The sequence below is a fragment of the Curcuma longa genome, chromosome 20 (genome assembly GCF_044706935.1).
Source record: "Curcuma longa cultivar G26 ecotype Majalengka, Jawa Barat chromosome 20, ITB_CL_G26_1.1, whole genome shotgun sequence".
Taxonomy (NCBI): Eukaryota; Viridiplantae; Streptophyta; class Magnoliopsida; order Zingiberales; family Zingiberaceae; genus Curcuma; species Curcuma longa.
In genome coordinates, this window is record NC_133880.1 from 13,130,971 (window position 1) to 13,203,059 (window position 72,089).

A 72,089-nucleotide genomic window follows, 5' to 3' on the forward strand; every position below is an offset into this window, starting at 1 on the left:
TATGAAATTGATGGTTGTTTTTCAAACATTGCTCTTACTAGTGATGCTGATATTAATGATGAAGTTTGACATGCTAGATTAGGACATATTGGACAAGAACGAATGAATAGATTAGCTAAAGAGGGTCTGTTAGGCACTCATGCTAAGATAAACTTGTCTGTGTGTGAGCATTGTCTTGTTGGAAAATCAACTAGGAAACCATTTGGTAAGACTATTAGAGCTGAATCACCATTGCAATTAATTCATTCGGATATTTGTGGTCCGATGAATGTGAAGGCTAGACATGGAGCTTCCTATTTCATTACATTTATTGATGACTTCACACGTTTTGGTCATGTGTATTTGATTTCTCATAAATATGAAGCATTAGATTGCTTCAAACGTTATATGAACGAAGTTGAGAATCAATTGGATCGTAAGGTTAAAACCTTATGCACTGACCATGGAGGTGAGTATTTGTCTGATCAGTTCAAGGCAATATGTAATGATAAAGGGATTATTAGACATAACCGAGTGCCTTCTAAATCTGTTCCTTCTACACCTTATGAAGGTTGGACAGATAGAAAATCAAATTTGAGTAACCTGAGACCTTAGGGGTCAACTGCCTATATTCATGATCATATTCACAACTATGGCAAACTAGTACCTAGGGGTATGAAGTGTATCTTTATAAGGAATTTTGAAACCTCAAAATGTTATGTTTTGGTGAGCAACAAGATGGAACCATCTCTGAATTAGAATCAAGAGATGTTATTTTTCTTGAAACTGGATTCTTAATGTTGACAAAAACTATTTCACTACCACTTGTTAAGTTGAAAGTAAATTGCCATCTTCAACCTCTTCAAGAGTTTTGATGCTTGACTCGAATGATCTCCGATGTGTAGTAGCCGATTACGCATGCCACAGAAGTGGATGGAGCCGTGAGAGGAGAGAGGCCATGGTCGGAGACGCGAGCTTCATACGAGTCAAAGAGCTGCCTCTCTAGCTCTTGTACTAAAACATTGGGAGGAGGGCTAGCCTGTGGGATTCATATGGCAAAGATTACAAGTTTGCATAAACAAACAAGTAAAAATGTTACAAATTTTTAGATAATTGATGGACGAATCAGATAAAGCTTTGGTGAGAGTAGTTACCATGTAGCAGAACAGAGAGGATTCCGGTGGGCATGCAATCGTAAAATGAAAATAAATCATAATAAAGGTTGAATTGACGAATTAAACCGACAGTTTGAACTGCTGATTTGAATCGACTGTTGGTTCACGGTTGATTTCGGATCGGAATTATAATTGACCCATCTTGTATTGGGCTAGTTCCAGCTCGTTTAATTGGGTTAATAGGTAATCGATATAGTTTGGACCCAACCGAGGGTTAGGTCTAGTCCCACGTGGATTGACATTCATATATACAATATACTTCATACATGAGCTAATATTTTTATGCGATTATATTAGATCAATCTTTTATTACTCAAATAAATCTAAATATAAATTTCTCACTCATTCCAAAAATTATAAAAATTTATTTATCTATATTTATATTTAATTTATTAATTATTAATAATTTTCTAGTAAAATTCAAGACAATGAAAAACGAATACTTCTTAAAATTTTTTAAAAATTTAGCACCTTTATAATCTTTCAGATTGTTTAATTTATACATATATTTTAGTAAAAAATAAAATCTGTTACCTCAACAGTTCTACAGAGTCAATCCCACAACCATCACATACACAATTTTATTATTTGTGATATTTTTTCTTTTACAAAAAATGGAATCCATTACTCAGCGATTCTACACAATCAACTCACGATCATTTGTGAGAACGGCTATCCTGAGCACCCGATTCCTACGCACCCGTGCGCACCGACCGCCGACCTCCACGCGCTTCCGCCGGCCATTCATCGCCGTCCGACCACCGACGACCGCCGGACCGGATCCCTTGGAATCGCGACTCGCCGATGCACATTCCGGCATCGGATTCCGGCCGGATTGGGCCGGAATCCGGCGGAATTCCGGCCGAAACCAGGGCAACAGTGCCTGGCACCGCTGTCGGCCGGAATCCGACCGGATTCCGGCCGAACGGGGCCGGAGACCGGCCGCGGTCGACGCGCCCGGCGCCGGCGCATCGACCGGGGCCGGAGCGGCCCCCGATTCGGTCGGAATCCGGCCAGATTCCGGCCGAAATCACCGCCAGACACTGGCGGGCGATTTCGGCCGGAATCTGACTGGATTCCGGCCGAATCGAGCCAAGAGAATCCGGCACCCGCCGGACCGCCGGCGAGTTGCGGTTCCAACGGGTCCGGTCCGGCGGCCATCGGTGGTCGGACGGCGATGAACGGGCGGCGGGAAGCGGCGAAGGTCCGAGGATAAATCAAAAAACGGTTTATGATAATGGACGGTGGAGATGCAGGTGCGCACGGGTGCAGGAAGCGGGTGCTCAGGATAGCATTTCTATTATCTTAATTTCATCAAAATTCAAACAAATACCCTCTTTTATAATTTTATTTGATCGTAATTATTTTCATGCACCCAATCAATCACAAGATATCCTTAGCACAGTAGTAAAAGGTTGCGTCCCATTATACGATCCACTCTTAGCGATCCTCGTACAGAATTGCTCAAATGCTCCACTCCCTAACGGACACGTAACCAGCTGGAACAAAGCCTTCAATTCCACTGTCACGGCCACCAATACGCCGATTCGTCCTCAAATCTCTTGTGCGCCTAGCCGCATAAATGTATACGTACGAGGGTCACAACCGACGTCAAAAGCACCCGATCGGCTCATCTCGCTTTGGGTAACTCGGCCGCATGGACATTAGCATGCGGAAGGCCACGGATGTGGTGTTTCCAAGGGTTAAAAGAACGATGAGAGGTAGCTTTTGGCTTCCTCTTTCCTATAAATAGCAAGTCGGGTTTGGTTTCTTCTTTCCAAGTGCGAAATCTTTTTCTCTTTTCTTCTTCTTCTTCCTTCCTTATATTTTTTCTCGTCTTTGTTGTTGTTGATCTGGTGAATAGGAAATGGGGAGGGGTAGAGTGGAGCTGAAGCGGATCGAGAATAAGATCAATCGGCAGGTAACGTTCGCCAAGAGGAGAAACGGTCTGCTCAAAAAGGCTTACGAGCTGTCCGTTCTGTGCGATGCCGAAGTCGCCCTCATCGTCTTCTCCAACCGCGGGAAGCTCTATGAGTTCTCCAGCAGCTCCAGGTACTTGAAAAAATGGTTCGATATAGGATCATCACTCTCTTTCTGGTTATGTGGTAAAATTCCGCTATGATTTGTTTTCAAGCTTCGACTCATCTGCTGAATTTCCGTTTTAGTGAAAGAAATTAATGGGAAAACTGACTAGATCTTATGAGGAAATAGCACGAAGTGGGACAAATAAAGGAAAATTGACTGGATCTTCCGGTTTCGTAAATTTCCGCTACTCTTTTTTTCTCAGATCTTAATTGCTACGATGCAATGGTCCAGACACTCAAATGCCACGCTGAAATTTATGCTTGCACAAAACATTAACAAAATTTCCAGCTTGCCTCATCTCTGTTTTTTTTTTTTTTGGGCTTATAGGGTATTTGTGTTTGATCTAACTAAGACAGCTTTGTTCATTGGTGTTGAGTCTTATATATGAAGACTGAAACTAGAAGATATGCACAAAAGTAGGTTTTCCCACCTGCCTTATTCATCGATGCCCTTGCTTCGGAGCTGGGAGCATCAAGGTAACTTGAAATATAGCTACAGTTCGAATGACTGCGGCATCAGATCTCTATCTCTCAGATCTTTTGCCTTGCATTTTCTTTTTCTTATTCTGGATAAAAACGACGGTAGTAAGTAACTTCGATTTATCCTATACTTGATCCAGAGTAAAGTTTATTGTTAACAAAGTCTAACAGAGAGAAATCTGAGGTTTCTCTTTTTTGTTTTTATATATATCAATCGCATAAAAGTTTAGGGTATTTTTTTGTGTAGTTTTGATTATTCATTATCCTCTGCCAACAGTTCATTAAGTAACAGCGCGAATGGAAGAGTACAAAAAGTGAATTTTATTTCCGATATTATCCAAGAATATATTGTGTTTGAAGACTGCTAAGGCACCGTCATATCTGTCATTCTCGTGAAGAAACCTCGAGGGTTCTAGTTGTTTCCTTAAGAAATTATCTTATCAATCATTCTAGGGAGACAAGTAACGATTCCCCGTCAAACTATATGATGTCACCCTCTTCTATTTTCAAGATTTATATGTGATGGTTTTCACAAAAAAATTATTTTGGTTCCTAACATGCCATTGCCAATGGTGTATTCTTGCCACAACGAATATATCATTGGCAATGGCATGTTTTGAACCAAATAATTTTTTTTTGGAAAATCATCAAATATAAATCTTACATTTTTGATGTTTAATCATTAGAAATTAATAGACAAATTATTATGCAGGAGTGTTCTTGAATCCACAATACTTAATACGATCAACACATTCTCTTGAGAGACCCTTTCAATGCGCTCTTTAATGATGAGATTCAGAAAAGAATAGAACGACATAGTCATGTGACTTGAGGACCATAATTACTTATTTATAGGGATAACTTATTTATTATCCTTTTGGTATTTTCTATTTTAACCCATCATAAAAATAACAATTGCTTATAAGATTTCTACATATTAAAGGGTCATAATTGTTAGATATATTAAAACCTAAACATCTAAAATCTTAGTTGATTACTTTAATCGGGCTTAACCTAATATGGTAGCCCACAATACATAATTATTTCACATATAAGGTCAATATTAAATTGATGATCTAACAATCTCTCATTTAGACTATATGTGTAATTTTATAATTATATTTTACACAAATAATTTGTATGAGCTCAAATTTACTGTCATTACTAAAAATGTATTTGAAACTAATCTGGTCCATCAACCATATCAACATAAGATCAAAATGGTATTCATTACATCTATCGTAACTCAACTCATCAATAGTCACATACATTAATTGAATGACATGTATTATGATATAGATGCAGAAGAGGGCAAGGTGTAACAAGAAAATTCCATACAATGTGATCATAACATGTCTATTTTCTACTGATCCACCTTAAATCTTAATGAGATCAAACCATAAATTAAAGTTAAAGTGTATAAAGTAATAAAAAAATTATTTCTGCATAAATTAATTTTAAAATAGAATAAACCAAAATAATGAAATTTGTCTATAATATGAAGCATTCAAAATTACAAACTCTCACTAAAATCGAACATCATCTAAGAACATGATATTCATACAAGCAGTGTGCTTATGAAACACTATAGGTGACACTCCTTTAGTAAGCGATCCACAATTATGATGTTTGTTCCGACATACATTGTGGATAACTGTCCACTTTGAACTCTTTTACAACTACAAATTTGATGTTTATATACTTTGACTTTGTTGAGTTCCTGTTGTCGTTGGAATATTGTCCACTATGCGTATCCCTCTGACAAAATTTCACAATCATATTCTATGATTGAATGACTTATAACATACTATGAACTCTGCTTCCATGGTAAAAGAGGTTATAAGAGTTTGTTTTGCACTCTTCCAAGAGATAGTTCCCCCAACTAGCAGATTGATGTAGTCTTATATAGATTTTATACTATCTTAGCATTTGTCAAAATCAAAGTCAATTTACCCAATGATCGTTAGCTGATCTAACCTCCGATAGGTGAGCATGTAATTCTTTATTCTCTGTAGATACCATAAGACCCATTTGTCTGCTTTCTAATGGTCTCATCCTGGATTGCTCAATTATTTACTGAACATCCTTATAATGTACACAATATCTAGATGCCTACAAACTTAAGAACACATTAGACTCTCTACTATTGACTTATAAGAAATCTTTTGCATCTCTTTTTCCTCAAAGTCATTCTTGGGGCACTTATTGAGATACCATTAGCTAGAGGGGTATCACTTGATTTACAATTTTACATGTTGTTGGTACCTTAGTGGTGTTTTGATGTATTGTTAAATAAGTTTAAATTAGAACCTTGTTATGTTTGATACGTGTGTCTAACTGTATAAGAAGTTAGGGGAACACGTGTACCAGTTGGCGAACCTTGGCGGAAGACGCAAGCGAGCGAGGACGTATAGAAGAGGAGCCGATAAACTCGGTGCATTCGAGGTACGAGGAGCTGCGGAAGACTATTTCAATGGAACGATAAGGACACACGGAAGCAAGTCGGAAGGGCTCAGTGCATCCGAGGAATGAGAAGCCGAAAGGAAGACTGCGCAAGACGATCGAGATAGACCGTAGGAGAAAAATGATTAACCCAAGGCAAACCATTCCAATCGCCTGGAAGCCTAGAGTCCATGCACCTGGATTAGTTCCAGGTGCCTGGATGCCCAATGTAGGTTAGTGCGAATCGTTGTCGAATGGATCAGGGCAATGTCCATGTCGGCAGGTTCCAGATGCCCGGATGTCTTCTAGTTGCTCAAAAGGCCCAGAGTTGTTAGCGAACCGTTACCAAGTGGATAGAGTTTCGATGAATCTAGGCGCCCGGAAGGATTCTTAGTTGCTCGAAAGTGTCACGTTAACATAATAGTCAAATCGAAGCTCAAAGAAGAAACATACTACACACATTTGAATTCATTGTCTTTCAGCTTTTTGTAATTCTTATGCTCAACCGTTATATGAGGTTTCTCCACTCCAGATCATTTCTAACGAGGAGATTTTAGTCGAGCTTTCATAGTTCTTGGACTAACAATTCAAGGGTTGTAATCAAGTAAATTTGTGCTTTGTTATTTTATGTTATATTTTATATTTTTAACTTATGCTCAACCGTTATACGAGGCTTCTCCACTCCGGATCATTTCTGATGAGGAGATTTTAGTGGAGCTTTCATAGTTCTTGGACTAACAATCCAAGGGTTGTAACAAAGTAAATTCGTGCTTTATTATTTTATGTTATATTTTATATTTTTAACTAGTGTATGTCCTTGCTAAAATGTTAGCAAGAGAAATAGAGACATTGGTTGCAGTTTGCTATTCACTCCTCCCCTCTAGCAATCTGAAACTCTTGCACTGCACCATCAATTGGTATCATAGTTAGACTGCTCAAAAGGACTAACCGCTAACTTAGCAACTAGATCAGGAGGAATGACTAGATAAAGTATTCATCCACCAAAGTTCGAAGGCAACTTCACCATGTGGAGAAAGAAAATGGAGGTATTCTTTAAAGTCAAATTTGAAATTATTTTACGTATTAAGTACGATTTTGAAGACCCAGAAATGAAGATGGAGAAAAACTCGAAGAACACAGATGGACCAAAAAGTAACGAGATGAGTTTATGGCCAATGATAAAGTAGAGTTCCACCTGTTAAACGTCTTACCAGTGCAAGAACTGAATTGAATTGGCACCTACAACTCTGCCAAAGAACTTTGGAAAAGATTTCTAGAGCTCCATAAAGGCACCTTGGAGGTAAAATTAGTCAGATCGGATCTACTAAGGAATCAACTCAACAATCTTCAAATTGAAAAAGAGAGAAAAGGTGGCGCAACTACATGGTAGGCTTAAGAAGATCTTAACAAATCTCCACAATCTCAAAGAAATTATTTTAAATCAGGATACTTTATGGTATGCATTAAATACCTTCCCACTCACTCAAGAATGAGTATCTATAGTAGATTGATACTATATTTTCAAGAACCTCGAGGTAAGTAGTTTAGAAGATTTCTTCACTACTATGGAATTACACAAATCAAGATGTGCATGTTTAAAAGAAACAGAGAAGATCAATCACAACCTAACACTAAGAGCAAGGCAAAGCGAGCTAGATTCAGAGTCTTCAATGAATGGAGATGAAGAAGCTTATCTCATAAGAAAAATAAAGAAATTCTTTAAATCTAACAAGTTTAATAAGAAACATACCTCAAGATTGCTTGAGAAAATCAAATTAAGTTGCTTCAATTGTGATGAAGAAAGTCACATTAAGGACAACTGTGCCCCAAACTCAAGAAAATGACCAAAGAAAAGGGGAAAGAAAAGACAAGCTCAAACACAAGAGTCTAAAGAAACTTGGGATGACTCAGAAGATTTGGAGTCAGAACAAATAGTGGGGCTTGCACTAATGGCAATGCATTAAGAAGAAGAGTCAGAAAGTTTGACATCAAGCGACGAAAGTAATAGTGCAAGGGGAGCCTCAACTGACGAATTCGAAATAGTAAATGAGGTACGTAACATGCCTTCTGATCAACTTTACGATGTAATTAAAATGTTATCTAGGTTATTATGTAAAGTTAGGAAGAAATGCATGGAATTACAATGAACTAATCTTGATCTAGAAAATAAATTATCTGTGCCCTAAGGAAGAATGTGAAAATTTAATAAATAAAAATTTAAGGCTAAGAAACTAAGTAGATTCCTTAAAATCATCCTTAGAAAAATTTTCTACTGGCTCAGTTGTATAAAGGACCCAAATTTAATTATAGAAATTTCAGAGGCCAAATTATAAAAGTATCAAAATTATTTATTTTTAAAAAAAGATTTAATAATTTCAGTAGATTTAAATTTATTTTGGATTCCAAAATATATTTTGGCCACTTAGAAAAAATTATAGGATAGTCAACCAAGGAAATTTTTTTTATAGTTGACTCGATATGTAAAAAATAATTTTTTAATATATTTTGTATGAAATTTTTATGAAAATTATTTTTTTATAAAAATATGACATGTTCTTTGTCAAGATCTAAAATTTCAAATATTTTAAACCTTTTAATATTTTTTAATAATTATCAAAATAAAAATTAAGTTTTTTAAAATTAGAAAATTAATCAAAATGAATTTTTAGTGAAAATTAATTTTTCATGATTGAAGATATTGTGCTCTATATTTGATAAAAATTTTAGAATTTTCAATGGTCTGAATAATTATTATTAAATTTTTTATATAACTCTAATTTTTTTTATTGTTGTCAATAAGGGGAGAAACGAAAAATTAGGCATAAATACAAAGAGAGTTAGAATTATTTTATTTGCATTATGCTTGTTTGCTTGTTTTATTTATTCTATTTATCCTAATTTAAAACTTAGTTTAACCAACATAAGGGGAGATTGTTGGTACTCCAGTGGTGTTTTGATGTATTGTAAAATAACTTTAAATTAGGACCTTGTTATATTTGATGCGTTTATTTAAGTGTACCGGGACTTAGGGGAACACACGTGTACTAGTTGGCGAACATTGGCAGAAGACGCGAGTGAGCAAGAAGGACGGACAGGAAAGGAGCTGATGAGTTCAGTGCATTTGAAGTACGAGGAGCTACAGAAAAATATTCCAATGGAGCGAGAAGGATGCACGAAAGCAAGTCAGAAGGGCTTGGTGCATCGGAGGGACGAAAAACTGAAAGGAAGACTATGCAAGGCGACCGAGACAGATCAAAGGAGAAAATAAGCCAACCTAAAGCTGATCATTCTAGGTGCCCGGAGTCCAGGTGGTTGGATCAATTCCAGATGCCTGGATGCCCGATCCAGGTGCACGCGAACCGTTGTCGAACGGATCAGGGTGATGCCCACAATGGTAGGTCTAAGCACCCGGATCTCTTCCAGGCACTCGGAAAGCTCAGAGCCGTTTGCGGACCATTGCCAAGTGGATAGAGTTTCGACGAGTCCAGGACCCCGAAAGGCTTCTAGGTGCTTGAAAGTGTCACATTAGCATAATAGTTAGATTGAGATGAAGGTTATAAATAGACTGAAATTCGAACAAGAAATGTACTATATACATTCGAATTCATTACCTTTCAGCTTTATATATAGTTCTTACACTCAACTGTTGTACGAGGCTTCTCCGCCTCTATATCATTTTTGACGAGGAGATTTTAGTGGAGCTTTCATAGTTTTTGAACTAACAATCCGAGAGCTATAACCAAGTAAATTCGTACCTTATTATTTTATGTTATATTTTGTATTTTTAACTAGTGTGTATCCTTGCTAACACGTTAGCAAGAGAAATAGAGACATTGATTGTAGGTTGCTATTCACCCCTCCCCTTTAGCGATTCGAATCACTAATGCTACACTATCACATGTCATATCTTTTAAGAACCTTTTCGATATAGGTTTTTTTTACTAATGCAAGAGTACCTCGAGAATGATCTTGGTGTATTTGTATACCTATCACAAAAGAGGCATTATCAAGATCTTTCATCTCAAAATTCTTAGTTAAAAATCTCTTGGTTTTGTGCAACAAGCCTATATCGTTATTAGCAAGTAAAATATCATCAACATATAAGACTAGGAAAATATACCTACTTCCACATAATTTATGGTATATACAATCATTAATCGAATTCATCTCAAAATCAAACGACATGATCACTTGATAAAACTTGAAATACCATTGTTGAGATGCTTGCTTGAACCTATAGATGGATTTCATAAATTTGGAAACCATATACTTTGAATCTCCCAATATAATTTTTTGATTCCATCATATAGATCATCTCATCAATGTCACCATTGAGGAAGATATTTTTTACATCCATCTGATGTAATTCAAGATCGAAATGTGTCACCAATGCCATTATGATCCTAAAAGAGTCTTTCGAATAAATCAATGAGAAAGTCTCTTTATAGTCGATGCATTATTTCTATGTAAAGCCCTTCTCTCGACATAATTTTTTGAATCCATCATATAGATCGTCTCATCAATGTCACTATTGAGGAAGACATTCTTTACATCCATCTGATGTAACTCAAGATCAAAATGCATCACCAATGCCATTATAATCCTGAAAGAGTCTTTTGAAGAAATCAATAAGTCTCTTTATACTCAAATGCATTCTTTCTATGTAAAGCCCTTCACGAAAAGATGAACCTTGTACCTCTCCACATTGCCTTTATAATCCTTTTTACTTTTAAATATTCATTTGCAACCAATGAGCTTCTTACCATCTAACAATGGGACAAGACCTTAGATGTCGTTGCCCTTCATGGATTTCATCTCTTCATTCATGACATCAATTTACCTTTGAAAGTTAGAACTTTGCATGGCTTGATGGAAGTTGATTGGATTCTCTTCCATCATTCCAATGTTAACACTATGTTCTTAAAGAAATACAATGTAATCATTTGACATTGCATTTCTTCTTTGTCTAGTGGTTCTCCTCAATGGCATAGATTTTTAAGGTGGTAGAGTTTGTTCTTTCAAAATAGTTTCTTGAATGGGAGGTTCTCCAACATTGTCTTGATCTATTGTATATTGAACATGATCAAGAATAGAATCTTAACCAAATTCAATAACACCTATGGGAATTTCAACATACTCCTCTTCAAAGACAAAGTCCCGAACTGTATCTCCCTACACAAACTTGACATCCTTAAAGAATTGAGTATTTCTTGACTCAAAAATTGACTTAGATGTGGGATCATAAAATTTATAGCCCCTTGATCTCTTAGAGTACCCAACAAAATAACAACTCTTGCCCGTCTAAATCTCATAAGGGGTTTTATTAGTTGCTTTAGTTGGAACCTTGTTAAGAATATATGCTACAGTCTTAAGCACTTCCTCTTAGAGTGATTTTGGTAAGGTAGAATTACAAATCATACTCCTTATTATGTCTTTAAACATTCTATTTTGTCTTTCAGCAACACCATTCAAAGTGGGTGAACATATTATGGTGTATTGTGGGACAATACCACATTCTTCTAGGAACTTGGTGAAAGGTCCTAGAGTTGTTCCCCTGAACCATTATATCTGCCATAGTATTCACCACCACGATCTAATATAATATTTTTGATCATTTTATTGAGTTAATTTGTAACTTCATCTTTATAATTTTTGAATATGTCCAATGAGTCTGACTTTTCATGAATGAGATATATATAGTCATATCATGAAAAATCATCTATGAACGTTATAAAATATTATTGATCATTCCAAGCAATTGTAGGGAATGATCCACAAATATCTATATGTATAAGTTTCAAGACATTTAAAGTCCTATTGGTTTCAAATCTCCTTTTATTGATTTGTTTCCCCTTTATTCAGTTAACACAATTGTCTAAATTTGTAAAATCTAAGGAATTTAGAATTTCATCATACAGAAGTCTCTCAATTCTCCATCTAATGATATGTCTTAATCTCATGTGTCGTAATATAGTCGAATTCTCATTGGTTAATTTTCTCTTTACATCTCGTGTACTTAATTATAGGGTTTCATTAAATGAAGCAATAATATCAATCAAGTAAAAATTATTATAGTCAAATAAAGAATCAATTCCAACCAATTTTGAATCATAAAACAAATTAAATTTTCTATTCCCAAATGAATAAGAATAATTAAAAAATTTATCTAAAGTAGAAATATAAATCAAATTCTATCTAAAAGACTATGTAATAATTATTTCACCAAGATCCAAATAAAACCAATCTTTAACAATAATGTAAATTTCTCAATTACTTCAACTTGAACTGTCTTACCATCGCCCACATAGATGTATCTTTCACTTTCATTTTCACTTGGCTTACAATGGAGGCAACCCTGCATAGACACATTGATATGATTTGTTGCACCAAAATTTATCCACTAAGTGTGTCTAGGCACCGAAGTTAAATTAACCTCTGAACCAACCAAATTAAGAAGCACACCTTTCCTGACACTCTCAATCTTATCTTGTTTTAACCTTTCCTCTTCTCGAACACCGTGTGGGATGAGTTCATTTAGAGACCAAGTATCTTGCTGACAATTATAGCTCACTTTAAATTGGCTAAACTACATCAGAAGAGATATCAAAACCATATGCACTAGCAATTCCTTCGTGAGTTCTAGTTTAAGTCTTTAATTTGGAAGCAAAATGAGACATCTTTATGATGTACTCTCTAATATTGCTCTTACTCTTATACTTCTTGAAATTAGGCTTGTCAAGAGTGTACTTATTTCAACCTTTCCAGTCTTGACAAACCTCTTTTCAATTTCAACAAGAAATTTCTTAGCCTTAGTTATCTTATCTGTTATTTTGCCCATGAATACTTCTAGAATGGCTTTCTTCTTCTCCCACTTTTTCATCTCCCTCTTGTCATTAGAGGTACACTTATCCATAAGAGGTGGAGGAGAACAGTCCTTAAAGGTAGGTAAAGATCCATGACTCCAATTAGAACTATTAAGAGGTTTTCTTACCATAATTTGAAGTTAGTGTCCTTTAACATAGGAATTAAATTGATGTTGACAATTAGCAGGATTATTAACAATTGAAAGAGAACGAACAAACAGATAAACATACCCTCATAAGTCTTCATATAAGAATAATTAATAGTAAATTCAAATAAAGGTAAATCCATCTTAAGATACTAGATAACCCATTAATATTTTATCTTTGAATAAAATATTAATTACTAAGTGATATCTTTGTGTAATAATCAAATATTGACAATAAGAACATATCAAATAATAAATCTTCCTTTGGACCTATTTATTACTTATATGAAAAACCAAATATTTGTTACGTATTTATTACTATAAGTGTATTAGCAATTTATTAGGTATCAATCTTCCTTTGGGTATGTTAAATACTCACATAAGTTGTAGGTATACAACCTTTTATATTTTAAAAATAAATTAATTTTCATAAGATGGACTGCTTTAGCGGTATGTTGCTTCAATTAATTTATCTTAAAATATATATAAGCATACAAATATTTAAATTTAAAATTATATTATTGAATCATCAGCAGTTAACTACCCCTTCACCAACATCATTTATCTAGTAGACTAATGAACTTACTATGACTGATTTGTTGAAATCAATCGACTATGACTTTAAACATACTGTGCCTATTCATGCACAATAATAGAGTTAGTCAGTCGACTATTAAACCTATTGTGTATGATATGTGCACATCGGTCAAGTGGGTCAGTTGATTATACATGAGTCGTGCACATCAATCGAGTACGTCAGTCGACTATAAAATTTACTGTGCACAGTTTGTGTATATCAGTCGACTGTACCAATGCATCAGCCAATAGATCCTTACAAATCGCAACTATGCGTGTGTGGATTTAGCAATTTTGTTTAGGCTTGTAGTTATTTTTATATATCCAATCAAAATTGGAAGTTGTAAATTAATTCTTACACATCTAAAAATAAATACAAGATCAAGTAATCAATGAAGACTTGATTTGAAAAGTTAATAAGAAATTGCCAATGATTTACAAAAAAATTATATGGCCAAAATTTCTTTGGATTTTGTCTTTTAAATGAAAAAAATCCTAAAACATAAAATTCACATAACTAAAACCTAAATCCTAGAAACCAAGCCACCATGTTATTGTTCCTAAATAATCATATACATAATTAAGAAACCAAATCATACAATATAATCTTCCAAGAACCTATTCTTAATTATATTTTACCTAACAAAATATTTAAAACAAAATAGATTGTGCATAAAAATAAACATGATTTATCTGATGATCTAAATATAATTCTTAATGATCAAACATATAGGCTCTGATACTACTTGTTAGGAGCAAGACCAAAATAATTTTCTTATTAAAACCATCACACATAAACCCTAGATCTTGATGGAAAAATTTCCACAATCTATCGGAGTTACAATGGCAAGTTTTGAATTTAAATTACAAAACAACTCAGTTGTTAATCTCAGATTGCCAAGCTCCACCTTGTTTGGTTATCTGGGGTGAGCTACCAATTGCCCATTCCTTCGATTGCACAAGTTGCCGAGTGTTTGAGTTGGTTGAGGTGCCTGAGTGCCATGCCTAAGTGAGATGCCACTCTCTCGAGTGCCACGAGGTATGGTGGCCTGATGCTTCCCAAGCTTGAGTGGAAGTCAAGAGGCTTGCCGAGTGCTCTTCGTCTTGAGTGCCTAGTCGGGATGCTCTTGGTCGTGCATGGTGAGTCAGGAAGTGAGTACTCTCGCCTAGTCGTTGGAAGATGGTGAGTGCAGAGTTGGAATGATGATGCTAAGTGGTTGGAGATGAGTACTCAGGAAGTTTCTCGAGTTGCGAGTGAGGGATACCAAATTGTCTAACTGTCGAGTCTGAATGAGTCACCTAGTCAGGAATAGGAGATGTCGAGGTCTACGTTTGACACAGTTTTCTTAAAATAGATTTGTCTCCTTTGATAGTGCTTAAAGGTTACGATGGATGTCTGTTTCCTAGGATATAATGATAAAATTACAATCACCACCAAGCACAGGTCGGTCGCGATGAACTAAGCTTGTACCAGATTGCTATCACAAGAAATCTAACAAGCCAAAATTATACAGCAGAGAGAAAAATCGAGGGGGAAACAAATGTGGAAGATTTTTGCTTGTTATTGTGTGTCTTCCTTCTATGGTCACAATCTTCTTATAAAGGAGCTCAGACCCGAAGCAGCGGTCAATGGCCGATTAATGAGCATTTATTACTTTTACTCATCGAGATTGAAATGTCAGCCACTAACAACTAATGGTCAGCTATTTCACTCGGTCGGTTACAAATCATCGATTAATGTATCTATTACACACTTAAACAATCCACAAAATAGATTCTGGTGGCAAAACGTTAGTTGATTTGCTTGGGCAAATTTTGCCTCACCTATTTGACACTTGACGCACACAAATAGTGCTCACACAAGAGTCACCTTTGGTTCAATGTAATTCAGACCTTAGATTCGCACCTCCTACGTGGGCGCGTGTGAGAGAGAGCCTTTCCTCATTTATATGTTTGCCTCTCTAACTTTTCCACCTCTTCTGGTTTCTATTCAAACATCAAACAATTCCCTACATAAATGGAAATAAGATATCTGATAACATTCAACAGTTGAGTCTAGTATAAGATAGGTAGGTTTTACCTTTTGAACCTTTCCTTATGAAGATATGTTTGCTTATTGGCTGACAGTAGACATGATGCCCTTAAATCATTCTACGGTCTATGTAAGCATTGGCATATCTCACCCATAACTTTCCCTGATACAACTCAGTTCTTATGGGTATGTTTATTTTTGGCCATGAACACGCCTAGTTCTGTGAGAAGTTTTAAGAATTGTATCTTCCAATTCTCTTTGAGGCAATCACACTTCTTTCTAACATAAGTGATCTTTTATGAGTATTACACATTACTCTACTAGATCATTAAAAAATATATACTTAACATACATTCTTTCACTGATCCTTTGGGTTATTCCCCCACAATGATCGATTTAGTCGGTGCAATTCAATTGTCTCTTTAAACTTAGTTCTTGGGATCTCCAGTCTATATAGGTTGGTTTTCCTTTACACCAATATTTTCCATCAGCATCAAGCTCATCCCTTGCGATGAACTTACAACCAACTCTCTGTTTAACCCTTTGATTAGCGAATCTGCTAGATTATCTTTTGACTTTACATAGTCAATAGTGATAACTCTCATTGAGAGTAGTTATCTAATAATATTGTGTTTACAATGTATATATGTAATTAACCAATCGATTGACTATCGCAATTTATGTAAATTGCCGATGAATATTTCAGCATCTAGGAACATCTTCTAAGAATTATCATAGTCATTTAGCCTCTTCACCATATTTATCAAGAGCTACAAACTCAAATTCTATCATTGATTTGATTATTATGGTTTGTTTAAAAAATTTCCACGAAATGACTACACCTTCCAAAGTGAATACATATCCACTCATAGACTTAGAACCTTTCATGTCAAATATCCAATTCGCAATGTTGTATACTTCTATCACAATAGGATATCTCGTATAATGCAGTGCATAATTATTAGTATACCTTAAGTATCTTAGTACTCTTGTTATCCCTTTTCAGTACTCAACACTGAGATTACTCATGTATTTACTTAATTTACTCACTACGTAGGCTAAGTATGGTTGTGTATAACTCATTAAGTACATCAGACTTCCAATCTCCCTAAAGTATTCTATCTGAGATATACTATCTCCTTGGTTATTCGATAGATGTTAACTCATATCTATCAGAGTTCGGGCCAATGTAGTATCACCCTTGGTGAATCTCTTAAGAATTTTATCCACATAATGAGACTGACTTAGAATAAGTCTTTCTAATGTTCTAAGAATATTAATTCCATGAATCACATCAGCTAGGCTTATGTCTTTCATGTCAAATCTTGAGTTTAACATTCTTTAGTGAATTTGATTATCTTATCATTACTCCCAATGATAAGTATGTTGTAGACATAAAGACAAAATGACATAGTCATTTCCTGTGTCTTTCATATAAACACATTTATCACATTCATTAATCTTGAATCCACTTTCCTTCATAATATTATCAAAATTTTCTTGCCACTGCTTTCGAGCTTGTTTTAAGCCATACAATGACTTCACCAATTTACAAACCTTATTTTCCTATCCTAACATAGAAAACCCCTTCAGGTTCCTCCATGTAGATTTTCTCTTCTAAATCCTCATTTAGAAAAGTCATCTTTACATCCACTTGATGTATTTCAAGATTCCATAGAGTGACAATAGCCAACAACACCTTGATGAAAGTTGTTTTCGATACTAGAGAATATGTATCAAAGTAATTAAGACTTTCACATTGTCGGTAACCTTTAATTACTAATGTAACCTTGTACTTATCAATTGTGCTATCTAATTTTATTTTCTTCTTGAAAATTTACTTGCAACCTAGTAGTTTACTTCCCGGAGGAAGATCTACAAGTTTTCAAATGTGGTTTTGTAAGATAGTGTAAATTTTAGATATAATTTTCTCTTTCCAGTGAGGTCCATCAGAAGAACCTATAACTTCTAAGTAACTTATGGATCACTTTCCAATATTAAAGTGATAAATCTATTTCAAAGAATATTTCCACCTGAGCTCTTTTACTTTATCTGAGCTCAACCCTAATTGGTTCATCATTTTCTTCTTTCTCTTATGTTTCATATGCCCGTTTTAAGAAACTGTCCTCCTCTCGGATCTTATACGGAAACACATGCTCGAAGATTGAGATACTTCTCAATTTAATAATCGAGTTCTTGTGTATCTTCAAAATTTGAGATTCATACACAAGGAATTGATAAACATTATTGTTATATACATATCTAATAAATATGCAATCAACAATTTTTGATCCTACCTTAATCATTTTTAGATTAGGCACCAAAACTTTTGCAAGATACCTCCACATTCTAAGTATTTTGATGTATGTGTCTCATATAAAGCTTTTGGTATTATTTTACATATATTTTACTTCAATGCATGAGCATATTTTATATACTTCATTTGTTTTGCATCGTTTTCACTCTTCTAGTTCGGAGAACTGCTCTTTATGCTTTTTGATTTATAGGATGCAAAATCGAAGCTTAATCAGAGCTACAAAGCCTTGGAACAAGAGTTTACAGCAAGGAACATGCTCTAACCGTGTTCCCATGACACAGACATATTCCCCCAACCAAAGTTAGATGCAAAAAGGAGTAGTCAAGGAGATTGTACAACCTATCACGACCCCCATGCCCTATGGCATGGCCGTGTCCCAGCAGGCCAAGAACTATTCTGTCCAGACCACAACACGACTCTTCGGTGCCCCATGACACCACCCGTGTCTATCCCTCCAATGTTATACATGTCCTCCCCTCCCCCCCCCCCCCCCACCCGCGTGCCATCCAACACGGTCGTGTCAAGCCAACTTCATCACCTCTAGTTTTCGACATGCCCCCTCTCATGCCAACTGGCATGGCCATGTCGGGCAGGAGATGCCTCCAATATTTTTGGAGGTTTTATCGAACTTGATCGGTTTTGAGGGTTATAAAAAGCTCTAGAAGTCACATGATCAAAGGAGGAGGTGTTTCCCTGTGATAACTAGGAGGGTCGTTTCCAAGGAGCCGTTAACGTTTCTGTTCTCTCTAGAGTTTAGAGATTATTCCGAAGACATTGGCAACAATTTGACGAAGCTTTCTCTTCTCTTTTCTTATGATTTAAGTTGTAGGATGTCTTCTTCCTAATCTTTCAATTGTAATTTTATCTCTATGGAGTAGTACTGTAGATTTTAGGATGAGAAAGTACTACGATGTATTGTTGACATTCATCTTTTATACTTATTTATCTTTTTTTATCATATGATATATTTATCCACGATCCAACTTTATTACGCATATATTATTTTGATACTAGTCATACATCTTCATATCCAACAGAATGCAGGGAAGGACTGAGAGGTGAACCAAAATCTCTGACCTATAAAAATCGAGATGTAAGAGATTGTTCACGAGAGTAATCTTAAATCTCGTAAGGGCACCAATGGCTATCATAAAGCTTAATGGGTTGACCCCGATTCGGTGTCACAAAGTAGGAGATGACACTTAAAGGACCGTGGGGCATCGTGACAGAAGTCTCTCTAAGAAAATGGTTGTTCTAGTAAGACCGCATTGAAAGTAAGCGTCGCGTTTGGGTAAACATGTCGATATAATTCCAAAAGTCTATATCGGTATTTCAGAATAGACCACCTGCATGGGTATAAATATTGAGGTAAGAAAGTAAATAGTATTTAGAGTGTTAATAGTTATTGCGGTGAAATCAAAATCCTATAGTCGCTTCCTAAAATTAGTTTTCTTCTAATACTCTTCGTGTTCTCTCGATTCATTTTCTTTCTTTCCCAACTCTTGCGATTTTCGATTATCTAGATAACATGCTTCACAATTCTTATTGGTGCTCGATTTTATAATCTCTGTGGGATTGATCTTTTTATTACTTGATAACAGTCGTGCACTTATGATTTTTACATATCATATTTATAGGATGATTATTTTTCATTCTATAACTCATAAGGGCTTTTATTTATTTCCTTTCAAGACACTTTATTTAAAAGATAATTAGTTATTAATATAACTTTCCTTCACATGTACTCTGTAGTTTAGAGCTCAATAGAGGAGCATTCATTATCTTCTTTAAAGTATAATTTTTTCACTCAACAACTCCATTTTACTAACGAGTATAAGGAGTTGTTGTTTCATATCTAATACCATATTCAGCACATAATTCAGTGAATAGTGATATATATTCACCGTCTCAATCATTTTACACCTTAATCTCCTTATTAAATTAATTTTCAATTTTATTTTTATAGAGTATAAATTTCTTCGACTTTCTGGTCATTTGCTTTGTCACTTCTGTTAATTTGCTTTGTCAAACAATTCATTATTTTTGATTTGACAATTAGTTTCTCGTCATTTGTTAGTAGGCTTTCTTTAAACGTGCTTTGATTGCATTTAGTGGCTGACGCCTTTTTATTCAAAACCACAGATAGAGCAAGAATATTTTTTTCATCTTGTATAAGATAAATAATTTTCCGAAGTTGGAATTTATGGACTTAGCAATAGTTACTTATATTTGTATTTAATTGTCTGGATATATTAGTTAAGCTAGGTAATGTCTTGAAGCTGAATATGTAGTTACTCAAAAAGAATAAACTCTTGCATTCTATGTCATATTTCACCACGCTAGATATAGTATATGCCTTTGCAACTATAGATAGGTACTTGCTCTACTTAGCAAATTGTCCTGTTGCTTAGGATGTTCCATATATTGAATCTATGAAGATAAATATTTAGAAGTTGAAGATGACCGTCCTAAACCATATTATCAAAATAAACTAACCATTAATGAATTGGATACATGTTTATATCCTCAATATATGCATAACTCCTCAACCTTAATTATTACAAAAATTAACTTAAATCAATTACTTATTTTTTGTTTTGAAGGACTTGTATGGAAATAAAATAGGTACTGAATTATATAATAAAGATTAAATAGGAGAAACTCAAATGAAAACATCTAAGAGCAATGCACAGTTGAAAGATCAGCTATATGCTACATTTATTTATCCTTTTCAGTATTATAATTAGATCAATTAATTAGTAGGGAGATCATAATATAGATGATATGAATCATGTTTCCATGTTGATGGTTGCAGGTATTTAACAATCCACATTTGAACTGTTGAGGAATTTTAAGGGAGGATTTTGTGAATATTGTTTCTGTGATCCAAAAATTAATTCATAAAGGGAGGGCATTCATCTAGATTAACTTGATGGAACCTTTAACTAATTAAATATAAATTTGAAATTGATTGTCAACATTCTAGATTGGTTCATGTACATAACATTTCTGCATTTAACGGACCATTTTATTGGGTCAATCAGGAAGGAGTTCAAATTTGGTGATCTTAGTTTCCATATCGAATATACAATTTCTTATTAAGTTGATATGCTATTTGCTAGATTGTTTTTATACAGAAGCTTGATTTCTTCTTTTCTTTTATGTGAAACTATTTAGGTTAAGAGATCACTATCTATACTTGATGAAATGAATTGTTTTGTAACCTCATTGCAAATTTGTAATTAGTATTTGATGCATTGTATCTATGAGTGGACTGCAGATTGTTTGTACTATTATGATGGGATGAGCTAAACACGTAGAATTGCCTTGAATATAAAATATGCAAGAAAATTCAAACAATGGTGATTGTTTCTTTTAAATTTGATATGAATTGTGTGTTCATGCATACACATACTCAATTGTGCTCAGGTACCATGGAAGAAAAACAGTATCTATGTTTGATTTTGGATAATTTACTTAATTTGTAATGATATTTTCATATACAATATCTTGTATATGTAATTTTTCTTAAAAGTTGAATGTGGTTGGTATTCTAGTTAATATTTTATTACTTTTGTAGCATATTGAAGACGTTGGAGAGGTACCAAAAGTGTAATTATGGGGCACCAGAGCCAAATACTATATCCAGGGAGATTCAAGTAATAGTCTTTAAAAGTTTTTTGACATTATCTTTATGCTAATCATTCTTTCTTTTAACTACAAATATTTCATTGAACATCTAAAATCATATAATCGAATACTTCAAGTAATTAGTCTTTCTCAAAAATTTTAATCATATGATTAATTGTGAATTAGATAATAAAAGTGTAGATTTTGAACTCAAAATATTGATGGTAGGTTTTTGCACTGAACAATACTAGCTAAAAAGATATTTATTTTTTATTTTTCCCTAGGGTATAATTACAATGAAATGTATTATGATTCAAGAGGTCCTCAATTGACTATATAATAACTACTAGTATGATAATTTTCGCTTTTGATATGTTGCTTAAATGGCCTCTTAATGGTTTCAAATTATCTTTAAGTGTATATGAAGATCCTCAAAGCAAACTTTAATGCTTAAGAAAATAATATAGGTACTTACAAAAAATATTTATAAAAAGATTCTGTAATTATATATTCAAATAAATATTCTAATCATATTTCTAGTAGCAACATAATATTATATATATATCAGTTAGCATTAATATTTATAATATAATTTAATTGCATTATAAGTAAGTTACTATATAATTTATCAAAACTAATAATAATTAACTCAAACTTTATTTTTTTTTATAGTCCTCCTTAATGTCTTAATCACCTAAAATGCATGAATCATTAAGGCGCGATGGCACTTATATCCCTACCATATTGGTTAAATTGTTAATTAGAATGATACAAAATTAAAATATTATTAAAATGTTTGATATTTCACTTTAACTTTATATGAATGCTATAAATAATGATTTCTATCAACAAATAAAGTTTACCAAGGATTTTCAAAATAATTTTGAAAATACTGTCATATGCCACTATTTATGAACCATATAGTCGGATGATCCTCATTGACTTGTGTCTATTCAAATACGAAACACTAAATATTTGGATACCCAATATTAGATTTGTTTTTGAAGAAAATTTACCATCCAAAACAACCTTGACAAGTGTGCTCATTCTCACCTGAAATCTATGCTCAATGTTCAACACTTGTGCTCAAAGCTTGAAGGAGAGGCTTGATCTTACAAGGGGTTTCCTTCTCTCCTTTTACTATTTTCTTTATAATACTATTGTTTTCATTTCTATTTCGATAAGAGATTTCTCCACCGTTGAAAGTTGTCTAAGAAGAAAAATAATTTTATAGTAGTGGTAGTGCTAGGATTAAGCCTTGGATTAGTAACCTTAGAAGGCTGTGAATCAAATAAAATTATTGTGTTTGTGTATTGTGATTGCTTTTACATTTTTGGTTTAAATTTCTATTGCACATTCAAATCAATGAAACGAAGCTATTCACCTCCTCTAGCATCACACCTAGTCCTAATAATAACAAATTGTGTGAACTATAAGATAGTCCATAACATTTTCATAAGTTTAAAATATTTCAATATGTGCACTCGTTGATATATCCTTTTGTTATACAAGGATCATATGCCACATGATCCTCTCAAGTATTTCTTACTGGCACAACTATAACATAAATACTGACATTCAAGATAGAATCTAACATGAGTATCCAATTGATTAACATATATTGATCCATGAAATACATAAGGATGAATAAAAAGCATTAGGCAATCATTGGTCATTGATTCCCTCATCCATAAAAAGTATAACTCGATGCACGAAGCTCCGCTAGTATAGGTCTCGAGGAAGGATCAGACTACATTGAGTCTATTATACGCAGCTGATACAGTAAGAAGAGGAAATCATATGTGGCAGAGCCAAGTCAACAGTCAAACCTAGGTGTATGTCAATAGTTGAGACTCAGTGGATGGATGTCCAATAGCCAATTTTGACCTCATCGACCACTCCTTCATTGACTTGGCTACCCAACTCCAGAGGACAACCTTTTCTACTCCTTCATCGACTCAGTCATCTAACTCCAAAGGACACAACCTCCTCAACTCCTTCACCAACTTAGCCATCCTGATTTTAGAGGAGGTAGCCTTCTCAACTCCTTCACCGACTCGGTCACCCTAACTCCAGAGAACCCTTTACCAACTTGACCACCCGACTCTAGAGGGCACAACTTCCTCAACTCCTTAACTAACTCGATCACCTCGACTCCAGAGGATATAACCTTCTTGACCTCTTCACCAACTCGGCCACCTCGACTCTAGATGACACAACCTTCTCAACTCTTTCATTGACTAGGCCACGCTGACTTCAAAGAGCACAACCTCCTCAATTCCTTCACTGACTCAACCACCCCAATTCTAGAGAACATAACTTTCTCGAGTCCTTCATTGGCTCAGTCATCCTAATTTTGAAAGATGCAAACTTCATGATTTCTTCACAACCTAATCATCCTATAGGGACTCACTGATGGTTATTACGAATATTCCTGAGTATGATATCACGAGTAAGTATAGGAACAATCATAAGGGTGTTAGAGACTTGATCATCTAGATGCTCTCCTACATACATGTGACATGCAATGAATGGAAGAATAGGTAACGACTATCGGATTTAGTCTCCTTGGATTGTAGACGTAGATATGCTCTTTTAGGCTATTATATAAACTCTAGAGAAAGGAAACAAAAAGGAGGTAATTTAGTTATTCTTTCTTCTCTCTTCAGATTATTTCATTATTTCTCATCTTCCCTAAACCCTATTCTAACTTGAGCGTTGGAGTGGCCACAACGAGCTCCCTCGATGCCCATCCTACTCTCATAAGAGTATTATAGGTATCTTTGGCATCTTCCATCTCTCCAAGACACTCAATATTCGTCACCACCGCTGTTCTATCTTGTTGACTCATCAAATCACGATCTCAGTCAAAAACAACAACCTTACCTTGTATTTTACAAGAGACTATTTTCACGATTTGAACCCGTGACTTCAAGATCACATGACAGTAACTTTACCCCAAGACCCACACTAGCGGGATCCTTTTATTTAGTTCTTACTAATTAACTCAATATTCCACTTGACTTCTATTGAAGTAGATAGAAATATTTAACTATATATAGAATATGTTCCCTCTAGTGTAGATTTAAATATATGTAAATTAGAGTCTTACAGTACCGTTTTAAGTCAATATACTAATTTTTATTAATTGAGATGGACTGAGAGTTTCCATATTCAGGTATTATACAAATTCATATTTTATGCTAGTTGGGTATTGAGTATCTGAGTAGTAAAATTTTTTAGTTAATCTTTTAGTTGTTGTTATTTAGTAATATCAATTGTTAACATGGATATTTTTTGGTTGTGAATTGAGATTAACTAATGCTTTATATTTTAGTTGTATTTTATCATTAATATATATTTTATTATATTTAGCAAAAAATATATGTTTTGGTATTGCATCCTACTATTTATGTTAGTTTTAATCATCTAGTAGGTATCATCTAATTACATTAATGTGTTTAGATATATTGTGCATTTAAATTTTATCCAGATGATAATGAGATACTTATAGTTAAATAGTTCAATTTATATGGTGAACAAATTGCAAGTATTATTTTTGATCGAAATGCTAGCTAGTTGGCCTTTATTGAGAATTAATTATACTAGGCTAAGCTTGCAGTACTATTAGTATTGAGCCTCAATGAACTTAAAATATCTCCTAGAAATACAAGAAGGGAAGAGAAATAAACATATTCACAATTATTTCTTCGAGCTTCATGAGCCAATTTATTAGTCATTCCATTCTCACTCTTACAGTGTGAACCACTCTCTTACAAGTAAGGCTCAAAGTCAATTCACCCATTATCTACGAGTAGGTGGTTCTTCTCTTCTACCATTGAGGTTCTTGCTTGTGATGAAGTCGTCTATTGCCACTTTAAGTGCTCTAATCCCGATGTCCCATGACCGTAGTAACCTATCTCAATTGCCTAGAGCTCCACTTCTAAGATGAACATGATTCCAACTTCTGAAGCCTTCAATGGCTATGTTCATCTTTAACCTCCACACAGGGTATTGCATGATTTTAGTTGATTCTACTATATTCTTATTTTCTATGTTTTAGTTATCATTTAGATCTATAACATGCTTATATTTGTATTGGGAAACAGAGTAGTCAACAGGAGTATCTGAAACTTAAGGCACGTGTTGAAGCTTTACAGCGATCTCAAAGGTGAATTACTTTCTTTCTTGAGCTTAGCTAAGCAAAATAAATTGGATGACAATCTCTCAAGTAGAAATACAGAAAGAAAAAAAAACATGGTTATGGGTTGACCTTTTTTAGTATTGATTCTCAAAAAGATCTTTTTGATTTCAGAAATTTATTGGGTGAAGATTTGGGGCCGCTCACAATCAAGGAGCTTGAACAACTAGAGCGGCAACTTGATGTATCATTACTACAGATAAGATCAACAAGGGTAACAAATAGACATTACTTTCTAATATTTAATTAATTCTCAATCCATATTTACTTGCTAAATTTCTGGTATTGACTTGGATATTTTATTGTGAATGGCTTGTGATTATTATCTAAGATGAGTTTTGTATTCTGAAACATATAGTTAATACTAAACTTTTTGTCTTTCTCAGACACAGTTTATGCTTGATCAACTCACGGATCTCCAAAGACGGGTACTAAATAGTAAAATACTCAAATTGCTTTACATAATCAAATTGTATTTCTCATGGCAATTAATAACAAGATTGTTGATCATGACAGGAACAAATGCTTTGTGAAGCTAACAAAGCTTTGAAGAGAAGAGTAAGTGCATTAGTACATTTTTGAATTCTATTATACAAATAATATCATCCTTTAGTCAAATTTATAAAAAAGTTAAATTTAAAAATATTTAATTTTTTTTTATCAACGCTATATATAGTCAATCATATTCTGGAATTACATAATGATATTAATCAAATTGAGAAACTTGTCCTCTTGTTTCTAAATGTGAAATATAGTTGGACGAAAGCACCCAAGCCAACCAACAGTTGTGGGATCCAAGTGCTGATGGCATACCTTATGGTCGTCCCCAACTTCAACCACAGGGCGATGGGTTCTTTCAACCCATAGTTCAACAAATAGAATCCGAACCTACACTTCAGATTGGGTAATTCGATCATTATTCTATTCCGTTTAATTCATCTCTTGTCGAAAGGAAGTTTTGAATGAATAATGGCTGATCAGCTATCAACAAATATTTTATAGTTAATTTAATTTATATGTACGATCTCCTTTTTTCTGTTGCAGTTATCATCCAGATCAAATTGCAACAATTGCTGCAACAGCACCAGGGCCAAGTGTGAGCAGCTACATGCCCGGATGGATTTTGTAACAACAATTATCAAATCTAAATTGCATCTCTGTGTGCTGTGTTGTATGTCAGTAAACCTTTATTCCTACTGCAAATTCCTACGGCCTATCATTCACTCAGATATTTGTTTGTGGTCACTAGATACATAACTATCCCATAAAGGAGCAATTGCAATATGTTTGTCCTTGAATGCTTTAGATAATTAGGAATTCTGAAAATTTGCAGCTAGAAATACAACCAAACACTCCAACACTATTTCGATTTGATTCTAGCGATGAATTAGAAAAGTTTTTAAAAGGAAATGATTAATTAATTAGCCGGTGTAGATGTGGACACCGATGGCGATGAGGAAGATGGTGAGGACAGCAAAGTAGAGGATGGCATGAACGAGGATGGAGACACCGCTGGTTTGCATGTTGCCAAACTCTACCACTCTCCCCCTCGCCGGCAGTTGGATCAGGAGCCCTGGCGAGAGCAGCACGAACAGCACCACCGCGATCACCACCGGACCCCAATCCGCCATCGATCAACCTGATGAGGTAAATGCAATAACTAGTGCTGCCTCCCAATTTCCATGGGTTCATTATATACGAGCATAAAGATTACTAGACTAGGGACGGGGGATAGGTAAAGTTGATGTTAAATAGAGAGAGGATTAATTGGAAAGAGAGGAAGAATCAATGCTTGCTGCTTTCTCGTTGGATCTTAAAAAGAGTAGTTAAAGGCAGATGAACACGTGGTGAGCAGGTTGCTGTAGCCACCTTTGTGCTGCTTCGCTCCATGCTTATCAATTCTTGTCTTGGGAGAGAAGGAATCCACGTGATTAACGCCACTTGTGTCATCGAAAAGTTGATAATGTTTGTTTGGATTTCCAAAAGTTGATAATGTTGGTTTGTTTGTTTAAAAAATTCGGTTCATCTTTATATCTAGAAAAGTGGGATAAACCGAATTATTCAAATTTTAAAAAATAATTTATAAATTGTAAATAACTAAATTTATAAATCCCTAATTAATTAATAAAAATTTTATAATATTTAAAAAATTTGGATGGTTAAAAACCGAATTAACCTAAAATATCGATTCGGTTTATTCGGCTGAAAAATTCGATCGGTTCGAAAAAAAATCGATTTATTCGATTTTCGATTTATTCGATTCGGTTCGATTCGATTTTAACTGAATGCTCAGCCCTGGCTGCATCGCCATTGCATGTCCATACCCATTGCTTTCTCAGCTACGTAGGCAATCTGACCTCTCAATCCTTCCTCATTAAACTCTGCTTGTGCTTCATTTGCATTTTTACACTGCTAATGTTGGAGGAGCAGCCTCATTTAATGAGGATTTCAATGGCAGTATGGCTGTCTTTTTCCACTAGTAGTGCTCATTTCACCTTCGCCCAAGCACAGGAAAGATTCCTTGACCATCAAATTGTGCCACATCGTGCTCAATGCACGCACTGCCCAAGATCCCAATCCCTAGCATAGCATTACATCAATCCAGAGTCTCAAGTAATGAGACTCCAACCGGTGTTCATCAGTCGTTCCATTGGTGGGTTTGCATCGGTAAGTATGATATGGCCTTTGTGTATTCCTATGCACGCTCTCCTCCTGGGTTTTAATATTTATGAAAAATATTTAAAATAGAATTGTTTTTATAGGATTTAATAAAAAAATGATAAATCCCAATCAGTTTCATGGACTCAATCCCTGAGGGTGGCTGGTCCGATTCCACGAAAGTTTTCCACCGACCACTAAAGAGACTTAATAAAATACACAACGTGGCAAGGTTAAAAATTAACTCAATGCTCTAGATCTATTAGAGATGAAAGAAGAATGTTATTGGACATTTAAAGGACAACCTGACTAGGAGTATTGAAATAATAATTTAGTCAAAGGGGATAAATTATGTAAGTGAAACAAATGAAGAATGACACATGGAATATATGGAGAGCACGGTGTATTTGAGGGATAAGTAATCTAATGACAAAAAATTTCATGGTCAAAGATAAGCTACAAAGTAAACTCTTAAGTGAGTTGAGAGATTTGTAACTTGAGAAAGAAGTTCAATGTCAACTTAGGCAAAGACTTGATGATGATTGTAGCAAATGATCCAATCAATTAAAAGGTAGGATTCAATCGATTGATGATTGAATGCTACACAGTTAGCTCAAGTTGATTAACTAATGAACATAATATTTTTATTTGCAACTACGTTCCTTTAGGTATTTGTCTAAATTGAATTCAATCGACTAATAACTTAGTTGAAAAGCTGGAGATAGCCATTGATTTGACAAAGTTAAGTAAGACTTAAGGTCTATAGGAAAACAATTGATTGATGGTGGAAACAATGCAACTAAGGTAGCTATTGGCATGCTGCAAACTTTAAATCAAGAAAATAATCGATTGATAGTGAATCCAATCAATCACAAAACAACGTAATAGCAAGTAAAAGTTGAGGAGATTGAATGTTATAAAAGGACGACCATGAGGAGCATTTGAAAGCCTGTGTTTAAATTTATTGTTCTTATTCTTTTGAGCTCTCCTTGTATAATCATAGGCTTAATCTTCTAAGCTTTGTATTGTTAGCGGTTTCGGTAACCGCCCACTACGCACGACCTCCACACACTCCACTTCGGCACCCCACTTCGGCACTCTGTGGATGATGCAACCTCTCCCTATTAAAGGGAGAGAAAAGCCCTGAGGAGGTGACGATGATATCAGTGCGTTCAAGCAGAGAGTAAGAGGTGCGAGAGTTCATACCTTGGAGGTGTGTGCGTCCAAGTCCAGAAGCCAGCAGTGGATTTGTTCCAGAAGTGCTGCGTCGGAGAAGAGGAAGAATACCAGATCGAAGGATTTGGTTCGTGAAAATCTAAGGAGCTTTCCTCGTGATTGTTCCTTCGACAAAAGTCATCCCAACTATCGGCTGTCGGAGGCACGCTTCAACAGGTAATCCAATATTGGTATCAGAGCATTGTTGTAGATTTTACCTATTAGCGTTGCCCGTCTCTATTTTAGTCGAACAGTCCTTGTATCTGTTCTTTGTTCTTGGTCGACGACGCCATATGCGCTGCCTGTGACAGCACACAGGCGCTATTTGCTGTCCCCATGATTCTGGCAAGGCTAGCGTGGCGTCGGCGACTGGCGTTTGCGGGAGGCAAGAGGTCGGCAGCTGGCGTCGGGGGAAAGTAATGCCCACGGATGGAGCAATGACTTCATTTTTGGCACGGCTGATGCAGTCCATGAACGACGCCATCATCCCGAAGGGTTTCTTCGTCGCCGACCCTCCGCTCTTCCCTGTCGCTTCGTTCTCCGCTGTTGTGAGGGTTCTCCAGCTGCGGACGGCCGACGACAGCCACTCCACCACCACAGAAGCTCCGATAGGTCACCGGACCTTGTCTGCGGTTGTAGCAGGGATTCCATACCAGGCTTGGTCTGCGGTTGTAGCTGAGCACCTCGGATGACTTCGTTCTCCGCCGTCACCGGAAAGGAGAGGTAAGGGTTTCATTCATTGTTTCTGACCTTGTCTGCGGTTGTAGCAGGGAAAGGAGCAGTGGCTGAGGATTTCCAAGCTTTGCCTTCTCTAACCATCTCTCCCGATAACTACCCCGGCGAGATTCATTTCCACCGGCGCAAGATCACCTTTGGTTGTTTAGCTTCGTTTTGTGATGATCAGGGAATCACCAACTCTAAACCCTAGCTTGATAATTGCTTCAATTCCGTTGAAGTTTACTTGCTCTTGTCTTTCTGTCTTCTTGCTCTAGATTTGTTTCACCTACGACATCAAAAACCCCCCTTGTAATTACACTATAAATATGTTAATTCTAAACTGAAGGCCTAATTCTGTTCTAACCATAACCCTAATTCATTCTAACCCTAACTTCTAACTTAATTCTAATTGCTAATTCTAATTCTAACTTGTTGTGTGGGTCAGTTTTGATAGCATGTAGTGTTATACTGTTGATTATGTGGAATTGTAGTTGAGTGGTTGAATGGTATACTGTTGTATCAGAGAATAGGTTGTCTCTTGTTCAATTGTTGAACTCGAGTTATCATTGATTCAAATGTGTTGAGAATTGAGTTGGTATGTTGTAAAACTTTTGACATGAATTGGTTGTTGTGGTGATGTTTGAATATGAATAAGTTGATTCTTGCTATTAGTAAAGTTGTAAAATTCATGTTACATGGTTTAACTTGAAGTTGAATGTGTTTAGTTTTTAACCGGTTATGTAATATGTATTGGTTGTGATCACATGTAAATAGTTTGTGTATAATTGATTCATGTATGAATAAAGTGTGTAGATAAATTCTATAGGTTGTATGTTGTATGATATAATGATTGTATGTGAATGTTGTAGAATTTAGTATGTATGTTTGCATATGCTGTCAAATTGAAACCATGTTGTATGTATGTTGTAGTAAATGGTTATTGAACATGTTAAAAGTGTTGATGTTGTGCTTGTTGTATTATAATGTGGTGTTGGTTTAGAGATAATGTGTATCAATTGTATCACATGCTTAGGGTGGTGTAGAAAGACATGATGTTGATGGTTGTATATGGTTTGTTGTTTGAGTATTGTGAATATGTATTATAATGTATGATATGAATTTAGGGTAGATTGTATGTTGTTGTACATTGAATAAATGAATTTCATATTGTGCAGTGAATTTATTTTAATAAATGAAATTCATATACAATAAGTTGTTCTTATGTAATGTTGTACTTCTAATTGTGAATGTTGTATTATTAGTATTCTTTTGTAAATTGTGGATAAATTGTCAATAAATGAAGTTCAAATCGTCCGCACAGTCAACCCAACTCTCATACGAGCTCCCGGCGGTTCATTCATTTGACCATAGACTAGAGCTACTTTGGATTCTGCAATATTTTTTTCATTAATTACTCCGGATTCTTTCATTTCTATGTAAAGATCATTTCCTTCACGAGTACGTTCGCCTACTCCGCCAAATACGGATACGCCTCCATGAGCTTTGGCAATGTTGTTGATCAATTCCATGATGAGTACTGTTTTACCTACTCCAGCTCCCCCAAATAGTCCTATTTTTCCTCCACGGCGATAAGGAGCTAAAAGATCCACTACTTTAATTCCTGTTTCAAAGATTGAGAATTTTGTATCCAACTCTATAAAGGCGGGTGCGGGTCTATGAATAGGAGATGTTGTGCTAGTATCTACAGGACCTAAATTATCAACAGGTTCCCCAAGAACGTTGAAAATTCGTCCGAGTGTAGCTCCGCCAACTGGAATGCTTAGAGGAGCTCCCGTATCAATTACTTCCATTCCTCTCGTCAATCCATCCGTAGCACTCATAGCTACAGCTCTAACTCGATTATTTCCTAATAATTGTTGTACTTCACAAGTCACATTAATTTGCTGACCGACAGTATCTCGACCTGCCATGGAACTATATGGATAGCAACTCCCACCGGATGGAGATCTCTTAACTTTGATTTCAAGCCCCTCTTACCTTCTCTAGCTTTCGCTTGCCTAAGGTGAAGGTCAGAATAAGAGACAGCTACTGGACACTACGGGGACTGTAAGCGATCTAACAGAACTGGCTTGTTGAACGAAACTCAGACTAGAGATATCAAATGACCTAGGGGACTGGACCTCTAGATGTAGCACTGGATGTAAGAAAAAACTCGACTACCAAACTTAGTACTCCAACTAATGGCCTTAAGACAATTGGTACAACTGCTTCAAGCGGACATGACATAGGCTATTGATAAATTTAGATCCCCAACTTAAAGGCATTTTCGGGGAATAGCCTTTAAGTCTAAGATCCAATACCAACTGCCTAAAATGACCCGGGGGGTCTCTTATACCCCGGCCCCGCCTGACGAATTTTGAGAGCTTTTTTTTAATTACTTTTCAGGGACTACGGGGAACTACAGGGGCTTGATTCCGAGGCCGGATATGTAGGCAAATCCAATACAAGAAAAAAGTTGGACCCCAGCCCAGGCTTGTGCAGTTAAGGTTGTTGTACACGACAAAATAAGAAAAGAAAAGGAAAGGAGGGAGGTCGATAGAGATTGCTTTTTCTTTATAATCCCTAGAGTCAATCTATACAATAAGTGGCACAGGGTTCCCGGTGCTCTAATTTCTTGCCTGCTTCAACATAAAAAACTAGTGAGCAAGGTTCTCAGTGAGAACCTGCACTGGCCTCTCCTACTTTCATCACAAAACAAAAGAAGACAATCATCTGCCCTGCTCTTAGCTCGGGGTTCTTGCTTAATGGAATGAGGCGTCCCTTCTTCCTTCTTTCGCAATACTTCCTGTCTCCCATGCTCCGCTTCAATCTCTTGCTTGCTTTGGTGCCTGGTCCAAGGAAAGGAGTCCAAGTCTGCCTTACTCTAACAAGTAAGCAAGTAAACTACCTTCGAATAAGCAATCAAATCACAAAGGCTAGTCGGTCATAGGCTCAGCTCCTAGTTGGGGTGGGGGGCTCCCTCTCTTTCAGTGCATTAAGGATTACAGTTAATATGCTCTTAACTTTTAGGAAAAAAAACAATTCATCTTTGCATAGTAGTCAATTTCCCGCCCGTTCTGCTCCTTGAACAGACCGGCGCTGATATAAAGCTCCATGAGCCTTTCTGTGTCCGGGGAGGCAACACGGACTCCAAAGATCCAGGCCCGGTCTCAAGAGTTGTATCTCCGTCCGAACCCGTACGTACTAGCCTCTCTATACATACTCCCATTCACGTTATTATTCCCGACCTTATTGACATCTCGCTCTGCGAGTTAATGAAAGGGCCCTTTCCCATATTCAAATTAGCCAAGTCTAAGTCCATTGGGTGGGAACCTTTCCCACAGGGTAGTACGGTTAAGCCGAGGCAGGCGAGGTTGTAGGTGAGCGCCTTTCTCGCCTTGCGCATTTGGTTGGCAGGGTGCTCAAGGGCATTTGGTGTGGTCTGATTGGTATATTGGTTGTTCTAAATGAAGGTACTCGAAGTCTGCCCACCTTCCATTTTCTATCTTGGCCTCCGAGATTCTTTCGTGCTCTTTCTTGGCTCTGTAGACCGACCAGCGAGGCGTCCCTCCATATGTGGCTTAGCAGGCTCAGCATCAGTAACAATCTAGGCGGCTACCCTGTCTCATATGGGTTGAGAATGTTAGGTCGAGCACCTCCCTCGAGTTGGTGTGTTATCTCAGTACCTATGGCACCAATAACAGGGACAGGGGCCCAGTCAGCGTACTATAGATTTAAACAAACGTAACCAATCCCAGACCCAACAGGGCAACGTTTTTTCCTTCCCAATATATGGTAGGGCCAACTACTCCAGTTTTTCCCAAGTCTGAAGATAGATATGAATCCTCCGCCTCAGATGAGCGGATTATCTAATTTTTCCGCTTCGCGGGTATGTGTCTTTTCCGTTTCCCAGAGATGTGTGTGATCAAAGCCTTTCGGGCGGAAAAAAAAAGATATGACACCGGATTCAGGTATGGTAGCATCGGTAGAAGTACAGCTCGTCCTGACCCGTGAACGGCCTTAGAAAAAGGTCTTGGGTGACGACATAAGGTTTGACGAGCATTCTCGGGTGGTAGAATGGTGTTGGGACTATTGAAACTGTCGATCTCCAACTTGAAGGTGGGCGGGAGATAGATAAGGCCTGCAAGGGCACTGTCTAGTTCTCGACTCGATTATCTTGTATGAGCTGAGTGGTAGACCAATCCTACCATAACTAAAGGGGTGAGGAATAAAAAGAAAGATCAACCTACTACCAAAAGAAAAGGTGATACCCCGCTGAAGGCAGCAAGCACCATCCACTTGCTGGAACGAGGCCTTTCTCAACTCTTGGTCTATTGACGCTCAAGTTAAGTGGAGATCGCAAGTCCTGGTCGACTTGATAGTCTTTATCCCCACTGGGTAGGTAAGTGGGAATCTGATTCATTGATTTGATTGAACCTAGCGGGTAGCGCGCTACGGCTTTGAAGCTGACTGAGCCAAATAGCCGATATTGCGCGAATTTTTAAAACCAAAAGTCTCCGGCCTGTAAAGCTCATGTTCTCCCAGGGACAGGGACTACGGCTTGACCCTCGGGGAAGAACTCCGTGCCTCGGGCGCCTAGATAGTGAAAGGTTACCCCTTTGCAACGCTGGAAGCTAAGCAAAGTCACGAAGCTGGCTGACTACGCTCGAGCAGAGCCCAGGAAAGATGGAAACAGGGGAGTTGGTTGATAAAGATGGACGCGGGTTCGGTCTCGGTTGTTCCGGTTCCAGTTAGAAGACTGGAGTGCCTCCTTTCTCTTGTCATTTTGATTCCTTGGTTGGTCGTGCCATACTTCCTATGAAAAGTGGCTTGCTTTTGTAGCTAGAAGGCGGCGGGGAGTTTCGATTTTGTCTTTCTGGGTTTCGACCTCGAGACCGATAGGGATAGAAGCTATACCGAATAGGTAAGCAGGGTTTGCCTAAAATAAATATAAATTCCGCACAAAAATGATATGTTGGAGAATGAATGAGCTGACCACCTTATGAGTCTGCTTTTAATCGTGCATGAAAATCAGGCTATCTGATCCGTGAATGATGTCAAGTGAACCTCTACTTTAATAAAGTAAACTAACCATAAAGCTGGCAAATCAAAGTCTACCTATGTTCTAAACACTTGTGAAATCTGACCGGAACAAGGCGGATCCCATGGGGCACTTTCACTTTGCCATTTATTTCACTTTTTTTTAGTACACCAAATAGTGATCACATTCAGAAAACCTTTGACTTGCGAAACTTATCCACCCGAAGCTAAGGTTGTGTAAGCAAAAAGGATTTCATAAGCGAGAAGATCAGACGATACTCCGACTCGGCGTAACGTCTTCGTCTTGATTGAAACCAACATGGCTAGCTCCAACGAGCACAAGGAATTGAGCAAAGCAAATATATAAGCATTCTCCCAAGTATTCGCAAGGAAAGAATCCTCAAAGACCTTCACCTTTCTTGCTAAACGTCCTCATTTTCTATTTGATCAATTTGACAAGTCCCGAACTGTCAAAGATTTGACTTTGCTTTGAATACAAAAGAGAGGAAGCTTAAGCTACTGGAACCTTAGGAGTGATTCAAAAGTGTATCCGGCTCCCTAGCTAGCTTGAGTCTTCCTTGATACTGCGGAGGCTGAGAATACTCTGTATTTCTTTCTATCTTTTTTTTTCAACTTTCGAATTCTTCCTCTCTAGCTTGGGGAGGAAGTCAGGTAAGGTGTAAAGTCAAAAATAATATAATTGTTTCATTGTTTAAGCCAAGCTAAGAATGACAAATATCACTTTTGAGTTTTCGACCTAGCGTAGGTTTTCGTATTACGTAAGGGTTCGCCTCTTGAGGAAGCCCCAGCTTATTAAGAAAAGTAAGTAGGGAGGTGAAGCTAGGATAAGTGATCTGGAAGTCTTCCGTTCGGGTCTTCTCCAGTGGGTGGGATAAGGGAAATAGGCGCTAAGAGTCGTCCTTCTTAGCGAGGAAGCAAGTGAATGGTCCTACCTGGTTTTTTCACAATACCCTAATCTTCGTAATCTGATCTAAAATCTCAAATTGCAATCAATTAAGTGTATGAAACTCTTTTCTCTTCTGCAGATGAAAGAGCTTCCGCTTAATCTTATGCCACCGCCCTGGCTGAAGCGCCACCGCCACCAGGCAAGGTTATATATAAATTCATTCAGGAGGTCGATCGGGGCCTTTACCCCTTGGAATCCACTAAACATGCGAAAAAAGCGCATTTTTAGGCCTTGACGAGTCTTTTTCACTTGTCGCATATCCGCTGCTAGAGTAACCGCTTTTCTTCTTTCATAGCTATTCGCCTCTTTCTTTCCTCAAAGAAAGCATTTCCCTTGAAGCCCGGTCTTTTGAAAGCTTGGAGCTGGACTTCTTCTTCCTGACTCGATTCAAAGTTTAATCACACTAAGCCAGAGCCCAACCAGGGTGAGAGAGATAGGAGAGTTGGTACGGGGAACCAATGTCACCAACTGAACTAGCTGTCTCGGATCTTTGAATAGACAGAGAGAGATGATCTTCCTGCGGCCCAAGAGCGTATTCGTTCAAAGAGCTAGCAATGACTTTCTTCCCACCCGGAAATCGTAGTAAGCCGGGATAAATTCATATTCACCCAGGCACGGGATAAAGGGAAAGAGAGAGCCATATTTTGATTCCATCGGTACTAACAAGTGGTATCAAAGTGAGACCGCTCTTCACCGGACTAACTGCCGGAAGAGCCATGATACAGATCTAACCATGTGGGTTGAACCTTAAATAAAGGAAGTGGGTGCTCCCGTGTCTGAATCAAGAGGACTAGATACTAGGCAGAAAGTCCTAGTAGCGACTAGACAGGAAGTCCTAGTAGGTCGGGTGGACCGAGGGGCATAAAGTTCTGGTGGGTCGATGATTCGGACATCAAACGGAGGTTTTCCGTTTGAGTGGGGGTATGTGGTCCTTTGTTTAAGGGGGGATTGTTGGGTTGCATGAGTGTAAATAAAGTCTCACATCTATAACACATGGAAAAGATCATGGATTTAAAAGGATAGAAGATATCTCTATTGTTATGAGGCCTTTTAGGGAGAGCCCAAGAATAAAGCCATGAGGGCTTAGGCCAAAAGTGAACAATATCATGTCATTGTGGAGATATTTTGATTCCATCGGTACTAACACAGACCGCCCAGACTTCACCAACCCTCTGGTCCTCTTGATCGTACCCGATTGAACTTTGGTCATGCTTTCCGGTCCTCCGACATTGTATAAACTTGCACCTGATGCACTTGACCTTGCTAAGACTTTTGCTTCCAAACTAGGACTTCCCTTTGCCTAGCCTACAACTACGTCTTTCCCTTGCCTAGCCTACAACTAGGACTTTCCCTTGCCCAATCTTCCAGATCAAGACTTTCACTACCTAGTCTAACCGACTAATACTTCTTGCTAGTCTTCTGGTCTGACTAGACTTCACTCATTCACATCCAAACATCAGGTCTTGTTTCGATCAACCCTTGGTCAAACTGACCAGACCTATGTGTATTGTCAAACATCGAAACTTTAGACACTAGATCTCAGGTCCTATTTCGATCAACCCTTGGTCAAACTGACCAGACCTATGTGTATTGTCAAACATCGAAACTTTAGACAAGATCTAGTGCTCTTGCACCAACAATGGAGAATCAGATGTTAGACATGAGAAGGGAAGTTCAAACAGATCAAGGAGGAACAAATGTTTAACAATGGTGAAGTCTCGATAGGTCAAAATTGATCAGATGCTAGACAAAGAAAATCCTAATAAATTGAAGTCAATCAAATAAGATTAGGATTGGGTCATGGTATGTCTAGAGTTAAAGTATTAGTCCACTTATCATATAAGAGTACTAGTTGATTGACGAATGTCAAATCATAAATTTCTAATAAAAAATAATTTTTTAAAAATATTTAATAAAAATAGATGATTTTAAAAGTGAACCATCTCAAACTTTAAAAATGCCTATACTTTCTTGCATCTCAAATGTTAGAAATGATTTATCATCGATAAATTTAATACCATCCGTCTCTAAATTTGAAATTCCCTTCTCCTTGGCCTTGCGAGATGAACTCGATCGTTCCATTTGAATTGAAGATTTTGAAAATAAAATAAAATTTAATAATTGAGAGATGAAGTAGAAAAGTTGATGTAAAAATAATGAAATTGAAAAAGATATTTTTAGAATCACGAGACATTTAACGAGACTCAATCTCAACTCAAAACTGACATCTATATTCAAAACTGACATCTATATATATCTTCTATATTTGTCATCGTACATTTGATTTTGATAAATAGTACCATGAAATATACAAATCTCAGTCAAACTCCTTCCTGCTTTGCCAAGTTAAACATGGATGGGGGTATTTCCGGAGCTTCATAAAGAAAAACGGGACGCATTTTCTGAAAAGGTAAAACATTAGAATGTTTTATACCAAAAGGGTAAAGAAACACGCCCCCATCAATTGGACGAGCCAAAAAGAAAAGGGAAATCGGAAAGCGACGACTTCTTTCAGCACATTGAGGAAATCAGGGCCGTTCTCGGTCAACCTTTCGATTGGACACCGACGGCGGATATTCACAGTATCGAGTCTATCGACCACCGTTAGCCAATTCGAGAGTGCCACGTACTCAGCGCACTGGACCATGGGTTGGCTGGCTCCTGCCATAAATGCCGGATCGAGTCGTTAAAATTCTGAGTATTTTTTTTGTGGATGCAATCATCGAATCGTGTTGAGCAGTCGGCTTTCTCCCATATCTCTGTGATCCCGCGCTAGATCGTTTTTTCATCCGGTGAGCTTCCTCGATTCATTGTCACTGTGTGAGATGTCGATTCCGGATTCGCTTTGGGTTTTCTACCTAAGCGAGGGAGAAAACAAGATACCTTTTTCTCCCCGTGATTTAAGGTTTCAATATGGTTATTGGAACGGCTCTTGATCTACATCCAGAGTCCTCGTGGTCCAAGCGGGGATAGATTAATACCGTCGAGTGCATTTCTAGAGAACAGCATCCGCCAAAGTGAAGTCAACGCTGTATGTTTGTTGATGGCATACATGCGTCCTGTGGATTTGTTCTTTCTTAACGATCTCTCTGTTTCGTGGCTCGTACCTCGGATCTTGTTGTTGAAATTTCTGTATGGCAACATTTTTGATAAGGAGACAGAATATGGAGAAAAAAAAATCATGGCACTTTAACTCAAATCAGCTTGATTAAATCACAAGTTATTACCTTTACGCTACGCTGGTGTATGGTATGAATGATTGCATTAGTGTTGCGTATTTGGTGTTAGTTTTCAAAAGTTTTTTCACATCTCATGTTGCTTAAATCATCGTCAAATAGGGTGATTGACTGGGATCATTGATGAAATGTTGTGTGTTTGAAATATTACGAGACGAATAATTATCCTTTTAATTTTGTTTTGTTTTAATGTGCAACATCACTTCATCTAAGCTGTGTCATACCAAATGAAAAGCAATAAATTCACCCTTGATCTAATTATCATGAAAAGCAATAAATCCCGTCACCCTTGCTTCTAGATCTCCATTTATCACTTCAATAAATTCCATTCTTCAAAGAATTATTGCTTCTTGCTCTATTGTTTTTTCTATTTATCACTGAACAAAGTGTCAACCATTTGTTGACTGGTCAGAAGATGAAGATTTAATATCTTGCCATTCATTAAATGGGTTGCTGTTTATTCTCAGGTATGGAAGAAGGTAGTTCTCAGTTGTGTCTTCCATTGAGAGATTTCTATATCCCTAGTTACATACTAGTACCAGAATCAGAAAGGGAGGATATTAAAGAAGAACCAACATGTCCTGTTATTGTTTTTGTCAATTCTAGAAGTGGTGGTCAGCTAGGAGGTGATTTGGTTAAAACATACCGCGAGCTTCTCAATAAAGTGCAGGTACTTTAGTTCTTAAGCTAGTTGTTGGAAGAAAGAAAGCTTCTGTTTGAATAAAAACAATATGCAGAATATATTCATACCAACTATGCAACTGTCTATTACAGGTTTTTGATCTGGGTGAGGAGGCTCCTGATAAAGTTCTGTACAGACTCTATGCCAACTTTGAAAAGCTTAAGTCCGAGGGGGATAGGTTTGCTGAGCATATCGAGAAGAAATTGAGATTAATAGTGAGTGAAACGTTGAGTAAATCATAGATCAAATTATTTCAAGTATTTTTTGTTGCTCTTAGCACACTCTTCATTTTGGTGCTTTCCTTCATCTTTTCTTGCTCATTTTGTTGAGTAGCAACTTGTATATTAGGTTGCAGGTGGTGATGGTACAGCTGGTTGGCTTCTTGGTGTAGTTTGTGATCTTAAACTTGTTCAGCCACCTCCAATTGCTACTGTGCCTTTGGGAACTGGAAACAATCTTCCCTTCTCCTTTGGTTGGGTAGGTTAATTATCTATTTTCCCATTTATTGCCCTTTATTTATTAGGGTTCTTTTCATTTATTGCCCATCAACTGGGGTTCCTTGACCTTGCATCTAAAATCTATCACAGAGTTTTGCATCCTTATTTCTTTTTGGGAGAAAAATTATTCAATACCATGATAAATTCCATGAAAGTTTTTTACTTTTGAATATTTCAGGAAGATTACATTTTTTTCTTCAAAAACAAAAAATTGTGATTGCAATCACTTTACCATATGGCAGGGAAAGAAGAACCCTGGTACAGATCATCATTCTGTGAAATTTTTCCTTAACCAAGTAAAGGAAGCAAAGGAGATGAAAATTGACAGGTATACCTGCTGCCATAAGTTTTAGGGCTGTTGACTTTCTTACTGTACTTAGTTCCTTAGGATCAAGCCTACAAGCCATTTAAGATACTTTCCCTCAAAAAGTAATCCATTTAAGATATCTCTTATTACACACATTTGGATTGACACATTAGACACTTTATTTTTTAAAAACTTTATGGAAGAGAAGTTGACATTTCAATCTAGAGAATACTCTAATGCATCGCATTCTTCTACAATTGAGATATAAGCATCATCCATTTTCATCGTGTTCCCTACTCTCACTCCAACATTCACTAGTATTTTACACATTGCTCAACATCTAATAAGTAATTAGGTTTGCTTAGAATTTAAGGTATTTGTTCAAATTAACTACTTTTGCAAACCTATTAGACAATAGAATTTGTATTATCACCATCATCATCAAGTATTGTTTGTCTCAACTATTTGGAATCCAAATTTTATCTTAATTGAGATCAATGCAAGGATGTATTACCAATAACACCATGAATTAAGTATTTGGAAAAATGTGTTCCTTACACCATTGATAATCGTAGTTTGTTATACCATTGTCATTAAGTAATTTCTTTCGTACATAATTAGATTGCTAACCATTATTTAGTTATTAATGAAACCTATAGGGTTGTCGATGATCATTCATATACTTTTCATTCCTATCTCTACAAAGTAAATCTCTTCTAGTGGTTATTTAGGTACAATTAATCTTTCTACCTAGTCCATTAGAAATCTTACCTAATCCTTCATAACTATTTAAGTAGAGTATTTTGGAGCTCTAAGTTAGGTTGATATGGTCATATAGTTATGTTCAAAGGCAACCAATAAATTCTATAGTTAGAAGGGTTGAATCTATTAGAATTGAAGGCGCAAGAGATAAAGAAAACATTAGTTAATGATGTAAATATAGTATATTAATTCAAATATTCTTGTAGCATAGTCTTGCATAAAGCAGTATAAAATTCATATAATCATGCACAAATAGTTGGGACAAGCATGAGTTGGTGATGATGTTGATGCTCATGATGGTGATTTTAGAGCTTTGAGTGGGTTATTTGTGCAAGTTCATTTATGGATAGATAGGGGGTGAATAAGTAGACCCAAATTGTTGACATTCCCTACGTAAAACACAAGGTTAAACAAATATATTATTAGTGACTGCATGTGTGATGATTCAAGTGCTCAAATCACAATGAGAATAAATATAAAATAAAATAACACACTGCTAAGAATATTTAACGTGATCCAAAGCTCCACTTCTCCTTCACGGCCTACAATGTGTCCAGTTTATCACTCGTGTAAAGTCACTATCACCATCCCTTGAAATGAGGCAATGAAGTAAGGCTCAATAAATCAAGGTTTGCAACTATAGGACTGGTGCACGTTAGAGGGGGGGGGGGGGGTGAATAACGCTCGTCGTTTGTTCATTCTATCACAACACTAGCAGTGGATATTAGTATTAACAAGCACAAGATACGTGGATTTTTTACTTAGTTCCTAACCCCCTAGCATTAATACACCCAAGGCCTATGTAAGGAAAGACGTCTGTCTACTAATGGTCTCCTTTTCGAAACTTTTTCAAAGGCGGAGAAATCCATCTTATAGTCCAAATAATATAAAGATGAAATACAACTGAGGAAGACAAAAACTAAATAACAAACACGTGTGTAACCGATTTGGAAGTTTTCAGCCAGGAACGAGATCCAATTGGGGTAACCAACAAGAACCAACAACACAGAAAACCATATTTCCATCCATAATAAAGGGGCAAAAGTGTCGTCTTCACCAAAAAAAGGACCCTAAACAACCCTAACATCGCAAAAGGGCCATAACATCATCTGTAACAGGAGAAAAACAGTCAAAAGATCACCTTGGCGATGATCCAGGCACGCTCCATTCTCTTAGCGAATCCGGAGGAACTCTCGGAGGAATCGACCACGGACGCCTTCGCTTGAAGAATCGACACCTTTCGGGAGCCTCCAGAAGGAGCAGCAGCGGAGACACCCTGAAAATATAATCGCATAGGAGAAACTAGGGCCCTATCTAGCGTCGACGGCATGGCGCAGTGGAGGGAGCGGCAGGCGGGCGCCATCGGCGAGATTTTTCCTCCGCCTCAGGCGGCGACTCCAACTCTTATTTCTGTATCCGACTCTGCTAGACCTCGGTCCAATTTAAATGAATAACTTGTGAACACTGTCCTTCTTACGCGATGACAAATGGCGTTTGGTAACCGGCCAAGTCGCTGGGTTCACGATAGAGTTGGTTGTTCCAACGGCATAGCAGAACAAAGATTGAATGGAAGAGTCGTATAAGAATTTATAGACGAAGCTCTTTTATTTTGTCTTTTTTCTAAAACATAGATTTTATTTTATTTTTTACAATAACATAACATCGGGTTTGCTATGCTGCAGCACAAACTCATGAGCGACTCGTGTGCCCTCACTGACTCGCCGACCACTACCTGATCCATCGCTGCTGTAGCCGCCCTCGCTGCGCCATCCGACCACCGCTGACCTTGCCTTGGCTGCGATCGACGCGCCACTCGTCGGTACTTCGGCGGATACCGAATTCCGATCGGATAGTGATCAGAATCCGATGTAATTTGCCCGAAAAATCCGACGCCACCCCCACTGTGCGCCACTGTCGACGACGATCGGGTCGACGTGATCGGAATCCGATGTAATTTGCTCGAAAAAGTTGGTCTCCGACCGCGATTCAGTCGGAATCCGACCCGATCGCCGTCGACAGTGGCGCGCGTCGTTTCCGGCGAAATCATGGCCGGAGACCGGTCGAGGAAGGACCAGCGTCGCACGCCGGTGCTTCCTCGGCCGGTCTCCGATCGCAATTTGATCGGAATCTGATCGCGATTTCACCAGAAACGATGCACACGCACTGCCGACCTTGTTTTGCTGAATTCCGTCGGATTCCGACCACTATCCGATCGGAATCCGACGTCGGATGGAACGTCGGCGAGTGGCGCGTCGATCGCCTCCGAGGCGGCGGCCGGCGGTGGTGACAGCGTGGCGATGACGGCGGCAACAGTGATGGATCGTGGGTGTCGTGCACGGATCGCGAATTCCTGATCGTGCAGCATAGCATTCCTCAACATAACATTTCGCTTAATAACATACCTAAATGCTCATAACTGTGCCTCTCTTAATTCAAAGATTCAAGCTGCACTTGGCTTCTTCCAGGTTCCTGAGATTTCAGTAGATCGACGGAGCACTCTTCTTCTCCATTGCCCTGCGACCCAAATCTGCCTGCAAAGGAGTTCCTTTCTTTTCTGCTCCGCTTCAATTTCATGTATTCCAAGAACAGCGCCGCAGCGGCACCGACCAAAACCCACAGCATGAATGCCCATGTAACCGCATCCACTGCCTCGCAGTCGTATGCGTCGGCCACATGCTTGAGTCCACTGAGAACCGCAACGATTCCGACCGGAATTGCACATCTCCCGATCCAGAAATGGATGCTCGGCCACAGAATCCTCGCCCCTGAAGCAACCTCGCCGGTGGCGGGTGGTTTCGGTCTCAGATAGGCGTTGATTGGCTGTGCGCACGCCATCGACATCGCTGCGATGCCGATTGCGGAATGGGTGGAGCTGAGGACGAGCCCTCGGAGTTGGAAAGCGGCGGGGACGATGGCGATTAGGGCAAGAGCCAGTCCGGACGACTGTAGTCGGAGATGCAATTGTTGGCGAAGGTACCTTGCAGCTAATACTCCACAGGGCAACAAGATGCCCCAGGAGATGAACATGAAGAATCCATGGACGGCGTACGCCAAGGGAACCCCTTCCACCTCTTCGACCGCGCCATGTCAGCAGAACCCTAACGGCCCTGTCGCTGGTACTGGCGTGCATATTCCCCCAGCTTAGCTGCGTTTCCGACCACCGGGCACCCCGCGCCCACACGATCGGGAGAGGAAGGTCCGGATCGATGAGGTTTCCGCACTCCGGCCGGCCGCCGCAAGGGGGCGACAGGGGGCGACGGAACTCCAAGGAAAGGAGCCCCTTTTCGGACTGGAATCTCGCATCCGCGAGCTTCTCGCCCGTCGGATGCACCCTCGAAACGTCCTTGCCGTCGATCCAGTATGCGCTCACCCTTCCGTTCCCGTCTGCGTCCGTCCACCCGACGTAGGCGTGGCTGTTCACCATACCGTCCCCGATCGCGATCGCGAGGTATCCGCTGGAGATTTTCCTGCTCCGAGCCGCGATGGAGATGGAATCGGGGTGCAGAGTCCAAAAGAAGGCGACTTGGTCGTCATCAAGAAGGACGGTGTGGTTGTAAGCCTGCGAAAGGTCGGGTCGGCGGAGCTCCGAGGCGACGGAAACGGCCACAGCGACGGCGGCGAGGAGGAGGAGGAAGTGGAGCGAAGTGGCGCTCGCCATTGGAGGTATCAATCGAGATCGAGGATCCCCGATAGCAGAAGCAGAAGGTTAGGATTAGGGATCGGTGAAAGGGTTGGAACTGGGGGAGGTCGTTGATGGCGGAGGGTAGGAGACCGCCCGTGGTCGCCATTGCTGTGGTTTAAAATTCTTTATGGTTTTATTTTTGTTTTATTCTTTGGCGTTGTTACGAAGTAGAAGATGAATACGATTGCTCGCAGTAGTGGGCCCCAAAAATAAGAGATGTGAAAGGGTAACCGTGATATCCACCCTCCAACGATCTTACACAGTAAATTTAATATTTTAGAAAGGATATTATTTACTTATGAGATTCAATACTTGACAAAAAAGATATTATTTTAACTTTGTCAAAATTCGATACTTATCCATTTCAATAAATTTGCTATGTAGTAATCAACTCAACCAATTATGCATTAACTCGGATATAATTTTTATTAACGTGAACCTCACCTCAAGATATAAGATGATGAATGAGCCATATTTGGTATATAATAGATAGATACCAATTTAAGAATCACTTGGATTTTTGCCGGTTTTAGGAAAATCAATGAAAAAGAGTAGATTGCAGAATCTCCAGTTCGTGCCGAATCAAAAATTGAATTTGGATTTCAAAGTAGATCAAACATACACATGTCGATATCCAAGTAAACCTCCTCAAATTAGAAAATCTCCACGATATTAAAACAGAATATTAAGACAAATATAGGAACAAATAAAAACCCAAAACATAAATGGAAAATTAAAAGCCAAATCGACTGCTTTTATTGCCAAACTTAAATGGAAACATTGCAAAAAAAAACCTCCCTTTTATTCATGGCCAAAGAGAATTAAAAAACGGAGTTTATCCAAATCGCTTGGATTCCACGGCGGTGCGGGTGTCGCAGATGCAGCAACCGCGTCGAGGAGGAGGAGGAGGAGGAGGCGGCGGCGATGGTGCCGGTGGCGGTGGAGAGAAGCCGCCTGAGTTCGGCGGCATGTCATTGGATTTGAGTCTTCGCCACAAGGATCCGATCCAGGAGGAAGATGTGGCTTCGTCGACGTCGGCTCCTCTGCCTCCACCTCTCTTCGAGCTCAATCTCATTAAGGGACTGGACATAGTTCTGGAGCAGCCGCAGCCGGAGCCGCCTCCGGCAGCGGCAGCGGAGGAGTCGCCGGAGTCGGAGCCACGGGTGTTCTCGTGCAACTACTGCCGGCGTCAGTTTTACAGCTCCCAGGCGCTCGGAGGGCACCAGAACGCCCACAAGCGCGAGCGGTCCCTCGCAAAGAGCACCGACCGCGGCGGAGGCAGCAGAATGGGCAGCCTCGCTGGCGGCCACCGGTTCGCGTCCGGCATGGCGGCGCTGCCAGTACTCCACGGCGCGTATGGTCTGCAGCCGCTGGGGATCCAAGCGCACTCTGTGATGCACAGACCCCCATATGGCGGAGGCGGCCCGCCCGGCTTGCTCCTCGAGGGCTGGCGTCGGCGGCCTCCGACGCTGCCGCCCATGGAGCAGCATCCCCGCGTCGGGAGGCTGGATGACTCCTTCTTGAGACCCCCTCCAGGACTAGCAGCGAGGTTCGACGAGCCCACGGCTACAATGCCCGGCGCTGGTAGCCGCTGGGCCAGCGCCGCCGCCGGAAACGAGGTCAGCGAGGAGGAGGAGGACGAGGAGGAGGAGGTGCAGCACCTTGACTTGACTCTCAAACTCTAGCTAGGGACTAAATTAAGGAGACATTTCAATAGGTCAACGTTGACCTTTTGTTTCTCTATTTTTTTCTCACAGATTTATTTCTCGTTATTAATCCGATAATTGGCATGCGAAGCAATAAATCCCTTTTAAAAATCTTTGAATGTGTTATAATTAGCCATTATCTGCAATATTTTCAACATTTCTTTTTGAAATATTACTTAATAAAAATAAAATAAAATAGGAAGTAGCATAAACTAAGGCAATAATTAAGGAAGATGAGTATTTGAATGGATAAGATTGTGCCTTAGAAAAAAAGGCATGTATTAAATGATGAGTGAGAATATAAAGAGGAAGAAGGAGAAATTACAGATAAGAGAAATAAAGCGTTGCCACGTATTTGGAGCATGTGGCACAAATAGATTAACGGCAAGGAAATTAAGAGAGCATTTAAACTTATGGTAAGTTAGCTGGTTAATAGTCACATGGCAAAACAAGTTGGCTCACGTGTTTCACGTGCTTAAATTTTGTTGGCTGGTTATATAGGAATGGAAGGGACTTACGGTTGTAGTAATAGCAATTACTAAAGACTAATTAATGGAAAGGTGAAAAACTTGTATTGATTATTAATGACAACAATTGTACACAAACCTGATTAGGATGAGTATTCCTGCTTGAGATCATCTACGGATAAGTCATTGGTTGATGTAGGTGAAGTCACGCAAGACCCACAGACGAGTGGAGCTCTTGTCAAATTGCAAAGAGAAGAAGAGTGAGAACGGAGGTCGGGAGTGCCCTAGTTTAATTGCTCTGACGCTGGAGAAGAAGAAACAGAAAAGTCAGGCCGCGAACCGGAGATGGAGAAGAAGAAACAAAAATGTTAGAGAAGAACAGTGTTGATTGTGTCTGCCCGTGTGTGCGTATTTGCGCCCGCGAGAAGTGGGGTCATTATATGGAGTCATTGGGGGAGATGTCCCATCGCCGATAAGGAGAATATCCTATTACCGCGGTAGTTAAGGGTCTTATCATCCATACTCGATATGATCCAAGACCATGATGTGTTAATCATGTTGTATTAATGAGATAGGTGAGCTACCATCAAATATTATATCATTGCACGTGTCCTTTTAGTGACGGTCTGGACAGAATCGTGGACTTGGAGAGGCTGAGCTGACAGAGGGGTCGACCTCTTTAACTAGGAGATCAAGGATTCATTTGAGAGCGAAGCTAGTAGAGCTAGTGGAGCATCGAGTGGGGGGCCGAGTAGGCCACAGAGTCGGTTGACCGGGGTCGAGTCGGCGATCAACCATTGGGCTAGAGGGGAGAACTCGAGTGGTTAACTAGGGGGTTGAGTCGAGGATCGAACACTGAACTAGAGAGGAATGCTCGGGCGGTCATTGAACCAGAGAGGAGAGCTCGAGCAATCACTGAGCCAAAGAAGAGAACTCAGGTGGTCACTGAGCTAGAGAGGAGAGCTCGGACGGTCACTGAAAGGAGAGTTTGGGTGGTCACCGAGAGAAAAGCTTGGGCGATCATTGAGAGGAGAGCTCAAGTGGTTAATGAGAGGAGAGCTCGGGTTTCAAGTGCGGGGGCTCGAATCGAGCTAGGTGATGAGTAGAGCTAGCTATGGAGTTGGACACTGATCTGAGCTAGTCGACCACGAGATCATACCTTGTTTCTATCATGTCGCTACTAATTGAATCAGATCTTGACTTTCTTGACTTAGGCGTACTAACACATAACAATGAGTTTGGAAGTAAATTAAATCGGTGAAAAATGAATTAAAAAATAACAATGTATGTAGATGTTGTATTATTTAAATCAAGTCATAAATATTAAGATAAAGTATCTGTAGTCAAGGGATATGCGTTGAATAAATGATTGGTCTAGATTAAATCTAGATGCACAATTTTAGGATCCATTATGATTTTAGGATCAGATTAATTTTTCATATTGCTATATAAAGGCATGTATAGCCTATGATTGTAATCAAGTTTTTCATTCATCTGCAATAAGAAATACGTTAGTTCTCCACTGTCTTGTCTCTTCTTTATTTAAGTTGTTGATATCGAGTGCTTCTTTTTCATCGGAGTGCTATCAAAGTGGTATCAGAGCAGGTTACCTTCTAGCTTGTTTTTCTTATTAGTAAAATGACAAACAATTTTAATGTTGTTTGGTCTGGTCCCAAATTAGATGGGAAGCTCGATTATAATTATTGGCAGATAATGATGTCTACACATTTGAAAGCTCAAAATCTTTGGAGCTCTATTGATCCAGGTCTTTCAGAAGGAGCTGATGCAAACTCTCAATGTCGAGATCAACTTGCGCTGGGACAAATTCATCAAGGAGTAGATTATTCAATTTTTGGCATGATAGCAAATGCCAAGACGGCCAAGGAGGCGTGGGACATCTTAAAGCTGTCATACAAAGGAGTTGATCGAGCACAAAAATCAAAGTTGCAATCGCTACGAAGGTTATACGATCGATGTGAGATGACCTCTACAGAAACAGTTGAGCAATATTTTTCACGTCTTACTGATCTTGTCAATAAAATGAGATTATATGAAGATAAAGTTGGAGATGATGTCGTAGTTGAGAAGATTCTTCGAACCATACCATTGAAGTATGATCATGTGGTGGCCTCAATTCAAGAATCACATGATATTGAACTGCTGACAATTGCAGAATTAAAAGGTATGATAGAAAGTCATATTGACAGGATCGAAGCAAAGACGGAAACACCGACGAATGAAGAAGCTTTAAAGAGTCAGGTTACTCTTAATACGACTGACTCTAGTCAAAGAGGAGGAGGATTCAATAGAGGTCGTGGAAGAGGAAGAGGAGGCTATAGAGGAAGAGGACGAGGTAATTACTCAAATCAAGGAAAAGGTGGAGATAATGTCAAGCAAGATAAGTTTCCGGCTCATTGCTATAATTGTGGAAAATATGGACACAAAATTGCAGATTGTAGATACAAGAAATTCAACAATCGTGGCAACCAAGCAAATATTGTTAGAAATTATGGTGAGAACCCTAATGAAGCTGAAACTTTACTTTTGGCTAGTAACAGTTTACCTGCAGATGAGAACGTATGATTTTTGGATACTGGATGTAGTAACCATATGTGTGGAAGAAAAGAGCTATTCTCGGAGTTAGATGAATCAGTTCATTCAGAGGTTACTTTTGGAAACAAGACAAAAGTACCAATTTTGGGAAAAGGTAAAATTTATATTCAGTTGAAAGATGGTTCTCAAAATTTTATATCTGATGTCTTTTATGTTCCTGAACTTCACCAAAACTTATTAAGTATGGGACAATTATCAGAAAAGGGTTATAAAATATGCATTATTCAGGGGTATTGCACCATAACAGATGGAAAAGGGAAGTTGATAGCAAAGGTAAAGATGTCTCAAAATCGATTATTTCCTTTGAAAATTCAGCATAAATTTCTTTCTTGCTTTAATTCTGAGATTTTGGATGATAATTGGTTGTGGCATATGCGGTTTGGGCACTTTCATTTTTCTGGATTAAATTATTTAGCGAGAAGGAAGCTTGTTTTTGAGTTGCCTGATATTATGAAGCCTAATCATGTTTGTGAGACTTGTTTAATTGGCAAGAAGCATAGAGAACCTTTTCCTGTAGGAAAGTCATGGAGAGCCACAAAACAGTTAGAACTTGTTCATTCAGATTTGTGCACAGTGGAAGTTCCATCACTTGGAGGTAATAAATATTTTATCACTTTTATTGATGATTTGAGTCGAAAAACTTGGGTTTATCTTCTACATCAAAAGTCAGAAGCATGTGATATTTTCAAGCAATTTAAGCTATTTGTTGAAAAACAAAGTGGATTTGAAATCAAAATCTTAAGAACAGATAGAGGTACAGAATATATTGTTTGTGATGATTTCTTAAAGAAGCATGGTATTCAACATCAAATGACAGCCAGATACACTCCACAACAAAATGGGGTGGCTGAGAGAAAAAATAGAACTATTATGGACATGGTAAGATGTATGTTGAAATCAAAAAATCTGCCTAAGCATTTCTGGGCAGAAGCTGTATCTTGTGCTATTTATGTGTTGAATAGGTGTCCAACAAGAAGTGTTCAAGATAAGACACCTGAGGAAGCTTGGAGTGGAAGAAAGCCGACTGTCAAACATCTCAAGATCTTTGGTTGTTTGGCATATGCACATGTACCAGATAAGTTGAGAAAGAAACTTGATGATAAAGGTGAGAAGTGTATTTTTATTGGTTACAGTGATACATCAAAGGCTTATAAGTTATACAATCCTGAAACTAAGAAAGTTATTATAAGTCGTGATGTGACTTTTGATGAACATGGTAGTTGGAGTTGGTCTATTGAAAAAGAAAAGTCAATTATTGTTCCTGATATTCCCAACGACTTTTTGGATGAGCAGCCTACTCAAGATAATGTTCAAGTTTCTGTACAATCTGAAGCACCAACTAGGAGATCACAACGCGAGTGCCGATTACCAGCTCGCTTGCAAGATTATGTATTAAGTAATGATAATGACCTTTCTGATGAAGAAATTGTTCAGTTTGCTCTTTTTGCAGATTGTGATCCCATATCTTTTGAAGATGCTGCTAAAAAGACTCATTGGTTGAAAGCAATGGATGAGGAAATTCATGCCATTGAAACTAATGGTACTTGGGAACTGACTGAATTACCTCCAAGAAAAGAACCAGTTGGAGTAAAGTGGGTGTACAAGACAAAGTATAAGTCAAATGGTGAAATTGATCGTTTTAAAGCGAGGTTGGTTGCAAAAGGTTATAAGCAAAAAGCAGGTATTGATTATTTTGAAGTTTTTGCTCCTGTAAGTAGACTTGATACAGTGCGCATGCTTATTTCACTTACTGCTCAAAATAATTGGAAACTGTGTCAAATGGATGTGAAATCTGCTTTTCTGAATGGCTTCTTGGAAGAAGAAATATATGTTGAACAACCTGCAGGATACGTGAAGAAAGGGGAAGAGAATAAGGTTTACAAGTTAAAGAAAGCATTATATGGTTTAAAGCAAGCTCCGAGAGCATGGTATAGTTGTATTGATTCTTACTTTATTGAAAATGGTTTTTTGAGGTGTCCTTATGAGCATGCTTTGTATGTTAAACATACTGAATCTGGTGATACACTCATAGTCTGCCTTTATGTTGATGATCTGATTTTCATCGGAAATAACTTAAAGTTAATCACAGAATTCAGAGAGGCTTTGATTAGTAAATTTGAAATGACAGATATGGGTCTAATGAGTTATTTCCTAGGGCTTGAAGTTATTCAGATGGATGATGGGATTTTTGTCTCACAAAAGAAATATGCTTCTGATATTTTAAAAAGGTTTGGAATGGAGTGCTCTAAACCAGTTCCTACTCCCGTGATTGAAAATATAAAGTTATCCAAAGATGAAACTGGTAAGAGTATGAATATTACAGCTTATAAAAGTTTGATTGGATGTCTAAGATATTTAGTTGCTACAAGGCCAGATATTTCTTTTGGAGTTGGAGTACTTAGCAGGTTTATGGAGAAACCAAAGGAGTCACATTGGGCTGCAGCAAAGCGAATTCTCAGATATGTCAAAGGTACAATTAATGATGGAATTTTATATTTTTCTAACAAAACTGTGGAACTTGTTGGATATACAGATAGTGATTGGGCTGGAGATGTTGAGACTAGAAAGAGTACATCAGGATATGCTTTTCATCTTGGTTCAGCTATATTTTCTTGGTCTTCTAAAAAACAGCAAGTGGTAGCACTTTCAACAACAGAAGCAGAATATATAGCGGTAACAAATTGTGCTACACAAGCAATTTGGCTAAGAAAAATTTTAGATTTTCTACAACACAAGCAAGATGGCCCTACGATAATTTTCTATGATAACAAGTCAACAATTGCATTATCTAAGAATCCAGTCTTTCATGGTCGCAGCAAGCATATTGATATCAAGTATCATAAAATCAGAGAATGGGTTGCAGAAAAATAAATCAACATCGAGTATTGCCCTAGTGAATATCAAGTTGCAGATATCTTTACAAAACCAATGAAGACAGAGAATTTTCTTAAGTTGAAGAAGGCGATTGGGATGACTAATATTTGTGACTTGGTTTAAGGGAGGCTATGTTGTATTATTTAAATCAAGTCATAAATATTAAGATAAAGTATCCGTAGTCAAGGGATATGCGTTGAATAAATGATTGGTCTAGATTAAATCTAGATGCACAATTTTAGGATCCATAGTATGATTTTAGGATCAGATTAATTTTTCATATTGCTATATAAAGGCATGTATAACCTATGGTTGTAATCAAGTTTTTCATTCATCTGCAATAAGAAATAATATAGATATAAATACTCAGAGTTAGATATAGATAATGTAGTTTGTCAACTGTCTTGTCTCTTTCTTTATTTAAGTTGTTGATTAAGATCGACGGTGTCTTCATGCTTTCTTTTTCAGTGGTCATTTGGTGTTAACCATCGTGCTTATGTTTCCCACAGATGGTGCCAATTTATTCCGGCTGGATACCGCAGACTGTCAAGCCACCAATCAAGAATATGCCACCTCAACCTTCTTTGATCCCGCCGATGAAAGAACCTGAGGAGGAAGAACTGAGCGAAGGGGTTAGCGAGACACTGGGGATTCCCGGCAGGCCACTCCGACGCTCAAGTTAGCCAAGAGAAATGAAGAAGAAGAAGCAGCATATGAAGTTGAATGGAATTGAGAAAGACTCCTTCATACCTGCGGGGAGCTTATATAGTCATCGAAGGAAACATTCCTTCTGTCATGAGCGCAGACCACTTTAGTGTCTTAGAGAGGCAAGTTTTGTAAATTGCTGACTTAACAAAGTTGATTATTCTCATCTTTCGGCTGTAGGTGCAAGCGCGAGGAGATCTAAGGGATCAGGCATGAAGACCTAGTAACTGTCCTAGTCCTTTGGCAGAACTCGCACACTTGGTTGCCTCTTAGTGTGGAAGAGAGTCGGAGGAGGCTAACTTGGAGTCAGGCCAAGCGACCGAGTTTGCATAGACCGAGAGACCAAGGAGGTTAGACTAGCGGAGGCCAAGTGAGACAGAGTGACTGCAGAGGTCGGATTGGCGGAGGCCGAGTGAGGGCGAGTAGCTGAGACAGTCAAAAGTATGATCGAGTGGTGGGTGAGTGACTACAGAGGTTGGATTGGCGGAGGTCGAGTGAAGTCGAGTAGCCAAGACGTTTGAGAGTATGGCAGAGTGGTGGTCGAGTGACTACAGAAGGCAGATTGGCGGAGGCCGAGTCGCCGAAACGTTTGAGAGTATGGTAGAGTGGCCGAGTCGTGTGGCCGAGCGACCGAGACGTAGGGCTGAATGTCCGAGAAAGTTAAGTGTGCAGTTGTAGGGCCGAGCCGACTGAGGGCCTTTTGGGTTGGGCCGAGTGAAGCTGGATTGGGCCGAATATTATTGTGATTGGGTCAGTCAAATGTGGTTTGACCATTGATCTATTGACTCGCCAAGTCGGATCGATTATTGACCCACTTTACCATGTCAGACCAATAAAGACCCGTCGTATCAGTCGGTAAGGAGAATATTCTATCGTTGTGGTAGTTAAAGGATTTATCGCCCATACTCGATATGATTCAGGACTATGCTGCATTAATCATGCTGTATTGATGAGGTAGATAAGCGACCATCAAATATTATATCATTGCATTTGTCCTTCTGATGACGATTTGAGCAAAAGCGTGGACTCGAAGAGGCTGAGCTAACGGAGGGGTCAACCTCTAGCTAGGAGATCACGGATTCATTCGGAATCAAAGCTAGTGGAGCTACTGGAGCATCGAGTTGGGGCTGAGTGAGCCGCGGAGGTGAAAAATGAATTAAAAAAGAGTCGAGTAATGTACGTAGATATAAATACTTTTAAAAATGTTAAAGAGCTAGATATAGATAATGTAGTTTGCCAATTCCGAATAGTTGACACTTGAAGCCTTCTAAGCCTTCTAAGAAGGTATATCAATATTTTCGATGCCGTTTTTAGGAAATATGGATTATTACTTGTGTCTATCAGTTTGTTGTTTTGATCGAAATAAAGGATCCGAGATGCGTTTTTGTGGCTTAATTGATGACGGGAAGAGAAGAGATGGTCATTGGTTGGAACAGAGAAGAGATACGTGAAGCTCAGGATGCATAGAAGGATCGAAAGGGGAAGGCCTAACGATGTGAGGGGAAGAAACAGAGGAGGTTTTGGTAGAGCTCATGACGCAGAGAAGGATTATAGTGGAGTTTGCAGGGAAAGAGTGAAGAAAGAAAGAAAGAAACAGAGAAGGTTACTGAATTAATATCAAAATAGATATTAAATAATCAAAACAAACTGATTTATTAATTGGAAAAAAAATTAAATTTTGAATACCTGATCTAATTTTACCCACTATTGGGTATATTTTACGGCACATTCCACCTAAGAACCCAAAACAAGTTTGTCAAGAAACTCTGCTTCCGTGCTCATCCCCTAAACTTCATCCATTTGAGGTTGTGCCATTTGACTTAATGGGTCAAAGGTTCCTTTCAAAAACAATTAGCTATGGCACCGTGTGAACAATTTCTGTATTTTCCACACGGATTTAAATTCCTGTATTTTTCTTCGAGAATTACTATCCACATGGAAAAGAAATGACTTATTAGATCTTCCTTCCTAAAGATATAAAAAGATTATAAACAAATAACATCGTTCAGTCTAAATTTGAGCAAATTCATGCGTAAAGTATAAGACAATTTTGGACTATCAATGAGATTGTGTCTCAAATTAAAATTACAAAAGAATGGATTTTTAAGCAGCAAAACTTGAAGAAAAATGGAAATAATCAAACCAGCATCACCAGCAATGAAGAGCCTGAAGCAGCAGCAGCAGGCTAAATCAGCTCTTCATGATGTACACCAGCAGCGAGAACCCCTCCGGCCTATGCAATTCCAGCTCCTCGTGACTCGACCACCCCATCACTGTCGAACTGCTAGCTGTGGATGCCGAAGAGGCCGACGAAGAGCGAGAGTTCGTCTTCATCAGCCGACTACGAAGCTGTCGCCGACGTCGTCCCAGCTGCGTTATCGCTCTCTCCGCACCGCCAAAGCCATTGTTACTGCTGATCCCGTTCCAGTTCTTGGTTTTGCTTGAATCTTCCTCGAAGGCTGCGATTTTGTGGATGGCGTTCGCTGAATCCTCGTCCAAGGCGAGATCTTTGGCCAGCCGGTTGCCCGATTCCTCGTCGTCCTCCTCGAATCGGAACAAGAACACTGCACGGACCCCCGCTGCCGCGTTGCGGCCGGCGGAGGCCTCGCCCTGGAATAACCAATCGTGGAGGTCCCAGGAAAGCTGCATCCGTGCGCCGCCGGCGATCTCCAACCTCTCACTCCCTCGGAACTTCCACCGGAGGCAACGCACGTGGCAGACCCGCTTGCCATCGACGGCCACCGACATCCCAGCCTCCTCTCCGCCTTCCTTGGGCCCCAAATCGATCGAGATCTCCCGCTCCCGCCCACCACACCGCGCCACTGTGCAGTAAGTTCCCCGGCCGCTGGGGCTGCCCAACACCGCATGCTCCTGACGCGCGGCAAGAAGCGGATGCAAAAGGGGGGCTTTTGGCCGCCGCGCCCGCGTCTTCCTGTACGCCTCCTCAACGAGGTCGCCGGCGACGAGGAGCATCTCGCCATCGATCACGACAGCGACGAAGAAACCACTCGCGGGCTCCGCACGAGACGATCTGCCCGACGAGAAGACCGCCTGCGAGAGATCCCACGAGAAGTCAACGCTGCGGTCGTCCCCGATAGGAAACCGCCGCGATCCCCTCCGCCTCCACAAGAACGACGGGCGGAAGGAAAACTCGAGGGGCTCCTCCTCCTCCTCCTCGGCGTCGGAGAGGCGAAATTCGACGCGAAGGGCGAGACCAAAGGCGGCGCGTGACCATGTGAGGGCGGCCGGGCCGAGGCGCGTCTCGTAAATCGAGGTCCTAAAGCTCGGCCCCACGGCCGTCGACGGCATCTCCCGGTCCGCGACACCGAAGCAGGTCGCCAGTCGGGGAGACATCCTCTCCTCCGGCCTCCGAATCGAAGCGAGACTGGATCGAGAAAGCTAGCTAGGGTTTCGATCGAGAAATCAAAGATTCGCGACAGGCGAACAAACTGCAACTTGCTCTTACTCGTAATCCGCCTCCCACTTTCCTATTTTTATATACAACTCCAGACCAAATGGCCCAATGGGTTCTTGGTAATAATTACCCATCATGTATACTAATATTTAATTAGTTGATGATTAGCGTATTAATTAATACTCGTAATTACAGGGAAATAGTTGAGTTCAAACACACAGGTGGCTTCGTCTAGGGGTTGACCTTGGACCAATGGATTGATGAAGAAAAACTTCAAAGGTCAAACATCATCTCTAATAGGAACAAGTCTTCTTCACTAAGGAGTCGTCATTTTGAATGATGAGGGTAGTAGGTGTGCAAGTTTGAAGGGTTGAAGCCTCTCATGATCTCTAAGGTTCGATTGTAATTGGTGTGATAAACATGTTAAAATTCTTCCAAATTTGAGGAGTTGTTTTTTGAGTTGAATAAATTAGCCTTTTATGCCCAAAAATAACTTCACATTATAAATCGATTTTAGTTTGTTTCGATCAATACACCGTAGATGGTTCCAACACTGATTAAAGTACCATTGATGTGTACGTTCCTGTGATGAGACTACAGAAGGAGAAGAAGAGGCTCGTAAAGTACTCAAAAAGAGGGTTAGAATGACACCGAGGGTGGATTTCGACAAGCCACTCCGATGCTCAAATTAGGATTTGGTACAAGTAGGGAGTTTAATGGCTTGGGAAAGTTAGGATTTATGTATGCGTACTTATACCCATGGGCATGAGTTACCTTTTTATAGTAGTTGATTTCCGAAATATTAGCAACCGTTTGAGAAATATTCTGACATACTCGTTTCCTTATAAAGATCCCATCTGTTTTCATATATTTGAGAATATGTTTCTATTTTTTCGGAGAATTGGTTCTGCGTTTCCCGGTTTAGATGGGATGACCCTGTTTCTAGGCGAGGATCACGCGCCAGTTGTCTACACATGATGCCGGAAGCATGTCAAAACCAAATCTCGAGTCTAGCGTAGGGTATAGGAAGTGTGTCGAGATCAAGTCATGAGGTCGGCACCTGATGTGAGAAGCGTGCCGAGACCAAGTCATGAGGTTAGCATGTGATGCAGGAGACGCGCCGGGACCGAAGTAGGAGGTCGGCACATGCTCAAGGAAGCAGACCGAGATCGGAGTAAGAGGTCGGCACATGCTTAAGGAAGTAGACCGAGACTAAAGTAGGAGGTCGGCACATACTCAAGGAAGCAGACCGAGATCGGAGTAAGAGGTCGGCACATGCTCAAGGAAGCAGACCGAGATCGAAGTAGGAGGTCGGCACATACTCAAGGAAGCAGACCGAGACCGGAATAGGAAGTCGGCACATGCTCAAGGAAGCATACCGAGATCGGAGTAGGGAGTCGGAGGTCTATTTGGGTTCATGAAATAACCTTCACCAATTAATCGATACTTATATTTACTCTATTTTCCTCATACCCCGTCGGATCATAGTTAAAAGGATGTGTTCTCCTAAAATGCTCATTTAGATTTCATCAACTAGAATCTCATCATTTGGACAGCATAATTAAGTTTAACAGCTAACAACCAACTAGTTCAACATGGGAAACAGCTATATAACAACTTAAATCTATTGATTTAAGTAAAATAACAAGGTAATTTATAGGACTTACTACATTTAAACTGATGTAACTAATATACATGTCTTCGCATAGGTTAACACACTACATATATTTTCAAATTAAAATTCTAATAAAAGAAAATATATTATAATTTTTACGCAAAAAAAAGAAGCTTGAAATGCATGATAAAAAAAAATATAAACTAAATCTATTAATAGTAGTAGTTACCACTTTCCCCAAACACTTCCTCAAATTATGGATTTAGTGTTTATGATCATGTTTTCCTTATCAATAATGATGTGAAATTTTGTAGTGTTAGAATTTTTCTTAGACAATTATAATTATAATGGGAAAAATTTAGACAACACACATGCTGAAATTGAAATGTTCACATATAACAGTGTTTTGAGCAGAAAAGGACAAATAAAAAGATAGATTTTTATATGTCAGCATATTTTATTGAAATATAAATTGATAATTATAATAAATCTGCTAAGATTCTCTTGTGCCTAATAGGATTATTAATAATTGCAAATGCCCTAATTTTTGTGTGGAATTTCTACAAGTCATCTCAGATATTAATGACATTAATGACATAATTTGAGCCTAAATAAGTTTCTGACTTAGAGGGTTGAGGGTCTTTAGTTGATCAAGGGAAAATTTTATCAAAAAGAACAGAGTTCAATAAATTTGGATTCAATTCCAAAGTATAATACCATAGGAGATAAATAACTAAATTTAAGCTAAAATGGTTTCGATATCTATCGAATACAAAATCATGAGCATGAGGCAAATTAAGGGAACTAGATTAAGAGCAATTAGTAAAAACACGAACAAATATATATAAACACTAACAGTTGTCAAGGAACATGGTATGGCTCATTTCTTCTTCCCTGTCTTAGCAGCATCTCCTGCCTTTGTCTGGAATTTAGACATTAAAAAGAAAAATTAAAGTAGTGTTTGGTTTGATCTTTTTTTCATTTTTTTTTTTAATTTTTTAAAAATCATTGTTTGCTTTGTGTTTTTCAATCTCATGTTTTGAAAAATAAAAAGTCATTTTCTAATAAAACAGAAAATAATAAAATATTATTTTTTGTGAAAAATGAAAACTGCGACTGACAAATAGAAAACGCAGTTACAATATGTTAGAAATGTGAATAGAAATAAGGAAATGGAAGGATGGAGAAGACCTTCATATGGAGGAGTTTTAGTCCCACATGGGTAGTTGAGGGGCAACTTGGTTGGTTTATATTGTATCACAAGCATTGATGTTGTGAACAAATGTGTGGGGAGAGACTCTCTTTCACGCGTGGGTGCGCAGGGGTGCAAATCTAGAGCCCGGATTGCACTACTTGCAAGGCAACTTGTGTGCGAGCGCAACCTGTGCGCGTCGAATGTCGGACTGGTCAGGATATAATTTGCCCAAGCGGATCAATTAACATTTTGTCATCCCGTTCCATTTTTTGTAACGAATGAGTTAATGACTTGGCGTTGAAACAATCGAGTATTATTACAGACATTGTCTGTTTCAAATCAAGCCATTAATTAACATTTGTGCTTGATCGTGTTGCCGGTCCTATCGTTGTATCCTGGGAAACAGATGTCCGTCGTGACCTCTAAGCACCGCCGGAGGGGACGAATCTATTTTAAGGAAATTGCGTTGAACGCAGACCTCGACATCATCCATCTCGGGTCTCGGCACTTGACGTCTCGGTCTTGGCGTCTCGGCACCGACGTCTCGGCGTCTCGGACTCGGCGTCTTGATGTCTCTGCTCTCGGCATCTCGGCACTTGACGTCTGCTCTTGGCGTCTCGGCACTCGACGTCTCGGTCTCGGCGTCTCAGCCACTCGGCACTCGACGTCTCGATCTCTCGGCACTCGACGTCTCGACAGTAGGCGACTCGGCCACTCGGCCTGATTGTCCAACATAGTAATGCCATTCTAATCCTGATCGCACAACTCCTTTTCTCCCCAACCATGGAAGAAGCTCGTCTTCCTTCAGCCTCGTGCGGCTCGCAATCCATCCTCCATCGCCGTCAAGCCCGAAGGCAGACCAAATCGGCCGTCAACACGGTCCTGTGCCTAGGCCTGTATCAGAGTTCGAGCAGTCAGGTTCTTCTTCTCGCTTTGATTACCCCTTGTTCTTCCTTTTAAGTCTTCCCCCATTGTAGACTTTTTGAATTTGGGATGCCATGTTTCTATTGACTCGATTGGTAGAGGGATCGTCTGGGTGTCTGAAAAATCTTCCTTTGCATCCAATTTTTGGCCGATATTAGGAAAATTCCACTTCCGGTCAATTTTCAAAAGGATTCAGATAATTTGGATCACCCCAACTTCACACGATCGGTCCTACGACCATTTGTTTTATAATGCAGTGGGTCACGATTTCAGGATTCGAACCCTTGCCCTCTTCTGCAACTCTTGGATAAAAAAATTGCGTTGGATCTTTTCCGAGAGAGAAATCCAAGTGATACTTTGGTCTTCATGCTTCCAATTATGCTGAATTTTTTGATTTGATGATTGTTGAATGCCAAATTGCGAAATTGATAGCGCAATTGTAAATTGTGAACTGAAGTATTAACATGAAAGCTGAGATATCATCTTGTGAAGGATACTATATATGTTTTTGAGCTTCAGCTGTTTAAGAAGCTAATCGAAACCTAGCTAGAGTGACTTATCCTCACACTTCTCCGTAATCATGAAGGAACAACTTGCCACATTTCGATCACAACTAGAGGAATTTGCTCGCAAACACAAGGTTTACTAATGCCCACTTTTTGCCTCAGTTCTTGATCTATCACAAGTTGTCTTCTTAATATTTGTGCATATGAATTGATATGGCATTACAAAGAGCTTGATTTTAGATATATAAAATCCATGCTGTTGATCTTGAAATGTTTTATTGCATGGTTTTTTATCTTTGTTTTTCTTGTTTTCTTAGTTGTTCTTGATTAATTCCAGTTGCATGTTGTGCGGTGCATAATTTCATACGTCGGCATCATGTAATGGATAATTTATTTATGGAATACTCTTTTGATGGTATGCTCATGTCTGGAGTTAAAAGATGATTTTGATGATCAAGAGCCAATTCCAATTAATCCAAGTCACCAACTCAGATAGGATACGTACGTGATGAAATTGCATATGTGGAATGATTTTGTAGAGCATCATTCGTAATTAGCTAATGTCTGGTTTTAGCCTTTTGTAGCTCTTGATTCTGTTATGAATGGTTGTTATGATTGGTTATTTTTATTTCTGAGTTTTGTTTTGAAGTTGAATTTTATTATATGCCTGAGTTTGTGCCAAATATGCTAAGTTTGATTTGGATTTGTACAGACAACATATGTCTTGCGTGCCAAGGTTTTGAAATGGATTTCAGTTTACTTATTATGTTTTGGATTTCTACATACATGTGTCTTGCGTGCCAATTATGCTTTTGTTTTGGAGATGTTTGCTGAGTGTGAGTTTGGGGAGCAGCAATGTTTATTCTTGAATTCCTTGTTGTTCTTCACACAAGATTTTTCCTTTTCCATGAATAAGATGGTCTTTTTATTAAAAAAAAACTATTTGTTTATAATTTTTCATATTAACAAACCAAATGTATTTTTTAATTTTCTTTTCTAGAAAATAGAAAACAGTATATCATACCAAATGCATTTTTTGTTTTCTAAAAATTAGATCAAAAAATAGAAAAATAGAAATAAAAAATAGAAAATAAAAAATAGAAAAAAATTTTCAAACCAAATGGAAAATAGCAAACATAAAATACGTTTGTTATAGTAATATTTGGTCTTTTCTGTTTTTATTTTCTTATTTTCTAGAAATTACTGTTTGTTTTGTGTTTTTCAATCTCATTCTCTAAAAAATGAGAAGCCATTTTCTAAAAAAATAAAAAATTTGTGGAGAATGGAAACTACGACTGGCAAATAGAAAAATACAAAAACGTGACTACAGTAACGCCACACGCTCTAACCCTGATCGCACAACTTCAAATTTCTCCCCGATGTCGCAACCTTATCGCACAACTCCTTTTCTCCCCCGACGCTGCAACCTCATGCTACAAGCTCATTACACAACTCCTTTTTCTCTCCGACGTCGCAACCTCCCCTACATACGATCCTTTTCTATTTTCCCTTCCTCATGCAAGCAAGCCGATGCCGCAACCCTCCTCATGGGTCTTTTCCTCCACGCGTGACACCACAACCCTCTCCTTCCTCCTCAAATCTATCGACGTCACTCATCTCTCCTCCTCGCGATTTAGTCGGCGTCAAGGTTCCATCACATTCTCTTCTATAGGTTCCCAAATGACCCTAATTTTGCTAGATCCGGAGCATAGGGACCTAAATTTTCAAACATATTTTTTATATTTTCTTTTTTAAAAAATAAAAAATAATATATCATATCAAACACATTTTTTATTTTTTAAAAACTAGATCAAAAAATAGAAAAATAAAAATAAAAAATGAAAAACGAAAATAGAAAATAGAAAATGCTAAACCAGTCTGAACAGTGAACTAATTGGTTGATTAAAAATTCAGCTCAACCTTTTTTTACTTTGGTTTTTACAAGTCACTTTCAAATGGTAAACATATTTTAATAACCTTCAAAATTGGATCTATCGATTTAATTTTTAAAAAAAAATAAATTCGATCATGCAATTATACTCAAAACTACTACTAATGTAGCATAAAAAATATTGAAAAATATATTAATTGAAAGGTCAAATTTAAAATTTATCATGAGCTTCTTTTATTATCTATGAATGCATATGTCGAATTAATCTTCAATATACTTTTTTGATTATTTTCTTATGATAATTTATTTTTTCTTTATATTATTTTCTCTTCACTAAAAGGAAACTTGATGTTCAAGTCAACTAACAAATCAATAATATGCATCGTTATTATTTTTTCCATTTTATTTTATAAAATTGATAAGAAACTTTATTTACAAAGAGTATATATCTCTATATATTTACATCATCTAGATTAAAATAAAAATGATAATTATCTAAATTAAAATAAAAAGAAAAATCAATAACAATAATTACATCATTAAAATCTGCATGATTGTAACCTAGATCTGCTCTAATTATTGATACACATACACCCTCCCCATCAAACTCAAGATGGAATAGCAGGCCCCCACGGGCGGGGTCAGCCGGTTACGACATGGATGCTTGCAGCATGAGGTAGGCGGTTCGAAGGTCCATGGCAGCAAATGCGATAACATCAATATCTGTCCATATTCAAATGCCTTCAACCACCATGTTGTAACTGGGCCCGCATTCACCGTGATTTACTCCCCCTCATACTTGTGGGGCCGGGGTGGGGGGGCCGCTAGGTTGGCGGTTCCAACCTTTTGCAGCAAGATGGAATAGCAGTCCCCGGGGCAATAGTGCAACGGTAGGACATCCAGGTTGTGACCTAGGGACCTGCGGTTCGATCTCCAGCTACGGCGTATTTGCAGGAATTTTCCTCCAAATGGGGAACGCAATCAAAGAATGCTGGGCATTTGGATTGGCCGCCGTATGCGCTTCCCGATTTACCCTGGTGGTCGGTGGGAAACTTCCGTGGGACCGGACCAGCCACCCCTAGGGATTGAGTCCATGAGACTGACTGGGATTTATCATTTTTTTTTCAAGATGGAATAGCATAGACCAACTTGAGTTTGTGAAGTAAATGATTAAATCGTCTAAGAAAATGAGCTTTAGTGAAAAGATCAGTAGTTTGGCCTTTAGAAAAATAGAAACAAGTTGTAAAGTCCCACGTTGGAAATGTCTTCAAATAAAATGATAGTCATTCTCTATGTGTTTGGTTCATTTATGAAAGATATCATTATGAGCAATTTGGATGACACTACGATTATCACAATGCAAACTAGTAGGAGAGGAGTGTGTAACACTCATATCTTCAAGTAACCAACAAAGTCAAAGTAATTCAGAAGTAATGTATGCAAGAGTTCGATATTCAGATTCTGTGCTAGATCAAGATATAACTGTTTGCTTCTTACTACGCCATGAAATGAGTGAGTCTCCCAAAAAGAAATAGTAGCCAGTTGTAGAGAGACGATTAGTAGAGTCGCTAGCCCAATCAGCATCAAAATATCCAAACAAAATTAATGAGGAATGAGAAGAAAAGTGAAGTCCATGAATAAGTGTGCCTTTGACATACTGTAGGATACGAAGAACTATTGTAAAATGAATGTTTAGTGAAGTAGACATGAACTGACTGACTATGTGCACAACATAAGCAATATCAAAGCGAGTCACTGTAAGGTAAATAAGACCACCAATAAGTTATCGATATGAAGTAGGATCAAAAAGAGGTGTGCCATCAAACGAAGTTAACATTGGTGTCCAATGGTGTAGAGATAGTAGATGAATTTGTAATACCAAATGTAGAAAGCAAATCAGATGCATATTTTGCTTGACACAAGTAGTAACTATCAGAATCATAGAAGACTTCAAGATCAAGAAAAATATAGCCGAGAGATCTCAAATCTTTCATCTCAAAATGTTGACTAAGATAGTTTTGTAACTCAGAAATGACAGAAGAATCGTCACTTATAAGAATCATATCATCCACATAAAGTAAAAAAATTAAATCTTACATGGTATCAGAGCCTTGCAAATTAAATCTGCATGCTGCTAATTTGCTTTTGCCTTAGTCCATTCAAGATTACCTCAATCAATTTTTTTTCCTGTTCTTATTTTCGTTGTCACAATTGATTTGCGACCCGATTAGTTACTCTGGTTAGTGAATTTATTTCTAGTTCACTCTGATTCTAGAAGTTATCTGTGCCTATGTCTAGTTCTTATTTTGGGCTAATTGATGTGGACAAATCTGAAATTTCTTGCCCTATTGGTGCTATTTTAAATGGTTTTAATTATACATTGTGGTCTCAACGCATTAAAAGTATTTTAATTGGGCGAAAACTCTGGCATATTATTACTGGTGATATTGTCAAACCAATTCATGATATAAATGAATATGATGTTAAGTATGTTGAACGTCTTGAGGATTGGGATAGCAAAAATCATCAAATTATTACTTGATTTTGCAACACATCTATTTTATCGATTCATATTCAATTTGTTGACTTTGATACAACAAAGGATATTTGGGATTTTTGATGAATCAATATAAATTTACTAGTCTATGATATTATTACCAACTGCTCACCACTCTTAATTGGTCATGACACCTTCATCCTCTCGGCACGGCGCATCTTCTTCCGGAGCAGAATCGCTTCTTCTCCACGCGAGTACGCCGACCGTGAAGAAAACCCTAGGCTGAAGGGTCGCGCGCCGCCGTCCCCTTTGAAGCCGTTGGAGCTCCATTCCTCTTCTGTCTCGGTTCTTCTTCTTCAAAAAAGGGGCGACGGCCGAGGCTGCCGCTTCCCACTTGAGTGAACGTCGTCAGTTCCAGAAGAGGATGCCAAGAGCAGGTTCCCTCCTTTGCTTGGAGAAACAAAGGAGTGTCTTGCTGTGTTGCCGACCGGAAGAATTCGAACACTTGGCATGCTCTATTTTGTGAAGAAATAGAGACTTTCCTTCTTTGCTTTTGTGCTGTTGACCACAACAAGCTAAAGCTTGAGCTCGTGTTCTGTTTCTGTTATTGACCACAAGAAATAGAGATAAACCTTGTTCGGCCGTGTGGGAGAGGAAAGGAAATACCTTGTTTTTGTTTTTCTTTTCAAGAGTGATTTGTGAAATCTCTTATGGAATAATTGTCCGATTGTAGTCGGGAGTTTTCCATCTATAATACCTCTCAGAAGCTTACAAAGCGTTCTGAAGAATTGTTCCATCATTATCGAAAAAGTTTTTCGGTTGTTTGTCAATTGGCGGTCAATAGTTGATTACTGAAAATCAAGAATACGATTCTCGGTGATAGTTAGAAAGCCCTAGAAATGATCGCGATAAACGTTGTTGCGTGATTTTCGTAATAAGGCTTCTCGATTCGATCGTCGTCGATCATCGGCTAGTACCGAAGACGACGACGTGACTCATGGCTTCCGAAGCCGTCTAGACGGGAGCTTGGCGTGGATCACCAGTAGAGGCGGGACTCCGACGAGGACCACTAGTAGTATTGCTGGAGTGCCCGGTGACAGCGGGAGAGCTATAGAACCAGGCTATCTGGGTGTCATCTTGGACTAGTGATCGTAATATTTGAGGATTAATGATTTAATTTCAACGAAACCTGACGAGGTCTAATTGGATATTTTAGTTAGAATCTTTGCAATTGTATAATCATTGAGGAATGGTAAGGATTCCATGATCAATCAACCATAATCTCGAGGAATCCGAAGTCCTAGGATCGTTTTCCACATCCTTTCACTTAGTTGATTTTTCTTCGATCGAGGTCTAAGAGCTTGATTTCACTCTCACTTCCCCATCACAATCCAAATTACATGAACTCTAGACTCTTCTTGTGTTAGTTTAGTGATTGATTTCACGGTCCCCGTGGTTTGATATCTTTTAATTACTTGACGATGGTCATATACTTGCGGACCTATCACCCTAGAAATAGAGCCCTGCTTGGTGTGGTCGTGCCTACCAGGCACGGTTGTGCCTCCTTTCTAGAGTAGTAGCTTTCTCTAGCTATGCCTACCAAGCACGACCATGTCTAGAAATAGAGCCCCTGCTTGGTGTGGTCGTGCCTACCAGGCACGGCTGTGCCTCCTTTCTAGAGTAGTAGCTTTCTCTAGCTGTGCCTACCAAGCACGGTCATGCCCAGAAACAAAGCCCCTGCATGGTGTGGTCGTGCCTTCTTTCCAAAGCAACAGCTTTCTCTAGCCGTGCCTACCAGGCACGGTCGTGCCCCAGAAACAAAGCCCCTGCTTGGTGTGGTCATGCCTTCTTTTCAAAGCAGCAGCTTTCTCTAGTTGTGCCTTCCAGGCACGGCTGTGCTAGCGGGGAGTCAGCATCGAGTTTTTCAGCTGTTCCGCAAGACACGACCATGTTGTTCCACCAAACTCGATCGTGTCAGCAGAAACTTCTCCCAATCTTTTCGGCAGCGCCGTGAGACACGACCATGCCTCTCCGATCTTTCGGTTGTGCCATGAGGCACGACCATGTCTCCCTTGGAAACCTATTTAAACATCTTTTACAACCCTTTTCGAGGCATCTGGGGAGAGATCTAGGGAAACCCTAAGGTCTTGACTTAGGGGCGGCGCCTTCCCTCTCCTGGGGAGGCCCGGAACACTTCATTTTCGCCAATCCATCCTACTCCAAAGCGAGAAGACCTTCCAAGGATTGCACGAGCATTAAGATATGGTTTCCCTTCTCTTGCGGATGACAATTTTTGTGCTTTCTTGTTGTAGCCTTCTTGTAATTAAGTAGATCTTTGAGTTTAGGATATAGGATGAACATTAATGTAATGATGTGATGTAAGAACTAGTTCATGTTATTTTTTCTATTCTATGAATTGTTTATTCTTATTTAATATATTGTGTGCCTTGACTGCATTTTGATGATTTGTTTGTGTGAGCGCAAGTACATGATTATGAGGGGTAGACTACGGTGTAGGAAGATCTTAGGATCGTATTACACGGGGTGCCTTATGACAGGAGGTGAACCTTTTTAACCGGACTTTCCGAGGAGATCCTTACATGATGGTAAATTTTCATAAGGGATAGCTAGCGGCTATTGATGACTAGGAAGGAGTTCTTAATTGGGTACTCGGTGACAGAGGGTAGGATACCACTAGTATTGCTGGAGTGCCCAGTGACAGTGGGAGAACTATAGAACCAGGCTATTAGGTATCATCCCAAACTAGTAGTTGTAGCATTTGAGGGTAATGATTTAATTCCGATGAAGCTTGACGAGGTCTAGTTGGTATCTTGGTTAGAATCCCTACAAGATGATAAACATGGAGAGTAAGAGAGTAAACATGGATTAAGGACGTCGCCTTGCATGAATGAAAAACCGAAATCCTAGACTCATCCATCTCATCTATTTCCTCTATCTCGTTCTATAAACCCCCAAGTCAATCTCTCTCTCTCTACCTAATCCATAATTCTTGACTTTTTTGCTTTTTTTTAGAGTCTAAATAACTAGTCTTGTGACATTACCATAGCTATCAACAGTCCTTGTGGATTCGATACTTTTTATTACTTGATGACACCCATATACTTGTGTAGAGTTTAAGTGCGAGTTTCCTTTGACTTGCGATATTCAAGTTATCTTGTGATGAAGACTTATACTTTGACATCTTAAGCAAACATCTCCGAGGTGGTGTGGACCTGAAATGATTGAGTATAAATCGAAGTGCCCGAAGGTATTTGAATAGTCCATACAGGATTCACGGCTCCTTGAAAAAGGAGACGTATACCTTGTTCGCTTGTCAAGATTGTTACTAAAAGTCTTTGGCCAAAATATTACATGTCAAGAGTACAACACTCTTGGACACATGTATAAGTAACTTGAATCTACAGGACAAGAAAACAACTTGGGCTAGATGTGATATAGTCAACTAGTAGGACTGACACATATAGATCATATTTTGAATCAAGCAGGTATAAGACGATGAAAGGAATGAAGCACGTCTCATTGTAGTTGTTGAAGGGTTTAGAAATGTTCTAGAATCAATCGTTGATTTTTTTTATCAATTAGGGATCATGATGTACTACTAGGTGCCACTCATTATCATTTTATAATTAATAGTTGATTACAGACGGCTAACATAATCGGGAACCTATTGGGTCACACGCACAATAAGTTCTCCGAAGGACTTAAAATGAGTTTAAGAAATAGATTCTTAGATTAAAACAGATAAAGTAGATCAGACAAAAAATGATAAAATTCATTTTATGAAGATGAAATGAATAAAATTAATTTCGTTCAAATCGGAGATGGCTTGGTTATTGAATCAAACGATTCAATTTTGAACCAGCTCGATTTGGTTCATAATGAAAAATATTTTAGTAAAACGGAAGAGATTAGGAGCTTCGCCTTGTGAAGATGAAATGAATAAAATTGGTTTAGATCAAATCAAAGATTATTTGATTAGTAAACCAAACGACATAAGTTTAAATCAAACTTAAGATCGATTCACTACGGTATCCGATTTGAACCGAACATGGTCTAAGTCAAACCCTAAACCCGTTCACGCGGTTCGCCCCTGTTCCTTCTTCCCCGTCGCGACACCTCTTGTCACGCGTGCCCGATCGTGAGAAATCCACTCACAATCCTGATTTTTCCGGCAGAAAAATCTCAGAGAAGCTTTAAGAGGAGCTCGGTTGCGAGGAAGTGATGGCTGGAGTCCTAGCTCGAAGCGCCAAAACACCTCTCCCTTCTTCTTCCTCGTGGATCGTTGTCTCGCCCTTGTGGTTGCCCAAAAGCCCGTCTCTGCTCGCCGTCTGACAGAGAAACAAGAAGTTGAAAACCTAGCCACGTAAGAGGGAGCTCCGTCTCGATTGCGAGAGGAACCCTAGCTCGAGCGTGGCTGATTCCTTCTTCCTCGTGGGGTGCCTCCGCCTTGTGGTTGCCGCGACGCTGTCCTCTACTCCGGCCGATCGCACCACTGCTCCAGAAGATCGTGTTGTCCCTGTTCTTATTCCATCCAAGCGTGGGCGTCCGGAGGAACTCTGCTTCCCTCCCGTGAGAAACAGGTGTTCTTCCCTCCCGTGAGCAATAGGTGGCAAAGATCATCGCCCTGCTCTCTCGGTTGCGGTGTCTTCCAGATCACGATGTCTTCTGAATCAGGTGGGCGATTGCAAGAGCATCGCCGACTCTATCTCGTGTTTCTTCTTCTATTTGTATAGCCCAACGTTGGACGCCAGTAGACATGTTTTCGATAAACGGGAATTTGGTTTTGCTTATGGACAGCAGGTCGAGGAAGAATCGTTAGATAGCATCTTTCCTTCTAGACAGCAACCCGAAATTCTATTTTGCCATCGGAGTTGTCGCTAAAAGCTTGTGAAGTTTCTGGAAATCAATCCATCTTTGTGGGGAAAGGTTTTGACTATTTGTCCTAAATCAGTGGTCGAAAGTTGACTATCGAAAACTACACCGGGATACGATTATCGATGATAGCTAGAAAGTCTCGAAAAATGATCGCGACAAATATTGTTGTATGTTTTTAGAATTAGATTTTTCTCTCGAATTGATCGTTATTGATTATCGACTAGTACCGAAAATGATGATGTGACTCGTGGCTTCGGAAGCTATCCAGACGAGAGTTTGACGTGGATCACCAGTAGAGGCAGGATTTCGACAAGGACCACTCGATTGATGCCAACTTCGTTCAACGTCATCAATAAGATACACATAGAATATTTACTAGTCTGCAAAATTTTAATTTTTTGTCATTCCTTGTACGTTGTTATTTCTTATTTATGAATACGTGTGTTGTGATAATTACTGTTAATTATTGTTCTATTTTCGTTGTATACATTTGAGAAACATATAAACACGCTCATTACACCTGGACGGATCCCAACATTAGAACTTCAATTTTGGACTTCGTTTGAACTAGTCATTGTAACTCCAATCAACTGGACTTATCAATAGTTCACTAATCAATGTTTAGTCAATTGCTCCAATCGACTCTAAGACATTCTGTGTATTTCAAATAGAATTCAATTGACTACTCCAGCCAACTCTAGGACATTCTATTTGTTTCAAATGAACCTTAGTAGACTCAGCCAGTCGACTGGATAACTTTATGTTCATTTGCTAGGGATCAATTGATTGATCCTTACTCATCAGTCGATTGATCCAACCAAAATACCCCAAACAAAACTAACTTAGGATATTTGTGCCACCAATAAATTAGATATATCAGTCTACTAGTCCCGTAATTTCAAACAGTTCTATGGTTTAATTAGCCTAAGTTGTTTGCTACCCTTTACCCCATGTATATAGTCCACTCCACTCACATCTCAGGTGGAGTTCATCTAAACCTTGAGATCTTCTCACATCCTAAGTTGCAACGAGCCCTCGACTCCTTCCCATGACATCCTTCATGCAGTTCACCTCCTCGGTTTCCTATGCTTTAATGT

General features: G+C 38.7%; 5 protein-coding genes and 1 pseudogene across 5 annotated transcripts; 3 read left to right on the forward strand and 3 right to left on the reverse strand.

The window, feature by feature from the left end:
• The first annotated feature begins 3,021 nt into the window (after positions 1-3,021).
• On the forward strand, positions 3,022-27,054 carry LOC141812879 (agamous-like MADS-box protein MADS4). The gene is made up of 8 exons (XM_074700828.1): positions 3,022-3,206; positions 21,675-21,753; positions 25,834-25,895; positions 26,040-26,139; positions 26,312-26,353; positions 26,442-26,483; positions 26,681-26,829; positions 26,970-27,054. Exons 1-8 carry the CDS (start codon positions 3,022-3,024, stop codon positions 27,052-27,054), a joined length of 744 nt encoding a protein of 247 aa, XP_074556929.1.
• A 69-nt stretch (positions 27,055-27,123) lies between these two features.
• Positions 27,124-27,702, reverse strand: LOC141812880 (uncharacterized). Its single transcript, XM_074700830.1, has one exon. It carries the CDS (start codon positions 27,554-27,556, stop codon positions 27,347-27,349), a length of 210 nt encoding a protein of 69 aa, XP_074556931.1. The 5' UTR covers positions 27,557-27,702; the 3' UTR covers positions 27,124-27,346.
• An 11,536-nt stretch (positions 27,703-39,238) lies between these two features.
• LOC141813077 (diacylglycerol kinase 1-like) lies at positions 39,239-41,290 on the forward strand. The gene is made up of 5 exons (XM_074700976.1): positions 39,239-39,314; positions 40,226-40,428; positions 40,533-40,655; positions 40,789-40,917; positions 41,180-41,290. Exons 2-5 carry the CDS (start codon positions 40,228-40,230, stop codon positions 41,288-41,290), a joined length of 564 nt encoding a protein of 187 aa, XP_074557077.1. The 5' UTR covers positions 39,239-39,314; positions 40,226-40,227.
• Positions 41,291-44,277: 2,987 nt separating this feature from the next.
• LOC141813918 (cytochrome b561, DM13 and DOMON domain-containing protein At5g54830-like) lies at positions 44,278-45,784 on the reverse strand (annotated as a pseudogene).
• A 782-nt stretch (positions 45,785-46,566) lies between these two features.
• Positions 46,567-47,373, forward strand: LOC141813078 (zinc finger protein 3-like). Its single transcript, XM_074700977.1, has one exon. The coding sequence runs from the start codon at positions 46,567-46,569 to the stop codon at positions 47,371-47,373; it is 807 nt and encodes a 268-aa protein (XP_074557078.1).
• Positions 47,374-56,082: 8,709 nt separating this feature from the next.
• On the reverse strand, positions 56,083-57,507 carry LOC141813735 (uncharacterized). Its single transcript, XM_074701715.1, has one exon. It carries the CDS (start codon positions 57,405-57,407, stop codon positions 56,244-56,246), a length of 1,164 nt encoding a protein of 387 aa, XP_074557816.1. The 5' UTR covers positions 57,408-57,507; the 3' UTR covers positions 56,083-56,243.
• Between the last annotated feature and the right edge of the window lie 14,582 nt (positions 57,508-72,089).

Bases quoted from the DNA above. Each gene is read 5' to 3' on its own strand.
- LOC141813735 (XM_074701715.1), bottom strand. From the start codon at position 57,407: ATGTCTCCCCGACTGGCGACCTGCTTCGGTGTCGCGGACCGGGAGATG.
- LOC141813077 (XM_074700976.1), top strand. From the start codon at position 40,228: ATGGAAGAAGGTAGTTCTCAGTTGTGTCTTCCATTGAGAGATTTCTAT. The intron at 40,656-40,788 runs GTGAGTGAAACG...CTTGTATATTAG, and splicing joins AGAAGAAATTGAGATTAATA to GTTGCAGGTGGTGATGGTAC. The intron at 40,918-41,179 runs GTAGGTTAATTA...ACCATATGGCAG, and splicing joins TTCCCTTCTCCTTTGGTTGG to GGAAAGAAGAACCCTGGTAC.
- LOC141813078 (XM_074700977.1), top strand. From the start codon at position 46,567: ATGCAGCAACCGCGTCGAGGAGGAGGAGGAGGAGGAGGCGGCGGCGAT.
- LOC141812880 (XM_074700830.1), bottom strand. From the start codon at position 27,556: ATGGCGGATTGGGGTCCGGTGGTGATCGCGGTGGTGCTGTTCGTGCTG.
- LOC141812879 (XM_074700828.1), top strand. From the start codon at position 3,022: ATGGGGAGGGGTAGAGTGGAGCTGAAGCGGATCGAGAATAAGATCAAT. The intron at 26,140-26,311 runs GTAACAAATAGA...TGTCTTTCTCAG, and splicing joins TACAGATAAGATCAACAAGG to ACACAGTTTATGCTTGATCA. The intron at 26,484-26,680 runs GTAAGTGCATTA...TGTGAAATATAG, and splicing joins ACAAAGCTTTGAAGAGAAGA to TTGGACGAAAGCACCCAAGC.